The 72,089-nt window shown below is 41.4% G+C and overlaps 2 protein-coding genes and 1 pseudogene across 8 annotated transcripts; 2 read left to right on the top strand and 1 right to left on the bottom strand.

The window, feature by feature from the left end:
- Window positions 1–19,417: 19,417 nt before the first annotated feature.
- Window positions 19,418–20,195, top strand: LOC122043941 (protein TIFY 3-like). Its single transcript, XM_042604498.1, has 5 exons — window positions 19,418–19,497; window positions 19,601–19,673; window positions 19,753–19,858; window positions 19,930–19,999; window positions 20,099–20,195. The coding sequence occupies exons 1-5, from the start codon at window positions 19,418–19,420 to the stop codon at window positions 20,193–20,195; spliced, it is 426 nt and encodes a 141-aa protein (XP_042460432.1).
- On the bottom strand, window positions 19,996–24,900 carry LOC122042099. Of its 7 annotated transcripts, XM_042602040.1 has the most exons (15): window positions 24,584–24,900; window positions 24,298–24,430; window positions 24,080–24,157; window positions 23,217–23,345; window positions 22,938–23,126; window positions 22,715–22,849; window positions 22,115–22,590; window positions 21,874–21,973; window positions 21,642–21,680; window positions 21,503–21,562; window positions 21,336–21,428; window positions 21,130–21,249; window positions 20,537–20,998; window positions 20,121–20,332; window positions 19,996–20,028 (listed from the first exon to the last, which is right to left on the bottom strand). In XM_042602040.1, exons 1-13 carry the CDS (start codon window positions 24,655–24,657, stop codon window positions 20,660–20,662), a joined length of 1,965 nt encoding a protein of 654 aa, XP_042457974.1. In that variant the 5' UTR covers window positions 24,658–24,900; the 3' UTR covers window positions 19,996–20,028; window positions 20,121–20,332; window positions 20,537–20,659. The 7 variants fall into 7 exon arrangements, with proteins under 7 accessions (XP_042457974.1, XP_042457973.1, XP_042457978.1 ...); XM_042602039.1 differs by having other exon boundaries at window positions 19,996–20,332; XM_042602044.1 differs by having other exon boundaries at window positions 19,996–20,332; window positions 24,513–24,899.
- A 14,624-nt stretch (window positions 24,901–39,524) lies between these two features.
- LOC122039951 lies at window positions 39,525–43,691 on the top strand (annotated as a pseudogene).
- The last annotated feature ends 28,398 nt before the right edge of the window (window positions 43,692–72,089 follow it).

The raw sequence follows: 72,089 nt of genomic DNA, 5'->3' as shown, positions 1-72,089 counted from the left end.
TTAAGTTTTAATTATCTTGGAATTTATTTTGATTAAATTTTAAACTTTTAGTTAAGTTTTAAAGTTTAATTTTTGTTTAGTTTAAATTTTAATTTTAGTTTTAAAGTTTTAATTAAATTTATTTTATATTTAAATTTTAAATTTTATATTTAAATTTTAAATTTTATATTTAAATTTTAAATTTTATATTTAAATTTAATTAGGTCTTAGTTTAAAAAATTTAAGTTTAAATTAATTGACTTTAAGTTTTAATTAATTTTAAGTTTTAATTAATATTATTTAGTTTAGAATTTTAATTTTAAGGTTAAGTTTTAGTTGATTCAATTAGGTTAAACAAAGAGCTTATAAAAAAAAAGTTATTTAACCTATGTTAGATTCAAACTTAGCTTTGGGTTAATTAAGGAAGCTTTCTAAGGATAGATTTTCAATTCAGTAGCGAGACATATGACCTTGTGTATCAACAGTGGTCTAACTAATACTTTCCAAAATATTCCAGCCCAAAAAACTTAATACTAAGTTTTGGTCTAACTAGCCCATGTTTGACTGGGGTAGTTTCGGTCAAATCCACTAAGTCTAGTGCACTAGGTAAAATACACAAGATTCAACCTAAATATGCTTTTGACAAAGCTTCCTTGACGTACTATCATCCCAATCCATTCCGATGCTATGTTATTAGGGTTTGGTTAACCTTTTTTTAACTAACCATTCTAAACTAAGTAGAAAAGTAAACCTAATCCTAAACATGCAGAGTAGGTTAATCAAGTTAGTTGAACTAATTTTCTATTTGCTCCCCCTAAGTCATAGTTTAGATATGGTCTATCTAAGTAATGAATTTGACTCTTAGGGATCAAGTAAAGATTTGGTTTGATTAAACATTTTATTAGAACTCATGCTTGGACTTGACTTCTAACATTTTGATTGATTAAAGACAGATATGGTTTGTTTATTTTATTTGGTTTATAGTCAAGTCCCAATTTATTGCACATGGCTTGTTGCAGCCCAAGTACCATATTTAGACACTTGGATCCCAGTTCAAACTTTTTCAATGTTTTCTTGAGTCGCTCGACTTGTCCTTTCAAGTTGGATTTTCTTCCTCAAGTTTTGTAACTTGAGTTGAAGTTCTAACTTGAACTTGGTTAGCCGAGTCACTCAAATTAACTTACTCCTTAAGGTGGTCAATTTTCTTAAGTAGTAAGTTATTTTGTTTTTCGGTTTTGGTTAGTTTTTTAAACAAACATTTAACTACTTTAAGTAAATTTGACTTGGAATAAAATGTTACCATATTAGGACCTTCGAAAATGGATGCGGATCCATGGTTGGACTCGATGTCGATCTCAGACTCGGTGTCCATCTTGAACTCGTACTCTTCCTCAGACTCGGAACCTTCATTTCTTGTCATAAGGGAAAGATGGCTTGAATGCTTCAGTTCTTCTACATCAGACTCTTCGGAAAATGACTCGTTCCACGTTGCTTTGAGGACCTTTTTTCTTCGTATTGATTTTGGATTTTCCTCCTTCCGGTTAAGGCATTCCTTTTTGAGATGCTCCTTCTTGTTGCATCCGTAACAAATCATTTTTGATTTGTTTTGTGTCTGGTTGATTTGTGTCCTTTTGATGCTCCTTTTGAACTTCTTCCTTGTTAGAAGTTTTCGGACCATGTTGACCAGCTCCTCTTCATTGGTTGGGTCTGAGTCAGACTCACTTTCTGGTTCAATCTTGGCTCTGGTCTTGGTTTCTTTACTTGATCCTTGCATATAAGGCAACATCTTTCTCAACTTGACACAAGTTAGACTATTCATGCAATTCTCATTAACAAAAAAGTTCATCTAGTTTAAAAATTGAAAGATCCCTTGAAACTTTGAATGCATCCACTATTGATGCCCAGAAAACATTTCTCGGGAAGACATTTAATGCGTACCTTATCGTGTTGCAATTCTCTAGGTTGTGTCCGATTAGATGCAGTCCGTTGAGAATATCTTTCAGTCAAGCGTGTAGTTACGTGACCGTCTCTCCGGGAAGCATTTTAATATTAAACAAATTATTTAATAACAAATCCCTTTTGTTTACCTTAGATTCGTCGGTTCCTTCATGCAATTTTATCAGATGATCCTAGAGTTCTTTACATTTTTGTAGGGCTCGACTCGATTCAGTTCCTCCATCGTTAGGTCGCATTGAATGGTGTTAATTGTTTTGTAGTTTAGTTGCACCTTCTTGATCATCGGAGGAGTCCAGTGTTCTGGTTCTACAGGCTTTCCATCTATCATCAGGGGAGTGTATCCTTTGAGTATGGTGAACCAGTTCGATGCTGGACTTGAGGTAGCACTCCATTCTATTCTTTCAGTAGCTGAAGTTCTCTGCTTTGAACAATGGAGGCTGGACTATGATGTATCCTTCTTGGTAGGAGTTTGTTATCTTTGCTATTAAAGAAAAAGGAAAAGAACATTTCTAAGACTCTCGTCTTGGGATTATATTAGTGTGGGATAAAAAGATTAAGAACAAAAAAAGAAATCTTTTTAAGAATTTTTTTAAAAATTGCTTTGAAAAGTGATTAAGTATTTTTAGAACTACCGGGATCTGATACCAATTGAAGGATCGAGAAAGTGTGATAGGGGAGGGGGGGGGGGGGGGAGAGCCGTTAATTAGGGTTGGACCCGTCGGGTTGACCAACCCCGCCAAACAATTTAAGCGGGTTGGGTTGAAATTTTATCAACTCAAGTCCGCTGTGGGCCGACCCGCCTACGCCCGCAACCCGTGCGGGTCGACCTGCTCGGGCTTGGGTTGGCCCGCGGGTTGAAAAACATATGTAAGCTAAGTTTTAGGCCAATTTATTATCTTTCTTTGTTATAATTTTGAAATAAAAATAGTACTTTTCATCCAACATAAGTACTCGTTTGTGTTCATTTATATTTAAAATACATGTTTATGTATACATTTAATTGTAGAAAATTTTTTCGAAGTAAAATGTTGAACATATGAATTTTTTTAAAATTTTTTTAAAAATTTTTGATGGGCCTGCGGGTTGGCCCGCCAAACCCGCAACCCGCCTTAGAATGGGTTGGGTTGGAAATTTCCCAACCCGCCAAGTTGGCGGGTTGGCCCGCCCCACCCCGCCAAATGGTTAGCCCGCCACGGGCCGATCCGCCCCGCCACGGGTTAGCCCGTCTAACAGCTCTAGAGGGGGGTGATTATCGCTTTTTTCAAAAACTCTTTCTTTTTAAGCATTTAAACCAAAGTAGTATAGCAGAAAATAAAGAACATGACTCGGTTACTTGGTTCGGAGCGTATGTCGACTACTACTCTAAGACTCACGAACTTTGATCATATCGTTGGGCAATTCACTAAAATCCTTCTTTCCGAAACCTTCGGATAGAAGTAATTCATACAATGAAATGTGTAAGATAGTAACAACCTACTATCTTACTTGAAATTAAAGTACAAAGCAAGCTAATACTAATATACCGACATTAGATGTATGATGAAGATTGGTCGGTACTTCTTGGATGGAGCAGCAACTTGCTTGGAGATGAGTAGTAGACTTGTCGCACGAACAACAGCTTTGCACAGAGATGAACTCAGAACCGATTCCCAGCCTCGAACCTCAAGCACCACTTTTATAAGAATCGTTAATGTTCGGTCGATCGATCCTTGGATTTGGTCGATCGAACTTGCTCCCTTCCTTCTTCACTGAGCTCCGATCTTCGGGCATTATGACATTGAATGGTTCGGTCAACTGATCACCTTGTTTAGTCGACCGAACGGTGCACTTTCCCTGTTCGTCGAGATTCTTCATTAATGCACCTTTAATGCAATGATCGTTCGATCGACCGATCCTCTTGTTCGATCGATCGATCAATCTGGCTTCCTTCTTTACCATAGCTCGATCTGATCTGTGCCACATCTGCTTGGTTTGGTCTATCGATCAGTCACTTTACCAATTCTGCTTCGACTAATCTTGGGTCTGAATCAACTTGGTTCAGTCGACCAATCCTAGTGTTCGGTCGATCGATAAATTTCGGTTCCTGCAACACAGAGTTAGAACGAAAGCTCCTACAAAACAGAGTTAGCATAGTAATTTTTGAATAATAGTAAGATGCATGAGTAGTAATAGATAGTAACATTATCTTGATCTCAACTTGAAAACCTTCTCGGTTTCTTCAGTTGGATCAGCGACTTAGAGTTTGTTCCTTCCCGGAACACGACCTCACTATCACTCCTCCAGTTGCTTACGTCAACCTACCTGCCAAAACTTGGCCCTCCAAGCCTATTTGGACTTTGTCGCTTAGCATTGGATCAACCACCCAGGACTTTCTCTCGATTTTCGGTCCTTCAAACCTATCAAACTTTCCTACCAAGTGTCGAATCCTCTCAACCCACTTGGTCTTTCCGCCTGGCTTCCACGATCTGCTAATACTTTCTCCAGATTGAGTAAATAACCTACACACTCAATCAACTTGTTAGATCATAACAAGACTTAACTTGAACCTTTAACAATATCAAAACTCAGGTTCGATTCTGGTGCACCCTACACTAACAATGAGTTCCTTTATTCTTGAGTGAAGGTGTGCAATAGTTTCTCTTTCTTCTAATTTGATGTTGCTGATCTGGTTCCTGAGCAGATCTTGTCTCGCAAGTTTTATCTCAGAGGTTTCTTCGTGTAGTTCCAGGAATTTCTCCTAGAGCTCCTTGGCAAACTCATAGACTCCGATCCGGTTGACTTCTTGTGGTGGTAGGACATTCAGCAAATGGAACTCTGCTTTGTCGTTTGCCACGATATTGGCTTGCTCCTTCTTCGTCCATTGGTATTCTTCTTTACCCTCAGGTGCTACAAAACCAAATTTCGTTATTAAAAGTAAATTAAAACCTGTCTTAAAGAATACCTCCATCTTTTTCTTCCAGCTTACGAATTTCCCCACAAACTTCGGTGGGTTGATGCTCGGTTCGACCATCTCTTGTACTTCGTTCGACGGTTAGTCCTCCTGAAACTGTTGATATCTGATACCACTTGTTGGTCCCTTGGCGACTGGCTAGAGGGGGGAGGGGTGAATAGCTTGCACAATAAAAAAATAAACAAAATCCCTTCTCAAATTTTACAGCTTAATTAAGTCATACATTTATAAAAAGAAATTGGTTAATTAAAGAAATAAAAGAGGCACAAAAGAAATTACTGGATTACAATCGAGGAGGTTGTTAATTTAAGGAAGATGAAAGACTCACTAATGTCTCCTCTGGGCTGAGAAGCCTTTTACAGTAATAAAAACTCACAACTCCAAAGCTAAAGTAAAATGGAATCAATTACAAGTGTTGTTTTGACCTTCTAGGACCAAGGTTGTATTTATGGTCCTAGTCGGGGTATCTGGAAGGGTTCTACGCATCTGGAGGGGGATAAACTTTTATCTCAATCGCAACGAGACGCGCCACGTCGAGTTTGTGTGAAATTCCTGGTTCGGACGCCTAGACCAGGTCTGGGAGCCCAAACCAGGTCTGGGTGCCCCGGACCAGGTCTGAGCGCTCAAACCAAGAAAGTCAATATTTTGTTGACTTTCGGTCCCGGTCTGCTGCTCCGGTTCCGCTCACATTGGTGATTTCTGTCATCCGGAATATGGCTCACCCAAACCCCTTTTCCGACTTCCGAGCAGTCTTTCGCTTCGGCTTCTCATCCCTCTAAAACACCGCGCGCCTCCTTCTCGTTCGCCAGCATACTCTTCCACAACACCTCGTCCCTCAAATGCACTGAGTCTGTCGGCTCTCTCCCATACCATCATTCTCGCTAGTTGCGTTTTTCGCTTGACTTCCTGTGCTCCTAAGTTCCTGCACATTTAGATATAAAGGTTAAATATCAATAGGACCTAACCTGACTTGGTTGATCATATCAAAACTACCTTGAGGCACTAATACCTAAGGCTCGTGTGACAACTTACATAGACCTTCTACCTCCACGGTTATATAAGGTCCCGCGAAGATAAGTGAAGATATGATTTTCTTGCACGTAAAGACAACTCTCTTCATCTTCTTCAAACTCTTTCACTCTCCTATGCATACATGTGAGACCTTCACTTCATTCCATCTTTATTTTGACCGTTGAAAGGATAACGCTGGCAATGTCAACCCCCAACTAACGTCCTTTGACTCACAAGATGCCGATAGCGAACACAGGAGGGCACACCCTGCTGCAGTTCCAGAGGAAGAGGAAGTGGAGTCCGAGTTGGTGAAAAGAACACCCTCAACATTACGTCATTGGTGGGAAAAGATACAAAAAAGCTACAATAGTTAATACCAAGAGGACTATGGTGAAACATTAATGAGGAAATGATTCGTACTGACCAAACAATAGCAAGCAGCGTGGCAAGAACAAACTCACACAATCATCCTATGGATGAAGTTAGATGTGTGTCAATCATGCATATATTTTTGATCTATATTTATGGCATTTCACAAGCATTATTTAGGTTATCTGTTTGCATTTTTCATATATTTTTATCTTTTTAGTTCGGATGACTGCTCCTTATACATTTTAGTGTTAGGATATGAAGATCTTGGCTTTGAATCACAAATTGGAGATGAAAAGCTTAATGATAATACGATGCAATATGTGATACATGACCTACTCATGGCCCCTGCCACGATCGTGTACCATCTAGGAAGCTTAATTTTAAGTTGTCGTAATTTTCATTTACTTGAATTTACATTAAAAGGGATAATAGTTTGTTATAATTATCTTCATCTTTTGTATACTTTCCTCCTTTGAAAGCTTTTGCGGAGAGGTAAATATTAGTGATTTATCCATTCGAAAACAGTCCAAGGAATCATGAATTTTAAAATAACAATCGTTAAACTATGAATCAAGTAACCGCTCGAGTCATCATGCTTTTAGTTTTTCTGTTGCTTATCTCTGTTTGATTTCAAAACAAAAATAAAAAAAAAATTAACGAGCAATATTTAACTCCTCTATCGCTAAATCGGGTCCTACATGAGATGCACATTAAAAAAAAAAAAAAAAAAAAAATCTTTAGTTAGTCTTCACAGAAGAGAAAGATAGATAAACTCTTACCGAATGAGCGCCCGAGCTTGGCGTCAATCGGGCTCATCCAGAAATGAAGGTCCTCCTCGAGTAATGAATTGACATTAAAATAGAGATGCCTTAGCTTGTCAACAGCTTCTAAGTAAGTTGGCTCCAGTTTGAATTGGCTCAGGTTTGATGACTTGTGCAACTCCATCTGGCAACCGGTCGACCAAGAAAGATGTGTAGAAGGTCGAACTAACAATAAATGTGATTTAACGTTATCCTTATTTATTCATTATCAAAATATTAATAATAGAAAACTAAAACTTATCAGGATAATAATAAATACACTTTGATAATGAAAAAATAATATCAAAACCAATAAAAATCAGAATTAAACCCGATTTACACCTTCACCCGTGTTAAGGAGAGTTCCGTTTTAACCATTAATTGAGTTTTTTGTTTTTTCAGCTATGTTAACTCCCTTCAATTTAATTTTGATCAGAAAATTATTAATTATTAGAAACGTAAATGAAAATGGATGGATAAGAGAGTTTTATGGTATGAAAGTTGATTTATAATGAATGCCAACTATTGATGTTGTGAATATAGATGGGTGAAGCTCTTTCTTATCCGTGTGTAAATCTAAAGTCTGAATTGTACCAAACTTAGTTCACTCGTGTCTTAATTAGTGTAATCTATGTGCGTCAAATGTCGGACGGATTGATCAAGGTTAAAATTGTCCAAGCATACCTACATTTTGTTACCAAATTAATTTTTTAAAAGTGTAATGGAAGCATTAATGATCAATCTAAAATAGTCCAACAATTACTAGCGGATCCCTAATCACTTGGACTGAAATGACCGTGAAGGAATTATAATTGAAATTTACTGTACGAAATAATAAATCATACCTCGTTGCGGCAAAATCTAGAGAAGAGAAAATCACTGGATGGAGGAAGTCGCCTTGCCGTCTGTGAGAAGATTCGGTGACGAACACTTCTCGACGATTCCACAAATCAAATCCTGCAGCCTTGGATGTACTTCTTCCTCTCTTTCTTCCACACCTCCTTCGTGAACCACCCTTGGACGCACCCTTTATATGGGAATTATCCTAGGAGTAAAAGGGACTTTTTCCCTTAAGAGTAGCGGGCTTCCCCACATTCTCATTTCCTACATGTCCCACTCATCAAAGGTAAGTCACTAAGGCTAGTTCATCCATGTAAGTCACTAAGACTAGTTAGTCACAAAGACTAAATATGCCACATAGATTATATAAGAGTTTTGTCATGAAGACCATATCAGAACATCTAATCCATATTTAGAGAAAATGGTTCGTGCGACAGTAAGCACACTAAACGATAGATGCTAAGAAGATTGTTACACCTTATATAGCCGCTCTTTGAGCAATCAATGCTAACAAAGTTTTTACACTTTATTTAGCTGCTCTTCCAAATGAATCAGAGACATTCTCATAATAGCACATAGTCTCTCTGTCCTAGTGGCACATAGCCTTTATCTAGAATACATCCAATCTCCTAGTGGCACACAGCCATTATCTTGGAGATATCCATATTTGCTATTTATCCAGATTAAATAATCTTCATTTATATAAATATAAATATCTCTAATCCCTTATTATGACTATAATGTCAAGAGCATGTTCTATATTCAATATTCCCAATCATTTTTATACATAACAGAAATGGGTCGACTAGTGAATACTATCAAAAGATGTAAATCTATTTAATCTTCCTTTTTAGGTAGAATCTATTCATTCTAATTAGTCGCTTTCCTAGTTATGTTTCATAGACCAAATCATCCATAGCCATAGAATACATGCTAAAGTAACAGACACTGATTAAAAATTCAAGTAAACAGCTAAATAGTCATTAAAGGCAAAACTAAGATTAACTTATAATCTTAAAGGTTTCATATAGTAGAGAAATAGGGATCCATTCTCCTACTACCTTTATTGTCGTAATAGCACATAAGGTATGAATCACATGCTATGATGTTATTCTCTTTAAAAAAAGAGCGCATGTTTTTATCAAATTTAACATCGTACAAATTTTGATCTAGACATACCTAATGTCTAACTATGAATTCAACATGAATTCCAATCTGACTTTCAACAGGTTCAGTAAATGGTGGAGTCATTTACTTCGATTATTATTAACGCATAAATGATCTCAACTTGATACAATTATCAAGGCGACCTTAACTTATGGATCTGTCTCTAGTTACAGCTATGTAAGCTGCCTCATAAGCAACAGTCTTACCTCTATTTGTACTTAACAAACAGAGATAATTATCCATGTGAGTGGACCAATCTCAACCTACCAACATGCTCATCGAGATCTTATATGAATGTAACAAAATCATATACACTAAATAAATTATGAAAAATTACACAATCAAATCACAATATATGATTGTTATTATAATATTATTACATTCTACGAAGTCTCAAAGACTTTACATGTTCTTTAAATGACTCTTTAGTCATTGACTTAGTAAAAAGATCTGCAAGTATAGCACATGTAGGGAGATACTCAAGAATTACTTTTCTTTTAGCCATAATATCCCTCACAAAGTTATATTTTATAGATATATGCTTATCTTTGCTGTGATATTTGTGATCCTTGGAAAAAGGTATTGCAGCTTGACTATCACAGTAGATAGTTACTGGACTCCCACTGTCCTCAGCAATCTTCGGATGCTTCAAGAATCTTCTCAACTAGACTGCTTCTTGCACAGTCACTGAACATACCACATATTCAGCTTCCATAGTTGACAAAGTTGCACAAGCTTATTTCTTGTTGTTCTATGAGATGACACCACCATTCAATAAAAACGGATAGCCTGATGTAGATTTCCTATCATCCAGGTCTCCAGCCCAATATGTATCTGAATAACCTTTCATATTCATATCTGATCTTTGAAAATAGAGACAATGATATATGTCGCCTTCAAATATCTAAATATCATTTTTACTGCCTTCCAATGTCTCAGTCCTAGGTTTGACTAGAAGCGACTGACTAAGCTAACAACATAGCTGATATCGGGATGTTTACACAACATAGTGTACATCAAACTATCAATAGCACTGACATATAGTTTTTTATTTATCTCAGCTATTTCCTCTAGAGTTTTGAGACACATACTTTTGCTTAAAATAGTACATTTCACAATAGGTGTATTTTCTATGTTGTAATTAGACATGCTGAAATGATATAATATCTTCTTTATATAAAGCTCTTGTGATAGACCCAAAAGTCTTTTAGGATGATCTCTAATGATCTTTACCCCTGAGATGTACTCAGCTTCTCCCATATCCATTGTATCAAATTATGATGACAGTCATTTCTTGACTTCATTCACATACCCAATGTCATTTTCAACTATCAACATATCATCAACATATAATGATAAAATGACATACTTTCATTTTAATCTTTTTAAGAAAACACAATGTTCCTCATTGATCATCTCAAAACCATAAGATAAAATGACTTCATTCAATCTTATGTTCCATTGTCTTGACACTTGCTTTAGCCCATATATAGACTTTTTAAGTCTACATACTTTTTCCTCTTGGCGTTCAACAATGAAACCTTCTAGTTGAACCATATAGATTTCCTCATCAAGCTCACCATTAAGGAATGAAGTTTTTGCATCAATTTGATGTAATTCCTGTTGGTGCAATTTCCAGTAGGTCAAGGTTGACCTAGTTGACCAAGCGTAAACCTTGGTCATGGTTTCGATGTTTGACAATACAGAAAGACATGTAGACATGCACAATGCAGGTGCAGTTGTCCATGCGGAGAGATACTGATCAAGGTCTGATCAGGTTGAATGAAGAAGAGTCAAGTAGGTCAAGGTTGACCGGATACTTGACTGGGAAGTCCTAACTGGGATGTTAGGCAGAGTGAAAATCCTAGTGAGTGAAGCTAGGTGAGAGGAAAAGTCCTGATGAGTGAAGCCAGGCAGTTCGGAAAGTCCTGGTGAGTGAAGCCAGGCAGTCGGGAAAATCCTGGTGAGTGAAGCCAGGTGAAAATCCTAGTGAGTGAAGCTAGGTGAAAGTGAAAGTCCTGGTGAGTGAAGCCAGGCAGTGGGAAAGTCCTGGTGAGTGAAGCCAGGCAGTGGGAAAGTCCTGGTGAGTGAAGCCAGGCAGTTGGAAAGTCCTGGTGAGTGAAGCCGGGCAGATTAGAAATCCTGGTGAGTGAAGCCAGGTGAAAACCCTAGTGAGTGAAGCTAGGTGAAAGTCCTGGTGAGTGAAGCCGGGCAAGGGAAAATCCAGATGGATCAAGGGTGATCAGACATCTGGTGTTGTGAAGGTCAAGTAGGTCAAGGGAGTGACCGGATACTTGGCACGAAGAGAAAAGTCCAAGTGGGTCAAAGGGATTGACCGGACACTTGGTGGGGAGTCTTAGCAGGTCAAGGGAGTGATCGGATGCTAAGCATGATGTACCAACAGGTCAAGGTTGACCGGATGTTGGTTTGGAAGGCTTGGGACTTGGTTTGGGCAAAAACCAAGTTCTGGATCGATCTGGGGACCGATCCAGTGATACGGCTGATCGGTCTGGTGACCGATCAGTAACCAAACAGAGTGCTTCTGTGGATTATCTGATCGGTCTGAAGACCGATCAGGAAGCAAACAGAAGAGAAGAAGGAGAAAGGCTGATCGGTCCTAGGGAGCGATCAGACTCCTCCTGGACCGATCAGGACATAGCCTGATCGGTCCAGGCTTATCCTGATCGGTCCAGAACTATCCGTTGTGAGCCAACGGTCTTCTGTCTTCTTCTATCTTCTGACTTCTTCTTCGCAGGGGGATGCAGGTATAAGAGGGCTGAGGGCTTTTACAGTGCGGTAACTCTCTCACTCTTCCTCTGGTCCGAAGCTTCTGCTTCTTCACTGCTGTGCTCTTGAGCTTTGCTGAGCACCGAAGCTTCGGGTGAGCTTCTTCGACTGAGTTGCTTGTTGGCATTCGTCCGTGAAGTTGGTGCTTCATCCGGGACTTCAGTCGACGAGAAGGCAAGCGAGTATTTGTACATTCATTGTGTATTTTGTTCTTGCTCTTCTTTGTATTTCCATATTGCTGTTGCAAGTTATTGTGGCGAGGTTTCTCCACCCACAAGGAGTACTTATTAGCCGGTTCTCCGGGGACTCATCCACCGACGGATTGATAGGGCTCGTCCACCTTACGGACACGCCGAGGAGTAGGAGTATATCTCCGAACCTCGTTACATCCATCGAGTTTGAGGAAGAAACGCGAAGAACTTGGAACGGCTATTCACACCCCCCTCTCTAGCCGAGTACGACGATCCTAACAATTCCAAGTCATAATGTACCACAAAGGCTAAAATAACTCGTATTGATACAAATTCACTATGGGTGAAAATGTCTCTTCAAAGTCAATACCCTCTATTTGGGTATATCCTTTTACAACTAAACGAGTTTTATATTTGTTAATTGATCCATCATCTTTCCTCTTTATTTTGAGAATTCGCTTATTTCCAATAGACTTTCGGCCCGAAGGAAGATCAACTAAGTCCTAAACATGATTTTGAATCATAGACTCTATCCCTTCATCCATTATAGCTTTCCACTTTTCTCTAACTCTACATCCCAATGCTTCATCAATGGATTGAGGTTCGTCATCGTCAACTAAAAGTGTTATCAATGCCTCATTCTCAATATCAAACTTCTTCTTAGGTTTGATTTTACGAACACTTCTTCGTAAGTTGGGTTGTTGAGAAGTCAACTCATGACTTGACATATTACTCCCACTTGGTTGACTAGACTCAGACATCCTTTTTGATATCTCTCTTATTGATAATATCTCATCCTCTTCAAATAGAAGAACATTTTTATCAATATCACCTCTGGTTGGGAACTCTATTTTGAGAAAAGTCGCATCTCTTGAATCTATTTCAGAGATGGTTCCATCTAGTTGCTCACTTATGAAAATATAATCTTTGGAGGTCTTATGATATCTGATAAAGATACATTTCTTAACCCTAGGTCCCAATTTTTTATACTTGTAAGAACTATCATGAACATAAGCAGCTGCCCCCAGGATCTCAGATTACTTAAATATGATTTTCTGCCTGCTCAACGTTCATATGGAGTAGATGGAATTGATTTTGAAGGTGTTGGATCGAAAAGAATTTAGATATCTCCACAATGACATGATATTGTCTACTTTGGGCCTAAGCCCTCATGATTTTTCTCTTGGGCTCTACCCAAAAGGCCTCATGTCAATGGAGATATCTTTCTCTTATAAACCCATGATCTTTTCCATGTGTTTTCAATATGGGACTATGTTTGCAACCTTGCAACCCCAACAATCCCCCCCTCAAACAAAGGATCATGGGCTTCCCACGTCCAATCCTCGACCCACCAGGTCTTCCTGCCCCTCGGTCTACCCGACCTACTAGGACTTCCTGCCCCTCGGTCTACCCGACCTACTAGGACTTCCTTGCCTAGCCGCAACTAGGACTTCCTGCCCCTTGGTCCACCCGACCTACTAGGACTTCCTGCCCCTCGGTCCACCTGACCTACTAGGACTTCCTGCTTGGTGTCTGGTCATCTTGATCCGAACATAGGAGCCCCCACTTTCTTTGTTCGAGGTCAATATTGTACTCACATGGTTCAATCAGACCATAACTCTTGTGCACAATCGGCGGTTAAACCTTCTGGCAGTCCGGGCTCTGATACCACTTGTTGGATCGAAAAGAATTTAGATATCTCCACAATGACATGATATTGTCCACTTTGGGCCTAAGCCCTCATGGTTTTGCTCTTGGGCTCTACCCAAAAGGCCTCATGTCAATGGAGATATCTTTCTCTTATAAACCCATGATCTTTTCCATGTGTTTTCAATATGGGACTATGTTTGCAACCTTGCAACCCCAACAGAAGGCACTTTGTTAAGTATATAGGCAATAGTTAATAATGTATCTCCCCAATAAGAGATGGGCAAATTAGCTTACGCCATCATAGACTTAACCATTTCAAGAAGAGTTATATTTCTTCTTTCATCTATCCCATTTTACTGTGGAGTTCTAGGGAATGTCAGCTATCTAATAATCCCTCTATCATTACATATTGTTTTGAACATATCAAACACATTCTAGGGAGTTTTTCACCTTTGTTGAGTTTAGCTATAATATTTTTGGTTACCATAATATATCATAAATAAACACATTATTTAATATTCAGTGTAATTTATATGCATGCAATTTATGATTGACTAAATATTAATTGGAGTTGGTTTACAAAATCAAGTGATAACTATGTTTCCACTCATCATTCGTATGACCAATCAAATCAATATTGACCAATTCTATTATACACATCCTAATACATGAACTAATCATTTATTATATCATGATTTCTTTAATTAAATGAACTAATCATTTAATATATCATGATTTCTTTAATTAAATGAACTAATTATTTAATAAAATGAATTAATTATTTATCAAGTAGAGTAAATAGCATAAATGAATAAACATATCATTAACATAAAAATATGCTACATATTGTTAACACAACAAACTGACATGAATGAAATGGACTAATATTGTTTATACATCATGACAATAATAATAACAATAATAATAACAGAACTCTAATAAACTAGATAGACTATCACCACTCCCACTAGGATAGACACTAGTATAGTGACCAATATGATCCCTTTCAGCTTGAACTCATTTGGGGCAATCTTAGGTGGGACAGCTTCAAGATTCTCTATCGAATCCATAATCAGATCCTCTTGTGGATATTCCTTAATCATTTCTGGGTTCTCTTTGAACTCTTCGGGATCCTCTTCAGGCATATGATGAAGTAGTTCATCACATAATTCTGAATATGTGACATGACCTTCATGATACCCCCATATATAGTCTACTATGACCTTAGAATACTCTGACAATTAATGCATCAAAGTCTAGATACTATAACTGTCCAGGACTAGAAATTCTTTTCGCTCAAGTTTCCAAAATAGGTTATCAAGCCGTCCAACGTGTCTGTCGACTCCATAAGTAAAGTTATACTCTATCTCCTAAATTTCCTCCCTGAGCTGGTTCCGCCACACTTCACGATGAGTCAATGTGATAATCGTCTGTGTCATCTGAAAAATTAAAATTAAATAAGTCAATACAAAATCGACTAACCAGTACAAAACCAGCTTAATTCAATTTATACAGGTATAGAACCAACATAATAAATCAAGAAAAATAAATCTTCTCAATTCTCCGGAATCTAAGTCGACTGATCCATTGGACCGGTCGATCGGGAATCCAGATCCTAAAGTTGGTCCATTGTCCTCAATTAGAATATATCTAATTGAGCAGGGATCTATTATACCTATATTCTCTTATTGTTTAATCTAAATTCATTTCAGCTAATCTCAGACTTATTGATCAAACTTAGATCCGTTTGATCAAACCAATGCCCATTGAATTAAGTCTGACCTATTAGAACAAATCTAATCATTTGATCAAATCTAACTCATTAGAATAAATCTGGTCATTTGATCATATCAGATCTAAGCCTAATTAATCAACCCAAATTAAATCTAGTTTAGATCAAACTAATTTAGTTAAACCATAGTTGATTTAAACTAAATCGAGAAGATCTTTATTCCAAAATATATAAATATATTAATATATATATATATAAAAATATATATATATATATATATATATATATATATATATATATATATATATATATATATATATATATATATATATATATATATATATATATATTAGAACATACATCTAATACCAATTGTTAAAATAGACTTCTAGACAATAAGACACATATCCGGATATCCATCGCTGGCATATCCCCGCAACCCAAGCTGAACTTTGGTGGGAAATCGCGACACTGTCGTGATTTTTCCAACTTGGCGCAGTGCGAGCAGTGGTGCTAACGTCGACGAGCGACGTTTACCAGCAACCCTGTCATCAGCGACCGACGCTTAAGAGAGACCCTATCACTGGTCTCCCTGTGACCCTACTGTCAGCATCCCATTGGTGTGATGTAGTCGTCGGCGCTTATCTGCTACAACACATTAGTTATGCAAACGCCGACGAGAAATCACAATTAGGTATAATTCCTAATACTTTGATACCAATGAAGGAATTATTATTGAAATTTACTGTATGAAACAATAAATTATATCTCGTTGCGGCAAAATCCGGAGAAAGGAAAATCGTTGGATGGAGGAAGTCACCTTGTCGTCTACGAGAAGATTAATGTGACGAACGCTTCTCGATGATTCTACAAACTAAATCCCGCAATGTTCTTCTTCCTCTCTTTCTTCCACACTCCTTTCATAAACTACCCTTGGATGTATCCTTTATATATGAGAATTATCTTAGGGGTAAAAGGGATTATTTTTTCCTTAACAATAGTGGGCAAAGTGGACTTTTCCATATTCCCATTTCATACAGATCGATCATTGCTGGCGTTTCAAACCATGCGGGCGAAAGCAGTAATAGTCTTTATTTGGTCATTAATCGGCATATTTAATACTATCGTGTATCAGAGCTTATACAAGGAACTCCTACCTTGGGCAGAAAACACGAATTGTGCAAATCCCTTCCACCTTCCATTTACCACGAATAATCAATGGTTGGTTGTGATCATGAGCTGCTGTAACTTGAAAAATAATTCGTCCAACATAATAAATACCTTCAAAAAGATAAATCTATTTTAAAAAAATTATGACCTCAGTAGCTTTCAACACACATTCCTCTTCAACTCGATAGTCGGACGACTCCGGCATAAAATCTCAATCGGCAATTGAGCGGATCACTTGGGCAGTCAGCTAAAGAGTAGTTGACCCGGGTGGCTCTCGGCTTATTCGGGAGTGTTAGCTCATTATGATAAGAAAATGATATGTTCAATGAAAAAATTTTAAAGAAATACACAAGGATAAATACATAAAATGATGGATAAAAAAAAAATAATGGACTATGAATTTATATATCTATCTTTAACATTTTCTTAAGATTTCTTCTTGTGCTCAACCACATTATTCAAGAGCAGTCAACTAACATCAGAAAACAGTCAATTGATATATAGCTATCTTGACAATTGACGCTCATCTTCGTCATTCGAGCGACTCCTCTCACTCGGCTAGTCAACTGGCTTCAGAAAGCAATCGGCTAATGAACCATTCTACGTTTGACCTCTCGACGGAGAGGTTAGTCAAGATTCTCATCCCCGCGTGTGTTCTCCAGCACTCGGGCCGCTCGAGTACGCATCCCTCTCGCTTTATTCAGGATCGGGCTCTCAAGAAATATATGGGGCCAAGAACTTTGCTATCGCAGTAGTGGTCAGACTCATAGTAACAACGCCCTCTAGTTACCATAAGTTTGATTTAATTTCAATAAAATTTTAATTCAAATTATTTCATGAAGCAAGCTGATAATAATCTAAAATAATAAATAGTAAGATTGTTGGACAATCATTAAGGCAGATGCATCCCTCGAATGGCCCACCATTGAAATAAAGGATGTCCTAAAATTAAGCTACGCCAATGAACTACCACACTGACCGAAAAATAAATAAATAAATAAATAAAACAATAAAACTCATCATATTTTCACTTTAAAAAATATATACTAATTAAATTTCAAGGACGAAAATAATTTATCAGAAATCGATAATAAAATTAACAGTAATAAAATTAGCAACAAAAAGATTTTTTCTGTAAAATTAATAATCAAATATTTTCATCCTAAAATTCATTGATTGTCGTAAGCATTCAATGACAAATTTAGGATTCATATCTAAATTTAATGTTAATTCTTGATCCCAATTTTAAATCAACGACAAATAAAGGATTCATCCCTAAATCAACGATGAAACCTAAATTCGTCAATAAATCGACGATGAAACTTAAATTCGTCAATAAATCAATGATGAAATCTAGATTCGTCGATCTTAAATTTAGTGACGAATCATTCATCACTAAATCAACAACGAATCCTAAATTCTTCGCTCGACAATGACGAATTTTGGATTCATTGATGAATTTAAGATCTAATTAAATCTCTCCTTAACTCTAAATCAAATCATGCGCTACTTCTCTCTCACACGCATGCGAGCGACGCCAACACCGATTGTCTACAAGCATGCGACTCGTTGTGGTAATCTCCGATTCTCTCCTCTTGCATTTCCCCTCCCTTGTCCAGCCAGATCTGGGCACGGTGAGTCTGCCGGCTTGTCAACCATAGCGGCGAGACCGTTCACGAGGCCGGGTGGGAGTGCCACTGTAGCCGGGTGGCAAGGCCGGTCGTCGAGGGCAGTGGCGAGGTTGGTCGAGAGGCTGCTTGCGAGCGCCGCTGGAGGCTGGTGGCAAGGCCGGCCATGAGGGATCTGAACCAATTGCTAGATGAAGAAATCCGGCTAAGCAACAGACATTACTTTTGCGACGAATTTCACAACCAAAATCATTTTCGTCATTGAGTTGTGACGAATTTTATACAAACTTTTATTTGTTGCAAATTTTATGATTATTTTTTTTCATTGCAAAATTTTACACGATGAAAAAAATTTCGTCTGCAAACTTTTATGGGGCGATTTTTTTTTTTTTTTTGTAAAATTCGTGATTTTTTGTTTTCTGTATAGTTAATTACATGCAATCAAATTGTGGATCCTGTTATAAATACTATTAATCAAACTATAATTTTCTGGGAAGGATCGATGGAAACACTAGGACGAATATATTCATCTTTTATCACAATTAATCAAACTACAGTTTGCATAGAACTACTGTGTTTAACCTACGCTGAGTGGTATAGGGTTTAGGGTTTCCCTAAACCCTAACCCCTATAATTTTCTTTCTTGTCTTTTCCTAACGTGCAAAGTGAGGTTCAGCAGTTCAACGTGTGGAATGCATCCACAGAAAAGGACTATTTTTGTTTTTTTTGTTTAAATTTATGTGAAGGAACAGGAAAAATTGAAAGAAAAAACTTAGGAGACGGTTAAATTTTAAAAATTAGGAGGCTGTTAAATTATGGTTATGCATAATTTACCTTCTCAATATTGATATTAAAACGAATTGATAAGGATATTGAGAAGAGCACTTAATTTAATTAAACTAAAGGTTACATAGGACTACTGTATTCAACATATATACATACGCTGGCTATTTTTGTTTTCTTTATTGTTTCGATTTATTTAATTTTTATTAAAAAATTTAATCGATTCCATTAGTTTATAAAAATTAAGTTTATTTAATTTTAATTAATTCAATTGATTCGAATTAATTTTAATTGTGTGCCATCTTATTGGCTGAGGACTTATTTCTACGGTGTGTCTTTCTTAAGCCTCCTCCTCCATCCTCTCCATCAATATTACATTATCTTCCCCCGAACTAAACTAAATGGCCAAGAACAAGAACAAGACATCGATGGATCACTTCCAAACACAGCTCGAGGAAGAGGATTTCAGCAATGCAAACAAGTAGCAAAAATCGTCAGACTTCTTTTTCACAAGCATTTTGTTTTTTTTGTTGGAGAAGCTCATCTTATTTGTATCTGTATGTTTATGTTTATAACATAAATAGATTTAACTTCCTGCCGTTGACCATCTTCTACAACGGAAAAATGAAAGTTTACAACGCAATTTCTCAGGAAAAGGTTGATCTTTTTTTTTATTTAAAAAAAAAAAAGAATTTCTGATATATATTAGTTGATCTTTTCTTCGATTTTTGATCAGGCGGAGGTAATAATGCTGATTGCGTCGGCAGCAGCGAGATCTGCTTCGCCGGCTGCGACGGAGCAGCTCGATCGTAAAGTTAATCCCTGGAACATCCTGCAAGATGGTAATCGTTAATTACTGAGTTTTAGTTTATGGTTTTCTTTCTTTCGTCGATTAATTTTTGCTTTTATTTAGACACGAGCGACGAGTTGCCGATGGCAAGGACGCACTCGCTTCAGCGTTTCCTGGAGAAGCGCCGTGAAAGGTGAGATCGCGTGTTCATATATATACAAACTGCACCATTTAGAAACACAATCTAAAGTAAGTGGATGGTTAAAGAGAATAACTCAGAAAAGTTGAGCAGGATGATGGAGAGATCCCCTCACAACTATTATTCAGCAAACTCCTTGTACGCGGAAGGGCCGTCTCATGCTCAAGGGATGCCTCCTCCATTTGCCTAGCTTCGGTACATTGCAAACTTGCAGAACCATGAACTTACTGCATTACTTTCTCTTGTATATATTATATTGTGTGCTCTTTGTCTGGAATGAACTTTGTGTTATTGCTGTTGTGAATCCTTCTCTTCTTTGTTGTGTTTCTGATGGTGGAAGGTAAACAAACGAATGAAAACAGATCCTAAGAGTGTCATTCGATCAACATGAAAATGCAAAAAATGTATAAATTTACAGAAGTTTTCAGAGGAGCAAGTAAACAAAGAATCGCTTTGGTTCAATTATGTGAAATCTCAATATGCAACTCTAAGCAAACAAAGAGGTGACTTAGGTGACTTATGAGATCATACCATAGGAACAAAAGCCTTAAAACTGGCTTTTGTTCGAGCTTTTGTCAGCAATTCCTAATTACTAGGAAAACGATCGAAGGATCTTCCACTCTGTAATCCATATGCATATTTACCGGCTGAAACTCATACTGATCTTGGAGACTTCTCGCAAGTACAGTTATCAGACAAGAATAAGTACCGAAATCTTGAATCGTACGGCGTGATACTGAAACTCTGGGCACCAAGCAACCTTTGCTTCCACTGCAATGTGGACTCTCGAACAATGGCTACTTGGTTGGGGGATAGATGATGACAAATCCAATCGACCAACAAAGAGTCTTCGACGATGCCATTTGTATAAGAGTGCAGCAATTTTGGTACTAACAGTTTCCCCTTCTCACTGATACCTATCGATGCTCGAATATAGTCCAGCATTGAGTTGTCAAGCTCATGTTGAATGTTATCTGCTTTGAAGACTCTTATCTGCATCGAGACAAACAAACATTTAAATTTCCAGGATATAGAAACGATGACATAACGAGTATTGTGATATAAACAAAAAAACGAAGGAAAAAATATTTGATTGCTAGGTAAAATTGATATATGAAGCTCACCCCGGGCGATGAGTACATTCCACAACTAAGGGCAAATAATAGCATAGGTTCATGACTATCGATGCAATAACTACTTTGCTCCTCGGAAATCCGAAACTCGTGAAGAGCCAACACCAAACTCTGAAACAAGAAGATCGATCACTTGGTGGTAAATTTGGGCACAAAATATAGTGATAAGCATTGTAAATTTGGCAACATGGACATACAAGCTGTGGTCGATGCCCTGGAGATTTCATCTTCAGGATGACAAATTCAATCTCAGCTGCACTAATGGACTGACCGCCGATTACATAAGATGCCTAAAACACCAATAAATGTCATGATATATCACAGATACACGACGATTAAAGGCTAAAAAGACATGAAAACTGACCTTCTGCATTAGAGAAAACAGTTTGATGTCACTTTTAGGAACTCCATATGCTAAATAGGCCTGTACATTTCAGAAATGCAAGTTCATTCCAGTTACCAAAAGAAATCAACCAAAAATAGTAAATTACACGAGAACCAACATGAAACAAACCAAGATCGAGGCATCTTACTTCTACTTCCTAAAAGAAACAAAGTAAATAGTGAATTGTTAAAAATATCAGTCAAAAGCAAATTCAATTTGATGCAACTATACTCATATCATCGTATGTGCCTTAGAGAAAACTGCCTACTATTACTAACATATGCACAGTTTTTTCTGTAACCTTCTGAATATTTAGTGCAGTGGAACAGAGCGATCCCATCTTTACTTACATGCATTATCAAGGCATTATACACATTAATCCAAAAGGCAAGCTTCTCATTGCTGTTCATATTGGCTGGATCTACCATTGCCAATTGCTCCACAAGAGATCTGAAAGAAATGATCAAGAAGTAAATTTAGTGCGAAAAGTATATGTAGCAATTCAAATAGGATAGATCCAAACAAAGATGCATGAATGACATTTGGAGAGTAAAGAGAACTTTAGACAACATAATTGATAGAGCTCAATACCTATAACCTTTCAAAGCCTCAGCAGCATATTCTAGTTGTATCTTTCCTACTGACATCCAAGACACCTCCATTGCGAAGCTATAACATCCAATATTCCTCCCGTTTACTCCGCTGTTAACTCCATAAGGATCAAATCTGTCCACTAGGTCCACTATCTCATTAGTCAGACGTGTCTCAGTTGAAAATTTCTGAGAAGACGATATGGTGAAGGATGAATCAGAAGAAGAAGCCAGCTGACCAACTGGTGAAGGTTGGGAAGGCAAGCATTCTGACAAAGATGCCTTTGAAGTGATGTCTGATGGTTCAGAAAGACAAAGAAAGATATTTCTCATGCATTTCACCATTTCTTCCGAGAGCTTGTTTGAATTGTTCGATAGGTTTGTTCTCCCAGAGTCTTTCAATTTCACAGCATCAGGCTGCTGAAGACAAGTAACCAATTTGTTCCCTTCTTCAACCCCATAAGATGATCCTAATACCTGAAGCAAGAAGGATAGCATTGGGAAGTAATTGAGTATCAAACTTAATCATCGTCTTGAGTTAACTACATTTTTAAAAAGTCAAGAGTATTTAGAATTGTAAAATGAGGGTACAAACTGAGACCTCTTCTTCAGGGAATTCATCCAATGATTTGTTTGTCAGAGCTAACTCTGTATCTCCATTTGATGACCAATCTTGTTGAATGGAACTGGAAATTTCATTTAACCCAAACTTGGAAGCTCGCAAACAAGATATGTGCTACAACAGTCAGTAATATGAGAAAACTAGAGTGGATCAAATCAAAGAGATGATTTAAACAAAAAACAAAAAAAAAAAATCACTATACCTCTTCCCACATGCTGCCGAGAGATTTGGATAGTTGCTTTGGTGATATTGGCAAACTCCCAAAATGGTGTTCAGCAAGATGGCGCTCGTTCCTTTCTTGACAAAGCTGAATTTGCAAAGAAGCCAGCTCCTTTTCAAGTTTCAAAACTTTTATCTCCAATGCTGCTACAGTTTCGAGAAGGTTCTGAGCCTAAATAGTTGTTCATGATCAAAGTCCTTATTATTGGCTATTGCTCACTTCTGAATCACAAAATCAACATAGAGGAAAAAATATATATACTTTATCAGGAAGCTTTGAAGGGGAGTCTAACAATTGCCCACGATTATGTGCATTATTGGTTATTGCATTTGCCAAAGCTACATGTAGATCAATCTCCTCCTTGAGCTGCTGCTGCAGGATCACAACCTGCTGAGTGATTTCAGAGTTTATATCACTTCCTATACAAAACCCACAGTCTGGAAAAGAGAAGGCACACAGAGCATTGAAAATAAAAATTCAAATAGTAAAGCTACCAACTGCTATTATATACAGAATTAGTAATTGAAATTTCCATTTTCACAATAATGGAATTGTGCCATCATATACAAAACAAATGGAGACGAATAAAATCACTTCCCTTAAATCACATAACAAACATACCCCTACAACATAATCATGCAAAATTCTGTCAGCAAGCAACAAGAAGAATGACTAGCATCATAGACGGTGAGTTAATAGTTGCACAACGATTTAGAATAGTTATATTTCAACCTCAAACTCTATATCCATGAATCTCAGTTTGGATTAGACTACTTGAATCCAACCCTGCCACTAAACTCTGTATGAGACTATCTTGATTTTGTCAATAGAGTTTCAGTTGTTCTTCATCATCCCTTATCGTGCCATTGAACTAGCCTCCATATATTAACACTAAAGATAATTTAACAAAATACATGAAGAGAAAATGACAGTCATCAGAAGATACAAAGTCAATTGTGACTCCAATGGTCAAAGCTCTCAGTTTATAGTCCTGAAAATAATCACAGTATGAATTCAAACTAACTTGGTCTATGGATCATAGAGTTACGGATTACAGAAGGAACCATTCAAGAACAGATTTTTAGCTAAAAACAGGGAAGACGAGTGAGAAGCAACAAACTTACTTCCTCTTCGAGCTGAGATCTGTAGCAGCACGCTTTGTAACGCCTTCCTTCCCTTGCGCCGTCGTTACTCTTGCCATCCTAACAATTATTGAAAATTCAAATCTCAAATTTAGCTAAGTACCAAATGCATCAGTTCTTTGTCAATCCTTCTTCCAGGCATGAAGTGTTAATTTTGTTAATGAGGCGGAAGAAATAGAGCAAACACAAGACGCACTCACATCTAGACCACAACAGCTCGCCGTGCCATCGCCGGAGGAAGAAGAAGACGGATCTGAGCGTGGGCGCCGACGCGGCTGTTCTTCCCCGCGATGCTTCCCCACCTTGTGCATCAGTTTCTGTAGCGATCTTCCCCTGGTCACGGAAACCCAAATCGAAGATTTCATTTTGACTTTACATTTCCACACACAAAGATTATATTTTGATTTATTCTTACTCCAGAACCAGACAAGGGCAAAGAACCAAGCCAAGCCCAAAGGGGGAGGATATCGATCAAACAAGGCTTACAGATTCGCCGGAATGATGACGCCACAGGAGGAATGCATCTCGTGCCCCAAAGCTTCTGCTTTCAGGCACAGCATCTCTCTTTATCCCCTCCTGCCACCGCTATTTCTACTCTCCTCCCGTGAATCCACGGTCAAGGGTGATTAAAATAACAGCTTAGGGATCCTCCCCTCCCCAAGGAAGAAGAAGACGAATAAGGGAAAAAACAGGGAGCACTCTCTGAAGTCCGTGGTCGCAACACACTCCGCTGTTCAGGCAGGGGGAGGAGGAAAACTGGCATAGGAACGCAAAAAAGAGTGTACTAAATGGCCAACTGCAAAGTCCAAGGAAGGCGACCAGCCGTCGAGTAAAAATAATAAAGATATGGTTTTTAACACGTACGATTACAGAGAGTGAAAATTCACGCCTGCTCAATGCAAATTACTAAAACTAAAAGGGAAAATTTACATGCACGATTGGCAAATAAAACTTTACATATATATTGATACAAATTTTTATTTTCATTTTCTAATTAAATATATTTATTTAATTATCTAAAAATAAATATAATTTTTTAAAAATTTAACATATTTTTTTTTATCAAATTGAGTATACGGTTATTTTTTTCATATGAAAAATATATTAAATTTTCTTTAAATGATATTGAATTGAATAGAAAATATACTAGACTTTTTTTAAATAATGATAAATCTAGACAGCCGTACTCAATTTAATAAAAAAATATACTCGATTCTTTCTAATTTAGATTGCTGAATTTAATAAGAATTATATTAGTTTTTAGACTATTTGTATCAAAAAATACGAAGAATAATTTTGATAAAAAATATATTCGATTCTAATATAAAGTGCTGACTTTAAAAAAATTATATTCATTTTAGTATATTTTCTATTAAATTTAACATGATTTTTTTTCTACCTCGGATGTAAAATATATTAGATTTTTCTTTAAATGGTACTCATTCATTTGGAGAAAAAATATATTAAATTTCTTTAAATTATATTAAATTTAGGAGGAATTATATTAAGTATATTTGTATTTAAAAAATTTGAGGATTAATTAGGTAATAATATTTATAGAAGGAAGTTAAGCAAATCGTGGAAATAAAATTTTGTATGATTAGAAATTACATGCAAAATTTACCGAAACTAAAACTTATTTTTCTTTCTCAAAAAGCTCGATTTGTGAATTGCAACTGCAGATTTGTAGGCAGGTACTGGCAGTGAGTAATAGCTTGATGGGATAATTTTGGTCAACTTGTGTCTGCTTTGCTTCTTCATATCTTTCATATACTTTCATCCTCAAAAATTTCTCCAAGCCATGCAAATGCTGGACGGCGAAAGCCTCGCAGGTAGACCATGACAATTCAAGATCGAGGTCCAAATCTAATTTTAAAAATGATTAGATATTGATCTCCAGTCTCAACCTTCGTTACACACTTCCAAAATGTCCAGAAAATGATGTTTTTAATTACAAAACTCCAACCAAATGTCAGACACTACAAGAATCAGTCAGTTTCTGTAATATATTTGCAAATCATTAACCATTTTAACTCCAATTGGCAAGAAGAGATCTGTTCAAGACCTCCTCTGAACATTTGCAGGAAGTAAATAACTATTTCTGCGAAAGAAGAAGTAAAAGAATTATCTAAAATCTGCACAGTCATGACGAACCATCCAGCTACTATCTTCAATCTCTTGTCGATGCGAGAGGAGAATTGATGGTATGCCGTGCCACCCAGGAAAAACTGAAACAGACATTCTTTGTCGTCTACCTTTCATTTTCTTAATTTTAACTGGTCCCATTCTTCTGACTGCAGTTTTAAACATTGAATTATTCAAGCCAGTGAGGAGATGACTGATGAGCCTGTAGCTTGAGAACAAATCCATGCAGGATTTTTCAAGCCTGTCTACGTGCACTGGCCGGCAAAATACCATGCCACCCAACCACTCCCGGCCGATAGCATTTACATCGGTCATGGCACAATGATGGAGCCAATGGTCCATTTCTTTTCTTCTGTTTTTCTTAAACCTCCTTTTCTGTCCTTTCGAACTCTGAAAGGAACAACGAATCCAACAATGCAATGCAATGCAATTGGAAAGATCCCATACTTCTTTTTGTTTGTCAAAGAAGAAACTTATATATAACTTTCTCAAATAAGGATGAGTAAAAATTTAATAAAATTGAATTAATCGAATTAAATGGATCGAATTTAGAAATTCATTAGGTTAATTAAGTTTTAATTTTTTTTTGGTAAAAGTATGTTCGATTTTCAGTTAACTCAGTTTGATTTCAATTTTAAAATTTATAATTCGATTAAATCGAATAAATTGAATGATTCTATCTAAAAGTGGAGAAGATAACGCACTGGCTAGAGGGTGGTGTCGAGGTGTCTTGTATATTGACTGGAAGAAGATTTTGAATAGGGAGAAAATGACTCTAAGCGATCTTGGAGCTAAGAGCTGTAGACATGCGCATACCACAGACAGAGCCAACAGAAGCATTAGAGCGAGAACTAGGGAAGAGGTCCCTTGCACAGGTACTTCGACGCTCAAGTCAGAACAGTAGCTAGCCGAACAAAATGGAGAAGACGATGAATAGTAGAATAATAGTGTAAATGTGCGAGTATGAAAATGTGTATGTATTCATGTGCGTACCTGACCAACAGAGCGCACTCCCTTTTTGTACCACATCACATAGCCTCCGCATTAATGAGGCGGCAGAGAATCTCTGACATTAGAGTATACCGGGTGGTGGAGTATGTAGGATGATCCTGTCCGAGCGCTGAGTCGACGGACGCTGGGGACGTGGCACGCTTCGCTGTCTCTGACTGGTGGTGTAGCTCTCCAGCGAACCTGCAAAGAAGCCGAGCCGGGAGGGGTTTCCCGGCGACGGCCCTCCGACGCTCAAGTCAGGCAACGAGAGAGACAACGTAATGTGGCTACAGTAAAGAGTTGCGCATACCTTCGTCGACGTCTGGGGGTCCTTATATAGGACCACGGGGAAGCGCGGGCACGCTTCCCGATGCGTGCACGCTTCCCCAAACATACCTTAACGAGCCTGTGTCAGTAAAGTACCTCTGGCGCCATTCCGCAATCGTCCGAGCATATCCCGGATGTGACGGTCGAAGCTTCCACCGTATAATCCTGTGTATGGCTCGGCCGCCAACTCTACTGCTTGTCGGCGGCAGGTGTCTCGAGGATGATGTTATCCCTTGTCTCCTTTGTCCTCTTGCGTTCCCTGTCTGTTCCAGGGTCGAGCGGGTCGGCCGCTCGGCAGGCGTATTACTTCTGTCGCCGGTTATAGGTATCGGTCCGACCGGGATAACTCCCGGCCGTATGCTCGGATGAGATTGCTCCTGCCTCTGTTACCTGGTGCCCCGGCCGAACAGACATCCCGCTCGGCCTTAAAACCTTTTTACCTTTGAGCATCGGAAACCCGACCCCCAGTCGGGTTGTCTTCATTCGGTTCAGGGGACTTACGGCCAGTCGGCCTGCATCGCCCGAACGGTCGGCCCGCTTCGTCCGGTCGGCCATGCCCCAGGGTTGAATCTCCTGACCTTTGACCTCCGCGTGCCGTTGACCTTCCGCCAACGAGGGTCCCCCGTTCTTATCACCGGATCACATGCCTCCCCTTCAAGTCTAGTCGAAGGTGGCTCTAAGTCCGACTGACTGGACTATGAGTTTGGTTGAGCGACATTCACTTTGCCGCTCCTGAAAGTGTATTTCCGATTGGCTCTAGGAGGCCCCTTAGGCCGATCGGCGAGTTGATGGCTATGACTTGTAGTTTTGATTTCCATTCGCTGCTTGTTGCTCTACTGTTTTGGGGGTGGTCGGAGTCGTCAGGTCTCCTCGGAATTCGTGCCAATCCTTATTAAGCTGCCCACGCGCGAGTAATGGCGCTCATTAAATGCCACCCAATTGCTGATCGCCACCTGGCAAGTCCGCCGTCATCGTACGACGAGGGCATCAGCTTCGATTGGACAGGCGTTGGTTCAAATCCGACGGTCCGATGTCATTGCTCCTTTCGATGACCTGGATTGGACGGTTGTGGTGGACTGAGCCCGGGGTTTATGAAGCACCGACGCTGACCCTCCTTCCATCATTCTTGCCTTCGCGTTTTTGGTGATTCCTCTCGCGACCATCTTCCCGACGTTCGCTTGCCTCGGTGTTCCGACGAACTTTCGACCTTCTCCTTCACACTTTGCTCCCAGTAAGCCTTCTCCTATCTCTACTTTCTTCCGCTTTCTCCCTTCTGGTGGTCTTTGCATTCGTTCAATATAGTTTCGTTTCATTTTTCTTTCCTTGATCCTTCCTTCCTTGCTACTGTTCCGGCGATGGCTAGCACCTCGCAGCCTTCTGATCCTCCTCCTGGCCTATGGTATATGACCATGGTAAGCCGGTTTGATGAGACTGACGCGGGATGCTTCCTCAACGAATTTGAACTACCTCCTGACCATAGACTGGTTTTAGCCACCTCTTCCGATCGGCCCCACAATCCGCTGATCGGCACGGTTTGCTTCTTCCGCGACCTATTCGTGGCCGGTCTGCGCTTCCCTCTACATTCTTTTATCAAGGAGGTTTGTAATTATTTCTGCATCCCGCTCGGCCAACTTGTCCCCAACTCTTTTAGGTTGCTGTGCGGCGTAGTAATCCTTTTCAAGCTGCATGGCATTCCCTTAGTCCCCAAAGTTTTCCATTACTTTTACTATCCCAAACAGTCCGAGTGGGGTACTTTCCTCTCCCAGTCGCGGATCGGCCTCGTCTTCTTTGATAAGATGCCTACTTCGAACAAGCACTGGAAGGAAAATTATTTTTACCTTCGCTTTCCCGAACTGCCATCCTTTCGCACCCAATGCCAGACCACCGTGCCGAGCCCGCCTGACCTCGGTAAATACAAGAGCCAGTTGGATTATCTCCATGCAGCCAATCTACTGGCCGACCAGAGGTTCAGTATCGATAAACTACTTCACGAGGGGGTGTTGTACGTATTCGGCTTGAGCCCGATCCGAACGAACCTCCCGAGTAGCATGGGTAAGCACTTTCCTTGTCCTTTTTTCTTTTGGTCTAACTCATTTATTCTTCTGTTATACAGCTGACATCATGTGGCATGCCAAGGTTGCTGATCGACTGAAGTTGAAGGCAGCCAAAATTGAGGCGGTGGCAGCCAAGGAGATGGTCGGTCGAGGCATCGAGCCGGTCGGCTCGCATGAGGGCGAAAGCGGAGGAACTCCAACTGAGGCCCGAGAGTCTGCCGCTCAGGTCCTTGCAAGTGGAGCGGCCGGGGATGCTGTCTCTTCGGTCGGTCAGCAGCCTATGTCCGAGGACGCGGAGCGGTCGGCAGGCGATTCCCCACTGATAATACGCAAGCGACGCCGGACGGCCATTGCGCATGCAGAGCCAGTGATTGGGCCAGTTGACGCCCCCTTAGAGGCAATCAACCCGCTACCCGCCGCACAAGAGGCCATCTCGTCTGATCGGACTCCCTCCCAGCTCGACCAGCCATCAGTTTCAATTGGGGCGCAACCCGTTAGTTCTTTGCCGTGGGTTCACCTTCGGCTCAAACACTCAGACATTATTTCTGCGCCGCTCGGCAAGTCATCTAGTCGAGCTGTTTCTTCCCAATCAGATCCGAGCGGTCGTCGAGTGATCAAGTTCATCCTCCGTCTTCCCACCGAGGAGTTCCTTCTAGCGACGGATCAGCCTACTACTCCCGAGCATCAAGTTACTATCCAGGGGCCGCTTGCCAAGACGTGGGAAGATGCGAGGGCTCGAGTTGCCCTGATGACTCCCGGTCAGCTAGCAGCCATATGCAGGAAGCCACCGGGGTATGTTTCTTAGCACGCTATTATGACGACTTCACCAGGTTCTTGGCATTATCTCATCCGAACGCAGCAATGGGTGGAGAAAATTGCGGTCAGCAATCGTTTAGCCGAACTGGAGGAGGAGTTGAAGAAACTCCAAATTTCTGGAGGGGCGCTGACTGAGGGGCCCTCGTATGCTACGCTTAGGTCCGAGCTGACCCAGATAGAAAAACTACTAGTGACCGAGCGGCACAAATCTTCCGGCTTGGAAACCAGGGTAGTTGGACTCGAACCCCAAGTCAAGTCCCATGACCACCAGATCACTGTGGCCACCAACAGAAAAATAGGGCCGTTGCTGATCTGGACGCAATGAAGGTGCAGGTCCGAGCGCTGGAGTAGCGCGTTACAGAATTAACCGACCTGCTATCTGCTGAGAAAGAGAGCCGATCTGCCACTGAAGCTAAACTGCAGACAGATAAGAGGGATCTCCAAGGAGCTCTCGACGCCTCCCGAGCGGCGCTAAAGGAATACCAGGACGGAGAAGCTGACCGCTTCAAGGTGATGAAACAGAACTACCTTCGATCGGACGCATTTGGTGACAAGTTTAGCGATCGGCTAGTTCTGTCCTTCGAAGGGGCCATCCGGGCGACAACTGTTTACCTGAAGGCCAAGGGCCATCTCCCTGAGGAGACCTCTATTCCTCCTCAAGACATGGCCGGCCTGCTGGAAGTTGTTCCGGAGTCCATCTTCGAGCCCATAGAGTGAGGAGCGTTTATGATTTCCTTGAGTAGTGTTTTTTGTAACCCTTCCGATCGGCTCTAAGGGCCTGAATTTTAATGAAGATATGCCGTCTTTTTACTTTGTCAATACTTGTGTCCTCCGATCGGAGCGCGAACTACTGTCGTTCGCGTCTCCCCCTTTTTCTTCTCGTTAATCGTTTCTTGTCTTGCCTTGCTTTCCAAAGGAATTTTTCACGAAGTATTCTCTATAACTAGGCCGCTCGCCTGAACACCCCCACTTCTTTAAATGGAATCCCCGTTAGATGTTCACGAAGTACCTTTGGTAACTTGGCCGATCGGCCTCTCAACTCACGTGTCGACCTTTTTTTTATTATTTTTTTTTTGGCTAGAGGGTTTATAGTCACCAGTTCGACTCCAAGGTTTAACGTCGCTGCTCGACGGTCTTCCGACCGGGGGGTTTATAGTCGCCGGTTCGACTCTAGGGTTTAACGTCAGAGTTCGACGATCTTCAAGCCGGAGGGTTTATAGTCGCCGATTCGACTCTAAAATTTAACGTCGCTGCTTGACGGCCTTCAAGCCGGGGGGTTTATAGTCGCCGGTCCGACTCTAGATTTTAACGTTGCTGCTCGACGGTCTTCAAGCCGGAGGGTTTATTGTCGCCGGTCCGACTCTAAGATTTAACGTCGTTGCTCGACGGTCTTCCGGCCGGGGGGTTTATAGTCGCTGGTCCGACTCTAAAATTTCACGTCGCTGCTCGACGGTCTTCAAGCCGGGGGGTTTATAGTCGCCGGTCCGACTCTAAGATTTAACGTTACTGCTCGACGGTATTCAAGCCGGGGGTTTATAGTCGCCGGTTCGACTCTAAGATTTAACGTCGCTGCTCGACGGTCTTCAAGCCGGGGGGTTTATAGTCGCCGGTCCGACTCTAAGATTTAACGTCGCTGCTCGACAGTTTTCAAGCCGGGGGATTTATAGTCGCCGGTCCAACTCTAAGATTTAACGTTGCTGCTCGACGGTCTTCAAGCCGGGGGTTTTATAGTCGCCGGTTCGACTCTAAGATTTAACGTCGCTGCTCGACGGTCTTCAGGCTGGGGGGTTTATAGTCGCCGGTTCGACTCTAAGATTGAACGTCGCTGCTCGACGGTCTTCAAGCCGGGGGGTTTATAGTCGCCGGTTCGACTCTAAGATTTAACGTCGCTGCTCGACGGTCTTCAGGCTAGGGGGTTTATAGTCGCCGGTTCGACTCTAAGATTTAACGTCGCTGCTCGACGGTCTTCAATAATGAGCTTATAGCTCGGATAAGATACGCCCGACCGAACAACACGGGGTCTTCGCCATCGAGCCTATGGCTCGGATAATATATTCTCGGCCGAACGACACGGGATCTTCGCCATCGAGCCTATGGCTCGGATAATATATTCCCGGCCGAGCGGCATGGGGTCTTCGCCATCGAGCCTTTGGCTCGGATAATATACGCCCGGCCGAACGACACGGGGTCTTCGCCATCAAGCATTTGGCTCGGATAATATACGCCCGGCCGAATGGCACGGGGTCTTCACCATCCTTTATACAACTATCCGATGGGCGCACGATGCTTATGCCTTTGCTCTATTCTTATAGCTTCTCCTTCTGCTTCTCCTCCAGATCGGATGCTATGAAGGTGGTGGCCTCCGGTCGGGAAGAGTCAATCTGCACCTCCTCTTTCTCTTCATAAACCAAAGAAGGAGGTTTCTCGGTTATAGTATTTACCTCTACTCGCGGCACTTTCTGAGTGGACTTGGATTCGGCTCGGACTATCTCCACATAGCATCTCCAAGCCGTCAGTTGGTCTCCCCGCACCTTCCCTACTTGATCTTCCACCGGGAACTTGATCTTCTGGCAGAAGGTAGAGACGACCGCCCGAAACTCGTTGAGCGCCGGTCGTCCCAAGATAACATTGTACGCCGAAGGAGCATCAACCACAATGAAGCTTGTGGTCCTCGTCCTTCTGAGCGGCTCTTCTCCCAGCGATATAGCCAGCAGGACTTGGCCGACCGGCAAGACTTCATTTCCCGTGAATCCGTAGAGGGGGGTCATCATTGGTAGTAGTTCAGCTCGGTCGATTTGCAGTTGGTCGAAGGCATTCTTGAATATTATGTTGACCGAGCTGCCTGTGTCAATGAAAATGTGGTGAATAGTATAATTGGCTATTATCGCTCGAATGCTCAGGGCGTCATCGTGAGGGACTTCAACTCCTTCGAGGTCCCTGGTCCCGAAGCTGATCTCGGGTCCGCTCGCCCTTTCCTAGCTGCAGCCGACCGCGTGGATCCTCAGTTGCCTTGCGTGTGCCTTTCTGGCTCTATTGGAATCTCCGCCAGTCGGGCCTCCGGCGATGATGTTGATCTCTCCCCGAGATGCGTTGCCCCTATTTTCCTCCTTCCGAGCGGAAGGTCAAGGTCGTTCGTGTGATGCCCGATGGTGAGCTCCGGGCTGCTAACGATGCTGCCGCTCGGGGGATCTCCTTTCTATCCTTTGAACGGGGCTCCGTTGTCGATGTTGTCAGTCTGGTCAAGGCGATCGGCGGCGATAACTCCTCGGCGCGGGATGAGCGATGGGGGGGGAGGCTCCGACAGTCACGGGTGTTGTGAGTAGCCGACTGATGGAGTGAACAAAACATCGGGGTCCATACCTTCCCCCTGGGCTTGGGCCGATCAACCGCGACTTGCTGGACGGCGTGCGGCCGAGTGTGCTGATGAGGACGGACGGCTTCAGCTCGCGGTCCTCTGGGTGGCTAGTGACTGATGGGCTGCTTCCGCTCGGCGAAAGCTGGTTGGTTACTCAGGGCTTCTTTTCTTCTCGCCGCCTGGGCTTCCTGCACATTGATGTATTCGTTGGCCTTGTGCAGCATGTGGTCGTAGTCCCGGGGCGGCTTCCGGATGAGCGAGCAGAAGAAGTCACCGTCCACGAGCCCTTGCGTGAACGCGTTCATCATTGTTTCCGAGGTGACCGTTGGAATGTCCATGGCCACCTGGTTAAAGCGCTGAATGTACGTTCGGAGCGGCTCCCTTGCGCCTTGCTTGATGGCAAACAGGTTGACGCTTGTCTTCTGGTGGCGCCTGCTGCTTGCAAAATGATGGAGGAACGCCGTTCGGAATTCCTTGAAACTTGTGATGGAGTCGTCCGACAGTCTCCGAAACCACCGATGTGCCGATCCTGAAAGCGTGGTGAGGAACACTCGACATTTCACACCATCTGTGTATTGGTGCAGAGTGGCGGTGCTGTCGAACTTACCCAGGTGGTCATTTGGGTGGGTTGTTCCGTTGTACTCCCTGATCGCAGGGGGCACATAATGCCTCGGCAGTGGATCGCGAAGAATGACCTCTGAGAATTGTCGGTTGATCCGCTCAAACGACGAGTCTGTTCGGGGCGCCTTTCCTTTTCTGACGTCCCGGACGGGTGCTTCGTCCGATGAAGATCTCTTGTCTTGATTGGCTTGCGCTGCCTCCAAGGGCGTCTGGAACAGAGCCCGATGAAAAGGTATCGGGGCGGGCGGCGCCCCCATCTGAGTGCCGGCCGACCCCTTATTTTGCCCCCATATTAAGAGCTGCTCCTGTCTGTCTTCGGGTGGGGCTCGACCCCCCGAGGCTGATGTCACCTGCTGCACTGCCCGCTCGACCTGAGCTTTCTGCTGCTGCTCCACGATTTTCGTTGCTCGCGCTTGGATGAGTGCTTCGAGCTCTTCGGGAGAGAGCGTTACCAGAAGTTGACATCCAGCTTCTTCCATCTTCTTGGCTCGGATTCAGGTGTGTTCCCACAGACGGCGCCAATTTGATCCTGTCCGAGCGCTGAGTCGACGGACGCTGGGGACGTGGCACGCTTCGCTGTCTCCGACTGGTGGTGTAGCTCTCTGGCGAACCTGCAAAGAAGCCGAGCTGGGAGGGGTTTCCCGGCGACGGCCCTCCGACGCTCAAGTCAGGCAACGAGAGAGGCAGCGTAATGTGGCTACAGTAAAGAGTTGCACATACCTTCGTCAACGTCTGGGGGTCCTTATATAGGACCCCGGGGAAGCGCGGGAACACTTCCCGATGCATGCACGCTTCCCCAAACATACCTTAACGAGCCTGTGTCAGTAAAGTACCTCTGGCGCCATTCCGCAATCGTCCGAGCATATTCCGGATGTGACGGTGGAAGCTTCCACCGTATGATCTTGTGTACGGCTCGGCCGCCAACTCTGCTGCTTGTCGGCGGCAGGTGTCTCGAGGATGATGTTATCCCCTGTCTCCTTTGTCCTCTTGCGTTCCCTGTCTATTCCAGGGCCGAGCAGGTCGGCCACTCGGCAGGTGTATTACTTCTGTCGTCGGTTATAGGTATCGGTCCGACCGGGATAACTCCCAGCCGTATGTTCGGATGAGATTGCTCTTGCCTCTGTTACCTGGTGCCCCGACTGAACGGACACCTCGCTCGGCCTTAAAACCTTTTTACCTTTGAGCATCGGAAACCTGACCCTCAGTCGGGTTGTCTTCATTCGGTTCAGGGGACTTACGGCCGGTCGGCCTGCATCGCCCGAACGGTCGACCCGCTTCGTCCGGTCGGCCATGCACGAGGGTTGAATCTCCTGACCTTTGACCTCCGTGTGCCGTTGACCTTCCGCCAACGAGGGTCCCCCGTCCTTATCGCCGGATCATACGACAACCTTCCTATAGGTGAAGGAAGACTCCATTACATGCATATGTCAGAGTAATGACACATTCCTTGACAAGTTATTACAATTATTTGGCAATGTTATCTCTTAGAGAAAGTCCAACTGGCTCTAGGCTAACCAACTGTAGATTAGGAGCCATGCTCATGTGGGGAACTAGGCCCTAGATGTTCGACTGACCTTGGGGCTATGAGGATGTAAGCTAAGGTCATGCCCATGACTGAGAAGCTAAGCCCTATAGGTCAGATCGGCTCTAGGGATGAGCGAATGTAAGTTGAGAGTTTTGCATTTAGAGAAGTGGGGAGTTGAGCCCTTAAAGTCCAACCAACCTTTGAGCTGATTGGGTTGTTGGGGATTCAGCATCCGCTCGGACTTTATGTCGAGGGTTCATCTTGCACTCAACCGCTATACTTGAGTATAAAGTCCGGTCCAACCGAGCGATTCACCTAGCGTATCTGATCAACCCTTTGGTCTGGTCGGCTAGAGCACTTAGCGATGACACTGGACTTATTTAGACATGACATTGATACGACCCAAGAGTTGACCCATTCTTGAATTTGACCACCACATCAGCCGACTTTCTTGACGTTAAACCCCACTTCGAGGGTCTAACTTTACTCGTCGTATCACTAGTATTCTCTTTAAGCCTAGTTGAAGGAGACTACAAGCTCAACTGACTAGACACTTGTGTTCTTTTGTGTCATTGGCTTGGACGCTCAGTCCTATTTCTGCCATTTGAGTTCTATGCTGGGATCCTTGCCCATTCGAATAGTTCATAGTTATGGTAAGGGTTGAGAACAGGTGAGAGAGTAAGCTCACTTATAATTTGGTCGAGCAGCATGAGAGTCTGGGACATAGACGTGAGAGCATGCTCACTTATAACTCGGCCGAATGGTATGAGTCTAGGACATAGGCGTGAGAGCAGGCTTGTTTATAACTCAGTTGTAAGGCACGAGAGTCTAGGACAGACGTGAGAGCAGACTTGCTTATAACTTGGCTAGTCGACACGAAAGTCTGGGACAAGCGCGAGAGTAGCCTCGCTTATAACTTGACAGGTCGGCACGAGAGTCTTGAATAGGTGTGAGGGCAGACTTGCTTATAACTCTATCGAGCAAAACAAGAGTCTGGAACAAGCGCGCGGGCAAGCTCGCTTATAACTTGGTCGAGTGACACAAGAGTTTGGAACAGGTGCGAGGGCAGACTTGCTTATAACTCGGTTGTACGACACGAGAGTCTAGGACTTGGCCGTGAGAATAGACTCGCTTATAACTCGGTCGAGCAGTATAAAAGTCTGGAACTTGGGAGTGAGAGTATGCTTGCTTATAACTCAATCTGTTAGCACGAGAATCTGGAACTGGGGTGTGAGAGCAGACTCGCTTATAACTCGACCGATTGGCTCGAGAGTCTAGGATAGGTGCAAGAGCATGCTCACTTATAACTTGGCGGAGAGACACGAGAGTCTGGAACTGAGGCGTGAGAGCAAGCTCACTTATAACTCGGTCGGTTGACATGAGAGTCTAGAATAGGTGCGAGAGCAGGCTCGCTTATAACTCGGCTGGTCAGCACGAGAGTTTGGGACAAGCATGGGAGCAGGATCTCTTATAACTCAACTGGTCGGCACAAGAGTCTGGAGGCACGGTGTATAACCCGAATGCATTGGAGAGTGGAGGCATAGTGTATGACCTGAATGCCTTAGAACATGGACACAAGGGCATGCTCCCTTATAACTTGGTTGGTCGACATGAGAGTTTGGAACAGGCATGAGAGCAAGCTTACTTATAACTTAGTCAGTCAGAATGAGAGTCTGGGACAGGCGTGAGAGCAAGCTCACTTATAACTTGGTCGGTTGGCACGAGAGTCTGAAGGTACGATGTATGATCCGAATGCCTTGGAGAATGGAGGCACAGTGTATGATCTAAATACTTTGGAACATAGGCGCGAGGGCATGCTCTCTTATAACTCGGTTAGTCGACACAAGAGTTTGGGATAGGTACAAGAGCAGACTCTCATATAACTCAACTAGTCAGCACAAGAGTCTGGGACAGACACGAGAGCAGGTTCACTTATAAGTCGACCAGTCGACACGAGAGTCTGGAGACACAGTGATGTGAGCCAAGAAGAGACATTGAAGGGAATTGGGGGACCCATGACAAGGTCCAAGACTAAGAGAATGAAGCAAGCTTTGGAAGGCTTAATAATGAGGCTCAAGGAAAAGGAGGATCAATGCACAATAGAGGCAACAACTAAGTGGATCACATTCCTTCAATTTGAAAGTGAAATTGGACTAACATGAGGACCATTTTCGTGTGCATGCATGGGGGGGTTTTTCTAAAGTGACTTTTGATGTCCTTTGTGTGTTTTTAATGCATTTTTGAGAGTTCCTAAGCTAGTATAACAAATACCATGCATGCATGGTTGCATTAAGCTAGTATTAGGGATTAGTGGTTGCATTAGTGGATAATAAAACCCATGCATGCAAGCATGATATTTATTGCATAATTAGTGCATAGGGGATCTTAAGGGATGTTAAATAGGAGAACTCTTGTATGACAAATCATGTAAGTTTGAATGAAAATTTGAGTTTCTCTTTTGTGAGAGCTTCCTTCTTGTTCTTAGGCAAAGAACTAATTTCGATCTTATCAAGGCAACTTGTGGCGATCAAAACTCCATGACTTATCACTCACCTTCTCATCTTGCTTGAGTGTGGCATCAATACCCTTCCCCAAGCTGAATTTCAAGGCGATCCAATTACAAGGCTTCCTTTATCATTTGGTATCAGAGCCTTGGCTCATTGATTTTTAGGTTTGTGTCTTGTTTTCATCTTTGTTGTCCATCTTTGTTGATCTCTCCATCCCTATCTATCATAAATTTCTATTCTCTATTTGGGTCCTCAACTAAAAAAAAGAAAAAGAAAAAAAGAAGGAAAATTTGAAAAAAAAAAAAAAAAGGAATCATTAGAGACATTGGTTTCTAATTGAAAAAAAAAAAAAGGAGGAGGAGGAATTGTGAATTGAAAGGACTCAATATTCTTTCTTTGTGAAATCTGAATTCAAAGATATATTCCTTTCATTGCTCTTGATCATTGCTGAATTTCTCGTTTTATCCGTTTATTTCTCTTGTTCTACTCATATTTCTCTTGTTGGTTTCTTATTCACTTGATTGTCTACTTGTTGTCTTGATAAAGATATTGATAAGGTTCTTTCCTTAAGAGCTTATAAAGGAAGCTGAGTGGATAAATTTGAGTGTAACCACGTGAGTAGAGTGGTGAGGTCCTTCTAACATTTCTTTTGTAATTTTTCTTGTCATCTTCTTTTGTTGCAAGCATGAGTGGGGAAAGATCACCTCATTCCCCTAGGCGAGATCTTAACAGGCTTCAAATGGAGGCACTTACTCAACAATTTGAGAGAATACTTCAAGGACAACTTGAAGAAATACATGAAAGGATGGACCGATTTGAAGGAGAAAAAGTTTCCAACCATGGGGGCAATTCTAATCATGAAGAATTTCGTCAAAGTGAACCATTATATGATTCACCAAGAGAAAGAAGGAGGCATGAAGGGGGAAGAAGATGTGAAAGAGGAGGTAGAGACCATAGACGAGAAGATGATCTAGGAGGTGTGAAAGTCCAGATACCTTCCTTCCAAGGGAGGAATGATCCTGAAACATATCTTGCATGGGAGATGAAAATAGAACAAATTTTCTCATGCCACAATTACAATGATGCAAAGAAAGTAAAGGTGGCTGCCCTTGAGTTCACCGATTATGCCTTAATTTGGTGGGATCAATTGCAAAAGGAGAGAAGAAGGTATGGAGAGCATCCTATCAACACTTGGGACGAAATGAAGACTTTGATGAGAAGGAGATTTGTGTCTTCCCACTACCATAGGGAATTGCACAACAAATTGCAAAGACTCACCCAAGGGAATAGGAGTGTGGATGATTACTACAAGGAGATGGAGGTGGCTTTGATTAGGGCCAATATTGTGAAAGATAGGGAAGCTACCATGGCTCGGTTTCTCCATGGCCTAAACCGAGACATTGTGGAGTTACAACATTATGTGGAGCTTGACGACTTAGTGCATCAAGCAATGAAAATAGAGCAACAATTAAAGAGAAAGGGTGTTATGAAGAAATCATCTTCTCCAAACTACTCTTCAAGTTGGAAAGACAAGCCAAAGAAGGAGGGTTCTTCTTCAAATTCTAAGGAGGCAGCAAGCATTAAGAAGCCTATTCCTACTACCTCTTCTTCCACTTCTAAGAGTAGGGATGTCAAGTGTTTTAGGTGTTTGGGAAAAGGTCATATTGCATCCGAATGCCCGAATAAGAAGACTATGGTGGTGAGGGATAATGGGAGTATCTCTAGTGAAGAAATTTCTTCTCATTCCTCTTCCTCAAGCGATGAAGAAAATGATGGAGCAGCCTATGCGCAAGATGGAGATCTCTTGGTGGTTAGGAGATTATTGGGAAGCCAAGCCAAGGAGCATGAGGAGGATCAAAGAGAAAATATTTTTCATACCCGCTGCCTTATTCAAGGAAAGACATGCTCTATGATCATTGATGGTGGAAGTTGCACCAATGTGGCAAGCACTAGGTTGGTCACCAAACTCAACCTCAAGACTACACCACATGCAAGACCATATAAACTCCAATGGCTAAGTAATAGTGGTGAATTGGTAGTGAACCAGCAAGTGTTGATTAATTTCTCCATTGGCAAATATGAAGATCAAGTTCTATGTGATATTGTGCCTATGGAGGCAAGCCACATTCTTCTTGGAAGACCTTGGAAGTTTGATAGGCGAGCTCACCATGATGGATTCTCCAACAAGTTCTCTTTTGTCCACAATTCTCATAAAGTTACACTTGTACCATTATCACCTAGGGAGGTTTGTGAGGATCAAATAAAAATGAGAGAGAAAAGAGAAAAAGAAGAGCGAAAGCATAAGAAAAAGAAAGAGTGTGTGCAAAAGAAAATACTTGATTTTGAGGACAAAATTCAAAAGAAAAGAAAGAATGAGGAAAAGAAAGAGAGAAAAATAGAAAATTTGTTTACAAGAGAAAGTGAGGTGAAGAAAGCTTATTTGACAAGGCAACCAATATTTCTTCTTTTGTGCAAGGAAACTTGCTTGGAATCTAATACTAACTCTTTGCCTAGTGAAGTTGTTGTTATTTTACAGGATTTTCAAGATGTGTTTCCCAAGGAAGTACCTCACGGATTGCCACCAATGAGGGGAATTGAACACCAAATAGACCTTATTCCTGGCGCTTCTCTACCCAATAGGCCAGCTTATAGGAGCAACCCTCAAGAAACAAAGGAGATACAAAATCAAGTGGAGGAGTTATTGCAAAAAGGATGGGTTAGAGAAAGTTTAAGTCCTTGTGCTGTACCCGTAATTTTGGTGCCTAAAAAGGATGGAACATGGAGGATGTGCACTGACTGTAGAGCCATCAACAACATCACAATTCGGTATAGACATCCAATCCCTAGACTTGATGATTTGCTTGATGAATTGCATGGTGCTTGCTTCTTTTCTAAAATTGATTTAAAAAGTGGGTACCATCAAATTAGGATAAGGGAAGGGGATGAATGGAAAACAACTTTCAAAACCAAATATGGATTGTATGAATGGTTGGTAATGCCTTTTGGGTTAACTAATACACCAAACACTTTTATGAGGCTTATGAACCATGTCTTACAAGAATTTCTTGAAAAATTTGTGGTAGTATACTTCGATGATATTTTGGTATATTCCAAGAGTTTTGTTGAGCATATTGCACATCTCCAATCTGTCTTGCATGTCCTTAGAAAGGAAAAACTATATGCTAACTTAGAAAAGTGTTCTTTTTGCACTAATCATGTGGTTTTTCTTGGGTTTGTCATAAGTTCTAAAGGAGTGCAAGTTGATGAAAGGAAAGTTAAGGCCATTAGAGAATGGCCAACTCCTAAAACTGTGAGTGAGGTTAGGAGCTTCCATGGGTTGGCAAGTTTCTATAGGAGGTTTGTGAAGGATTTCAGCACAGTGGCAGCACCCCTAAATGAAATTGTTAAGAAAAATATGGGTTTTAGATGGGGAGAGAATCAAGAAAATGCATTTCAAACACTTAAGGATAAACTCACACATGCACCCATTCTTGCTTTACCTGATTTTTCCAAATCATTTGAAATTGAATGTGATGCATCTCATATGGGTATTGGGGTTGTTTTACTTCAAGATGGTCATCCCATTGCATATTTTAGTGAGAAATTAAGTGGTGCCACCCTCAACTATTCCACTTATGACATAGAATTGTATGCCCTTATTAGAGCATTGCAAACATGGCAGCATTATCTTTTACCTAAAGAATTTATCATTCATAGTGATCATGAATCTTTGAAGTATTTGAAAGGGCAAGGGAAGCTCAACAAAAGGTATGCCAAATGGGTTGAATTTCTTGAACAATTTCCTTATGTGATTAAGCATAAGCAAGGAAAGGTAAATGTTGTAGCAGATGCACTTTCAAGAAGGTATAATTTGTTAGCTACACTTGAAACTAAATTGCTTGGCTTTGAACATATTAAGGAATTGTATGTACATGATAATGAGTTTTCCCAATTATATGCTGCATGTGAAAAGAAATCACAAAATGGGTTTGTTAGGCATGACAACTACTTGTTTAAGAATAACAGACTTTGTGTGCCTAGAGGATCGATGCGTAAATTGCTAGTTAGGGAAGCACATGAGGGGGGTTTAATGGGACACTTTGGGGTTCAAAAGACCTTAGAAATGCTGCTTGAACATTTTCATTGGCCACACATGAAACACGATGTGCAGAAATTTTGTGCACGGTGCATTGTGTGTAGAAAAGCAAAATCTAAGACATTACCTCATGGACTTTACATGCCTTTGCCTATTCCTAATTTTCCTTGGACTGACTTGTCTATGGATTTTGTTTTAGGGCTACCATGTACTCAAAAAGGTAAGGACTCCATTTTTGTGGTAGTTGATAGATTCTCCAAGATGACACACTTCATACCTTGCCACAAGGTGGATGATGCAACTCATGTGGCAGATTTGTTTTTCAAAGAGGTGGTAAGACTTCATGGCATGCCTAGGAGCATTGTTTCAGATCATGACACCAAATTTTTAAGCCATTTTTGGAGGACCTTATGAAACAAGCTGGGAACAAAGCTTCTTTTCTCCACCACATGCCACCCACAAACTGACGGCCAAACTGAGGTGGTAAATAGGACACTTTCTACTCTTCTTAGAGCAATTATTAAGAAGAACATTAAGTCTTGGGAAGTATGTTTACCTCATGTTGAATTTGCTTATAATAGGGCGGTCCATTCTACTACTCAATTTTCTCCTTTTGAGATTGTTTATGGGTTCAATCCACTAACACCTCTTGATTTGCTTCCTTTACCTAACACTTCTTCTTTAGTTCACAAGGATGGCAAAACCAAGGCAGAATATGTGAAGAAGCTTCATGAGCAAGTTAAAGCTCAAATTGAGAAGAAAATGGAGCAATATGCAAATCGAGCCAATAAAGGGAGAAAAAGAGTGGTCCTTGAACCCGGTGATTGGGTGTGGGTTCATATGAGGAAGGAACGGTTTCCTACCCAAAGGAAATCAAAGCTTCAACCAAGAGGAGATGGACCATTCTAAGTGTTGGAAAGAATTAATGACAATGCTTACAAAATTGATTTGCCCGGTGAGTATGGTGTTAGTGCAACATTTAATGTGGCTGATTTGAGTCCTTTTGATGTAGGAGATGAAGACCTAAATTCGAGGACGAATTCACCTAAAGAAGGAGGGAATGATGTGAGCCAAGAAGAGACATTGAAGGGAATTGGGGGACCCATGACAAGGTCCAAGACTAAGAGAATGAAGCAAGCTTTGGAAGGCTTAATAATGAGGCTCAAGGAAAAGGAGGATCAATGCACAATGGAGGCAACAACTAAGTGGATCACATTCCTTCAATTTGAAAGTGAAATTGGACTAACATGAGGATCATTTTCGTGTGCATGCATGGGGGGGGGGGGTTTCTAAAGTGACTTTTGATGTCCTTTGTGTGTTTTTAATGCATTTTTGAGAGTTCCTAAGCTAGTATAACAAATACCATGCATGCATGGTTGCATTAAACTAGTAGTAGGGATTAGTGGTTGCATTAGTGGATAATAAAACCCATGCATGCAAGCATGATATTTATTGCATAATTAGTGCATAGGGGATCTTAAGGGATGTTAAATAGGAGAACTCTTGTATGACAAATCATGTAAGTTTGAATGAAAATTTGAGTTTCTCTTTTGTGAGAGCTTCCTTCTTGTTCTTAGGCAAAGAACTAATTTTGAACTTATCAAGGCAACTTGTGGCGATCAAAACTCCATGACTTATCACTCACCTTCTCATCTTGCTTGAGTGTGGCGTCAATACCCTTCCCCAAGCTGAATTTCAAGGCGATCCATTTACAAGGTTTCTTTATCACACAGTGTATGACCCGAATGCTTTGAAGAGTGGAAGCACAGTATATAACCTAAATTCCTTGGAACATGGGCACGAGGGCATGCTCATTTATAACTCGACTAGTCGGCATGAGAGTCTGGGACAGGCACAAGAGCAGACTCGCTTATAACTTGGCCAGTCGACACAAGAGTCTGGAGGCACAGTGTATAACTTGAATGCCTTGGAGAGTGGAGGCGCAGTGTATAACCTGAATGCGTTGGAACATGAGTATGTGGGCAAACTCGCTTATAACTTAGTCAGTCAGTATGAGAGTCTGGGACAAGTGTGAGAGTATGCTCACTTATAACTTCGTCGATCGACATGAGAGTCTGGGACAGACACAAGAGCAGGTTCACTTATAACTCGACCGGTCAGCATGAGAGTCTAGAGACACAGTGTATGACCCGAATGCCTTGGAGAGTGGAGGCACAGTATATGACCTGAATGTCTTAGAACATGGGTGGGAGGGTATGCTCGCTTATGACTCGGTTGGTCGCTAAGAGAGTCTGGAGGCACGGTGTATGACCTAAATGCCTTAGAGAGTGGATGCACAGTGTATGACTTGAATGCTTTGGAATATGGGCGCGAAAGCATGCTCGCTTATAACTCGACTGGTCGACATGAGAGTTTGGGACATAGGTGTGAGATTAGATTCTCTTATAATTTAGCCGAGTGACACAAGAGTCTGGGAGGCATAGTGTATGACTTGAATACCTTGGAGAGTTAAGGAGGCACCGTGAATGACCCGAATACCTTGGAGAACTAATGCAATGCCTTAGAGAGCTGAGGAGACACGATATATGACCCGAATACCTTGGAGAGCTAAGGAGGCACGATGTATGACTCAAATGCCTTGGAGAACTAAGGAGGTATGACTATGACCCGAACGCCTTGGAATTTTTGTTGTGTTAAAGATAGAGATATATTTTAAATTGTAAAAATATAAAATTCAAATTTCAGACTTATTTGTCGGGTTGGGAGACATGCCTTAATGAATCTAGAACAACCGACCATGCAACCATTTAGAGATATTGGCCGAGCGACCATTTGGAGATATCGGTCGAGCGACCATTTGAAGATACCAGTCGAGCGACCATTTGAAGATATTAACCATCTACTTGATAGGTATAGGGATATAGTCTAAATTTAAACTATAAAATTCAAGTTTATACTTATTTTGAGATGACTTGAGCCGATAATCTCAAATTTCAAAGCAAGGCTGGATGAGGTACAACTTCAAATTTGAAGAGTAGTGGATCAACCAAGGATAGTGGCAGATCGGTCAGGAAGAGCGACGAATTGGCTTTGAAAGTTGTATCATTGAAGTTGTTGATCGAATGTTTGGTCTGAGTGTTTGCCCATCTCTTCCTACTTGAAGGAGATCCTCGAGATGATGGCGTGGCTGATCCTTTATTTGCTTCTCATGATTCGGTTGTTTGACGAAACCTCTTGATAATGACACTTATGGATAGCATGATAAGTAGATTGATGGTAGTCACAAAAATATCTATGCCTTTTAGACAGTGACTGATAACCATGATTTTACTGTATTATTTTGATTCATATATGCATGGTTTGATGTTGATTTTATAGGTTTAAATCATGGTTACATCACATTTTATGCATTGTATACATTTTGGACCTAATTACAAATTATTGTATTTTTTATGTTATTTGATGCTAATATTTGATTCTTATTTTGTAGGCATCAAAGGATCTTGGATTTGGATCTATTTGGACCGAATTTGTGCTCGAATCGGAGTTTAAACGAGACGATCAAGCTATGGAGCATTATGGGTCATTCATCGAAGATTGGACAGATCTGAACCATCCAGTGAAGATCTAGTCGATCCGACCTAAGGGAGAGTAGATCCAGACCTTAGATCAAGATCAGTACCTTCAGATCGGATTTTAAGTGACTTTTCACTGTTGATCAAGCTCCAAATCGATTTCAGCCGTCCGTTCAGATCTGGATCTAATTCAAAACATAAGCTACAGTGTTCTTTCTGCTTCGTCGACTCCTCCGCGCAGCTTCGTCCTGGCGTGCGTCTTCTTCCGGATTCCGACCCCTTTCCTTTCTCCGATCATCCTCTCAAGCTTCAACCTCGGTGGAGAGTTTCACGGTAGCTCATCCCGATCTTCTGGAGCCATCGGAGGGTGTTCCCTCCAGTGGAATTTGGCTCTCGGCATTCCTCTGTTCAGCTCAGATTTGGAGGTGTTCCTCCAATCTGAGACTCCGATTCACATCAACGACTATCGACGGTGGTCCTCCGGTGTTCCTGAGCTCCATCCGACAGCATACCATCATCCGCGGCTTTCATTCAGATCCAGAGATCAGATTTGCATATTTCGGGCCATTCTTGGTTTAGGGTTGTTTCAGCTCGCGGGGGTGGTCCGTCGGCGTTGTTGAGCATACCTTGAACTGAGATGCAGCTGAGGTTCTTCATTGAGGTCCGGAGTTGGGTGTTCTCGATTTTGACACTCTTGTGTGACGGCAAGAGTGCATTGCTTGATAGATTGATTGTGAGAATGGATTAATTTACCCTTTTATTTCATTTTGCTATTGTTTTATACCTTAGAACAGATTCCTTTTATATTTGTTATGTTTTTATGCAAGTAATTTAGCATTTCATTACCTTGTTGAAGCTTAATTATGTTTAATTTGTGCTTGATTAAGTGTTTAGTGTTTAAGTTCTAAGTTAGGGTTTACATTTTGCTATAGATCAGGTTTCATTTATGTCTTGCTATTTTATTCTTAGTTTAAGTGTGTTAATAATTTAATCACAACGTAGAGTGGCAATGCGTTTGGGTTTGATTGTTGGCACACAAGTAGATTTCATTTATGCATTAGATATGTTTTTATTTGCTTGCTTGTCAATTGTTAGATTTAGATTCAAAGTTTAAATCCCTCATTTTTATATCAAAAATCCCAAAAATAGGAATAAAATACAATCCTAGATTACATCCTATCGTTGGTTCCTCGAGGTTCGATCCTGGGCTCATTACTACAACATTAATGTGAAATGAAGGGGTTCAGTGAATACACATTATTAATTTGATTTACGAGTGTGACAGATTTGTTATCAAATTTTGGCGCCGTTGCCGGGGAAATTGTAGCGGTGTTTTTAGGATTGTTGTTTGATTGCTTTCATGATTATATATCCATGTGTTTGATTTTATTTGTTCCTAAGTCTTCTAATTTTATTTGCTAGTATTTCAGTGTAAGAATAGGAAATTCTTTTTATCATGGATCCATATTATCAGCATTTTGGAGATTGGAGTCAGAGTTATTATGATCAACCTCAGACTGGGATTTATGCGCCTGAATATCAGTATGAGGATGCACAAGAACAAATTGAAAAATCAATGTGGAAATTCAATGAAGTTATGCAACAAATGAGAGAGTATCAAGAGCAACAATTTGCAAGGATACAGAATATTCAGAGTCAATTGGATCAGATTGCATCGTCCATCAATCAATTACAAGCACATAACTCCAGTGGAGAGATAGAGAGTAGAGATTCTGTCAGGCCTGACCCTACTTCCATTTATTCACAAGATTTATCTAGTTTTATTGGTGATGATGATGTAGATGTTAAAATTTCTGATTCTACTAATGTTGTTGCTATAAATGTTGTGAATGATGCAGAAGATGATTTAAGTGTAGGGGAATGCTTACTGGAAGCATTACCCCAAGAATCACCAAGAATTGAGGATGTAAGTGTAGCGATTTGTGCTATAGAGCCAAGCACCCAAGAATCACTACATGGAGTTGAACATTCACCAGAACTAGAGTCTGAGCATTTAGTTGATGAAAAGGAGGTAACAATCACTACTCTAGGTGCTTTTCAACATGATAAGGTGAGAATTTCTTGTGAATTATCCGAAAATTTCATAGAAGTACCATTAATTGAATTTGTAGAATGTGATACCCATTTATCTTTTCATGATAGTGTTCGGAATGTGTTGCTTATATTTGCTTTTGCAGGACACAATAGATGTTTGAAATGGGTATTAAATCTGAACCGTTTACGACCGCCGGAAAAAGTTTTCAAGGGAAAAAGGAGTAATAAGAAGAATTTAAGTGGAATCATGATTACTCCACTTCCGGGGTGGCTACTATTTCTAAACCTTCTTCAACCACCGGGAAATGAAAGGGGAGTTGGTTCTAATTTTTCTTCCTCTTGCATTTTAATTCATGCTTTGTTAATAAATTCGTTATATGTTTCTTTGGTTTCATACTTTACATTTGCACTTTGTTTTTGCATTTTGCATTTTATTTTCACATTTGCTTCCATATTTTGCATTTTGTTTAGTACATAGCGTGTCTTTTTGGAATAAAAATCTCCATGGGAATTTTCTAAGTAATACTTTTAAGATGGTAAGAGCTTCTTAAATTTGTTCATCAATTTTAGGTCATTTGACATGATTGGATGCTTTTCTCACATGATATTGGTTAGTGTGGAGGTGGATTCCAATTTGATTAATTAAGCTTGATTGTATGAAAATTACCTAGAAAGGACCACTTTAAGCCTAAACACATTTTATCTTTGCATGGCATGCACTTACAACAATGAAACTCTAGAACTTGTTTGGTTTCTTTTGAAAGTCATAATAGCATATGTATGCATGAAAATTGAGGATTTTGTCAATTTTGTTCTCTCATGATTTTTAAATTATTTCCCATAAATTTTCTTTAACATTCTCATTCAACATTTTAACCCTTGATCACTTTGCCTTGTCTTCATTCCATTGTGAGTATTGGTTGAATTCTTGATGATTTGGACCGAAATGAGGACAAAGGTTAAGTGTGGGGGAGGATTTAACATATGTTATGAGTTCATGGAGATGTCTACTTAATTGATGCCCAATTCATTGATCCCTGAATTGAAGCTAGTATTATTCTGAATTAGGATGTTGTTGAGCTAAAGGAATTGCTAATTTGATAGCTTGGCAAATTGAGGATGCTTGGACATGAGCTAGTGTTGATGCTGGATCAGAGAATGGAATGCAAGTGATAACAACTAATATTAAATATAGTCACAGAAATGAAACTGTGCTTACAGAATTGTGCATGACAGATTGCATGCCAAATGAATCCATTTCTTGAGTTTTATCATGTTAAGAGTAAGTTTCAATTGTTTTGAATATTAAAACTTGGTACTATGTTGATACATTCAAAACTCTAGGAGACATATGTGGCAAGAAGATGTTGATGTGCTAAATCTGCAGAAAGATGTGAAATGAAGCTGAAATCTGCATGTGCTGAAATTAAATACTAATGAAGAACTGAATTTATAAAGTTGTTTGAATCTGAAACATTGTTGTTGGGACCGATTTTCTAGCTAGAGGGGGGGGGGGGGGGAATAGCTTGGTGCGCTCGTCTTGCTTGTCGTTGCTTGTTTCTTCAAGATATCCAGCGGAAAATACAAAGAAACAAAATACACAACGCTAACAAGAGGATTTACTTGGTATCCACCTCACAAGAGGTGACTAATCCAAGGATCCACACACTCACGCACCCTCCACTATGAAAAACACTCCTTTATGGTAACTACCAAAGGCGGAGAAGCCCTACAATACTCTCAGTACAAGAAGAAGACAAGGGGAAAACAAATACAAGGATTCTTACAAGTTTGACAACTGAAAACCCTAACCCTAGTTTCTCTTCCTTGCTTTTGATCTGCCTCTTGACTTGGAAAACTTCCAAGAACCTTCAAGAACTGGCGATCTAAACTTCAGAGAGATGATGTGGAGTCGCTGGTGAAGATCGGAGCTGAACAGTGCAAGTGTTGTCGAAGAAAGAGCTCGATAACGGCTTTAATCGACACCAACGGTCGGATCCCGATCGATTGGATTTCTCCCAATCGATCGGGGAGGCTTTGGATCGATCGGCTGATCGATCCAGAGCGCCTCTATGCTCTCAGGAATTGCCTGGATCGATCGGCTGATCAATCCAGCCTTTATCGAGCGAAATCGCAGCTCCCAATCGATCCACTGATCGATTGGGGGATCTAGATAGATCGATCGATCGATCCAACGTCGTTCTATGCGATCGCGCACTTGTCCCAATCGATCCATTGATCGATTGGGAGGAGGCTTATCACGAAGACTCGCCCAATCGATCGGCTGATCGATCCAGCTCATGATTTCTCCCTAAAATCAAGTCTAAAGCCTCCTAAACCAACATCCGGTCACCTATGACCTGTTGGTACATTATGCCTAGCATCCGGTCACCCTTGATCTGATAGAACTCTCTCACCAAGTGCCCGATCAACCTTGACCCACTTAGACTCATCTTCACCAGGTGTCTGATCAACCTTGATCCACCTGGATTTCCCGTGCCAAGTATCCGGTCAATCCCTTGGACCTACTTGGGCTTCCCAACACCAGATGTCCGATCATCCTTGATCCATCTGGATTTTCCTTGTGCCAAGTATCCAGTCAATCCCTTTGACCTACTTGGACTTTCCTTCTGCCTAACTTCACTTACTAGGACTTCATGTCTGCCTAGCTTCACTCACCAGGACTTCCCTTCTGCCTAGTTTCACTCACTAGGTCTTTCACCTGGCTTCACTCATCAGGATTTCCCTTCTGCCTAGCACTAGGTCTTTCACCTGGCTTCACTCACCAGGATTTCCCTTCTGCCTAGCTTCACTCACTAGGTCTTTCACCAGCCTTCACTCACCAGGATTTCTCTTCTGCCTAGCTTCACTCACTAGGTCTTTCACCTGGTTTCACTCACCAAGATTTCCAGTCAAGTATCCAGTCAATTTTGACCCACTTGACTCTCCTTCACACATGAACAATTGCACTTACAATCTTCATGTATTGACTACATGTATTGTCAAACATCAAAATCACAACATCAACACAACATCAAGACTCGAGCTTGACTCAATTCAAACTCAGTCAACACGGTCAACCTTGACCTGGGGAATATTGCATCAACAATCTCCCCCTTTTTGATGTTTGACAATACCTTCTTTAAGTTAGGCTAGTCCCATAGCCTCAACCTTCTTCATGCCACTAGGTAATGAAGGCGTAAGTTAAACTCTACATTCTCCCCCTAAGAGGGCAAACTCCCTCTTAGATAATGAAGGCCTAACTTAAACCCTTCATTCTCCCCCTATTGGCACACATCAAAAAGAAACTCTCCCCCTGAAGAGTTACTCACCGTTGTTCACAACTTCACTCGTTGTTCACAACACCATTCAAATAAAGGTCTCATACCCTTTATTTTCATCAAATGCTCATCCTTGAGCATATACCACTAAATAATGAAGATATCTACTCTCCATTGTATTCCAATGCCCAACCTTGAGCATTTTCACTAAAGAAGGTAAAACCACCTTCCAGGGTGCATGAAAATAATTTTTCATGTCCTTAAAGAGTAACTCCCCCTAAATACATGCACGTAACTTCTGTCATTGCACCAACAATGACTTGGAATCCCTAAACCTTTAGGAAACCCAAAATAGAAGTTTTGAGATTCATAAATTCAATAATGAAATCAAACCTCAACCTAAACATCTACTTAGTCTTCCTTAACTAATCCATCCTTGTTTTCATCATGAAAACTTCCCCTAAATGTATACAAATGTGTTTTGAGGGGTTATGAATGATTACCTAGACTAAAGATGGTCCAAAATGCTGAAATCAGGCTTTACCAGCCAAAATCAGCATTCCCAATCGATTGGAGTTGGGTACCAATCGATTGAACCTGCTTGAATCGATCCACTGATCGATTCAGGAGGGCTTGATTGATCGGTGGATCAATCCAGGAAGCTTCTATTCGCGAGAAGCTTGCTCTCAATCGATTGCTCGATCGATAGAGACCCTTCAATCGATCGGGTGATCGATTGAAACTCTGAAAAGGCTAAAATTCCATTTCAGTCAATTTTAGAAACCCCTAGAAAAATCTATAAAATTTCAAAAATTATAAAAATCGTTGTAGACATTATTTAGGGCATATAGTGTCATGGAAAAATAGTTTTCTAAGAAAATACATCATATTTTCAAAGATGGACACAAACTTGAAAATTCGTAAAAACTTTAGTGTTTTCTTCAAGTTTATGCCTAACTCTTCAATGATGATCACTATCAAAAGATAGTCTTCACCAAGGTTTTCCAAAAGTATTTTAAAATGATTTTCAAAACCATTTTAAAATGATCGCGCGAAATCGCAGCTCCCAATCGATCCACTGATCGATTGGGGGATCTGGATCGATCGATCGATCAATCCAACGCCGTTCTGTGCGATCGTGCACTTGTCCCAATCGATCTACTGATCGATTGGGAGGAGGCTTATCGCGAAGACTTGCCCAATCGATCGGCTGATCGATCCAGCTCATGATTTCTACCTAAAATCAAGTCTAAAGCCTCCTAAACCAACATCTGGTCACCTATGACCTGTTGGTACATTATGCCTAGCATCCGGTCACCCTTGACCTACTAGAACTCTCTCACCAAGTGTCCGGTCAACCTTGACCCACTTGGACTTATCTTCACCAGGTGTCCGATCAACCTTGATCCACCTGGATTTCCCGAGCTAAGTATCTGGTCAATCCCTTGGACATTACTTGGGCTTCTCAACACCAAATGTTTGATCATCCTTGATCCATCTGGATTTTCCTTGTGCCAAGTATCCAGCCAATCTCTTTGACCTACTTGGACTTTCCTTCTGCCTAGCTTCACTCACTAGGACTTCATGTCTGCCTAGCTTCACTCACCAGGACTTCCTTTCTGTCTAGCTTCACTCACTAGGTCTTTCACCTAGCTTCACTCACCAGGATTTCCCTTCTGCCAAGCTTCACTCACTAGGTCTTTCACCTGGCTTCACTCACCAGGATTTCCCTTCTTCATAGCTTCACTCACTAGGTCTTTCACTTGCTTTCACTCACCAGGATTTCTCTTCTGCCTAGCTTCACTCACTATGTATTTCACCTGGCTTCACTCACCAAGATTTCTAGTCAAGTATTTAGTTAATCTTGACCCACTTGACTCTCCTTCACACATGAATAATTGCACCTGCAATCTTCATGTATTGACTACATGTATTGTCAAACATCGAAACCACAACATCAACACAATATCAAGACTCGAGCTTGACTCAATTCAAACTCAGTCAACACGGTCAACCTTGACATAGGGAATATTGCACCAACAATTGTTTTATTCAGAATTCTGCATTGTACAGATTTGGACAGTGAGTATTAACTGTGTGCCAAGTTCTGGTGTAATTCTCTTATCATTGAAGCATTAAGATTGGGAAAAAGTTAGAAATCAGATTATAAAATTCTGGTAGTTATTTCTGTCCAAAAATTGAAATTTAGAAAATTGGAAGGCAGAAATGTGCAGGGACAAAAATGATCAGAGAGTAGGAAATCATGAAATGCAGAATTCTGCAGCACAGAGCTGAATTGCTGGAAACTGGGAATTCTGCAAAGAAATGGAAGAGGCATTTCTGTGGTTGGAGCTGTTTGTGATTGATTTTTAATGTTGTGGCCAAAACTTGCTACTGACTCTAACCAGAAATAGCTTGAATTTGAACTCTTGCATGGCAGTGCAAATTGATAACTGAATCTACATGTATCATGCACAAAACTTCCTTAGTTCAAAGGTTTTGAAATGCCACTTTCAAAATATGGAATGCAAGAAAATTCTGGCTCAATTGTAGCATGATGCATGCCAACTCTTGTTAAAAGTTTCTGATCATACAGGAATTAAAGTGGATCATGGATGGATGCAAATTCAATGGAACTGATTTGCTGAAACTGTCCAGTCTCATTGCAGTGCAAGGAATTGGAATTCTTAAACCGAATCCCTTGTTGGAAATCTACAGAAATTGAAGTGCAGAGTTGGAAATTCTGTGTCAAATTTTTATCAAGATTTAGAATGCATTATTAGAATGAGTGGAAGCTTAATTGGAATTTAAGGATATGCTGTAACAAATGGTATGCTTACCTTTCATGGCATAATTATTTCTGAAGAAGTGAAGAGAATTGCAGCAACTGAATATTCAGAACAGAAAAAATGTTGAAGCTGAAATTGTCTCTGTGCAGAATTGTATTAGCATCCTGTCTTCTGAATAGAAAGGAATGGAAGACAAGCTAATTTAAGAGAATGTTAATTAAAGAGATCTATTGAGATTAAGGCTTCAAGGTTGATGTGCAGAAATTACATAGAAGTCAAAGAATTGAAACTGTAACACTCAAATACAGGAATTCAATTTGAGGTATTGTATCAAGTTGTATCAATCTCCTATCACCAGCTCTCAATTTATTGAGAAATTTAGTGAAAATCCTGCATTCTATATAACAAATGATTTCTCATTTCATTCTATGCCTTCTTCAAACTGGATTTTACATAATCTTAAAGAATTAAGTTGCTTAAAACAATGAAGTTAGAAACTGGAAATCAGAATTCAGTTTAGATTTCTATCAAGTGTGTGCACCTAAATGCTATGAGTATCTTACAAAACAGTGAAGCTATGGTATTTTTAGTAACATATGTGTCCATTTCATTCCATGTTTTTCGGAAATTGGATTGGACAAAATTCTAAGTGCTAAACCAGAGCTGGAAACTGAACTAACAACTAATTATGCAGTTTGAAATTGTAGCAGGAGGAAGTTAAAATTCAAGTAGAATTTTTGTGTCATTGCAGGAAAAGAGGTTAAATCTTGCTGCAAGCCAAGTGTAAGAGGATGTAAAAATTAAAAGAGGGAAGTGTACAGTTGCAAGTGGAGTTGTATTCTGATTTCAAATAAGTGCAGTTCAGTGCAAAAGAAATCTACACGTTTTAATTCTGACATTTCAGTTTTTAAATCAGTGAGTTGGAATGTGAGAAACTTGTAACTGAAGAACACCACAGAAAAAAATAGAAGTGAAGACATTTAATGAAGAACAGAATCTGTAGAAAAAAAACAGAGGGTGGTTTTTGACAGCAAATGAAGGCAGACAGTGAAGGATTTTAAGTTGTGAAGTTACTGATTTGATTTGGTGCAATTGTAGAGAATTTGTAATTGCTTTAAATCTGATACTTAAATCTATTTCTTAAGCTTAATGGAACCGCAAAATATTGAAGTGGCTGATTTCAACACTGTGCTTTTGAGTGAATGCAGCTGGCCAAATCAGGAAAAGATCAAATGAAGCTACCTTGGAATCACAATTTCGAATTTGAGACTAAGATCTAGATTTCTGGAAGTTCCAGCTGGTAGCTGCAGAAGTTGAAAATTGCTGAAGTTGATTTGTTTGTGCCAACTTTTGTATCAATCTCCATATCGTTGGTCCCTTTTGTTTTTAGGCCTATTGCTAGTTCTTTACCTTTTCTTTTGCATTATTTCCATGCTTATGAAGAGCTAGAGCCATTCTGAAGCAGGAACAGCTGCCACTTGTTTACAGCAAAGTTCATTTCTAAAAGTTGTACGGCTGAAGTCTCAACATTTCAAACTGAAATTTATAGATTCTGGAACTTCATTTAGAAAGGGCTTGAAGAATAGGTTCAGATCATGAATTTGCACTAAACTTTTTAGTTGATGTTACAAAGCTGAGACAAGATGGGAATTCAAGCTAATATTGAATTGATACTAATCTGCAATTTTGTGGAATCTACAATTGATGTATCAGTTCTTATAAGTTGTGTGTCAAGTTCCTTATGCAACTTCGTGATCAATGAAAAGACTAAGTAAAGTTCATGCTTACTTACTAACAAATGGTGTTTCTAATTGCTCAAGTGTTCCACAGATTTAAACTTGAGCAAATTCAAGAGTTGAAGTTCTCATAGGATCTAATTTCTGAAATTTCAAATTGCTTCAATCCTGAAATTGAAACTTCTGTACTAAAGTGTCCTATATCCAGCAAGTTGAAGCTGTGGAGCTGTGAATTGATTTTAAATGTTGTGTGCCAATTTATGGATGCAAGTTCCTTATCAGCAGGAAGTTTAGGTTTGACACTTGAGTTCTTGGTATCCTTTGGTGTTCACTTCTTTTCAAGATTGTTATGATTCAATGCATGAAATTTTAGTGATTGTGATTCTTGAAACTGCACAACTGGATTAGCACAGAATTGTCAAAGTCTCATTTCCATGCCAATCCGGTTGTGAACCATTTGAGATACAAATCAAATTCAAGAAGATTTTAAAGGATAGGTGTCAACTATGATTGTTGCTGGCTTTATGATTGTTGCTGCTGATGAGTAAATAATTTTTGTTTGGATCGTAACTGAATGAAGGTAAATGAAAACTTCAATTCTGCAGAAGAAAAAAAAGTGACAATTGAAACTTAACAGGGAATTAAATTTGCAATCTGCAACTATAAATGTTGGAACTGTTAGGGGCTTAGTTCCATGAATTGTAGTAGTGTTAAATAGACTTTATTTTACTTCCTTACTTATCAGGAAGATGCAATTTTTAAGATGTTGTTACAATAAGTTCATTTATAGAAAATGTGTAATAAAATGGAATTGAGAGATGTAAGAAACTTCAGTGGTTCTGAATTGAAATAGATGTAGGCAACTGATTCATTCTGGATTGCTACATAACTAGAGTTTGTGAAGAAGAAGAGATAAAGGAAAACATAGAAGCTGATTCCTGTAAATAGATTTTGTTTCTGATACATTGTGTTAGTTGGTTTAATCTTTTGTGTACTCATTGACAAATGGTATTCAGGTTTCAATAGTTGGAAATCTAGAAAATTCATGAAGATTAGGCAACCATTTTGCATCTCAAACAATCTGGAAATCTGGAAAATTTTTATAGGCTGAATCTGAAACATTCTGTGAAGAATTGGCTCTTGCTGTCATTGCTGCTTATGAAACTGCTGGTAGGCTTAAATAAGCATAACGTCTATAACTCAATGAAGTGTATGCTGGAATCTGAAATACAGAAGTGAAGTGAGATTAAGCAAAAAGCTAATTTTGGAATTTCATTAAATTTGATTTCTGAAACTGAGGTACATCTATAATTCCAAGCATTAGACTGAAATTTGGAGCCCAGGATTTTGAGGCAGTTTCATTTCTAAATTTATTTTTGGGCATGACGTCTGAAACTGAATTTGAAACTAAGGGGTTGGAATTGATTGAAGCTGAGTTGTTACTTCATTAGTAGTTGATATAGTTACTGCACAAGAGAAAAACCAGAGCAAAATTGACTAAATCCAGTTGCTGAATTTGTTAGGCTAGAATTTTCAGTAATGAGCTGAGTTCTGAAACTGAAGAACAGTAGTAGGAATGAATTGGAGTTATAAATCTTTGTATCAACATAACAACAGAGGGATCTTCAAGAATTGTAAGAAGTTAAAATTTAATTGGATTGGATTACTAACCTGAATTCTTGAATGATACAATTGATTCTCTATTGTAATGTAAGAGCAAACAAGAGTGATGAACTCAAGTGAAGTCTTGATTTATGCAGAAACTAAAACTGTAACAGAAATGAAAGGTTGTTGTAACTAAGCTTCATATTTCTACTGCATGGATTTCAGAAGCTAATTACATTTATTGAGAGGTTGCTAAACTTGAATCCTTTAATTTGTGAATTTATGTGCTGCAATTCCAGTAGTGTTCTTAAATTTCAGTCCAAGGAGTTGATATGTGTTGCTGTTGGAAATTTGATTTTCTGATTTCTTGAATTCTGAATCCATGTGACAACTAAAAGCTTTCCAAGTTGATAGTGTGATTTCTGCACATTCTGGATATGCAAAGTGCTGAAATTCTGATTTCCAAATTGCTGTAATAATCTGATCTCCTGCTGGAATTGAGGTTTTGAATCAAATTGCTTGGTTACTTGAATTTCGAAAGAAAAGAAAACAAAATCTGCAGAATGAAGCAAACAGTGGCAAGATTAGTATCAAATAAGTGAATAGCATGATGTATTTTATTGTCCGAGACGATCGATGTTTTAAGTTTGGGGGAGGGAACTCTTCTTGGCAAGTTGATGTGAGATTGTTTTAGCTTCAAAATGCTGAATTCAAGTGCAAAAACAGTAAAAATAGTGAAGAAAAAAAATTTGGCAAATCAAAAGAATATCAAGAGTGAAGATAGAGTATCAAGATTTTTGGATAGCCATCAAATTGAAAGGGAGTTTAGCTTGATATTTTGAATTGGTAACAACAAATGGTATTCATCTTTTACACATCAAAATTAGTCAACTCATCAAGTATATTCCTCCAATACTCTTATCTTCTCATTTTCTTCATTGAATTCTTTTCTTTTGCCTATTTCACTCACTTTTATTGTTCTTTTTTATTCCACTTCAATTCTTGTTGATTAAATCCTTTTGATTCATGTATGCTATGTTTTATAGTGGTGGAGAATTAGAAAATAAGCAAGCCTATGGTAGTGAAATGTTGCGAGTTGCATTGAGTGAACTCCACTTATACACATGTTTGAGTGTGAGAGTTAGAATAGGTAAATCCCTTGTGAGATTGCATCTTGCTTAATTTTTCAATTGGATTGAAACTACCATACCTACTGATTATTGTTTGGATTGTATTCATGATTGTTTGTGATCTTTAGATGGTCTTAGTTAAATTCTTTTTACTATCTTCTAAGTATTGTTAGGGATTTTTTTGTGGAGATGATTTTTAGTTTTCTTAACTTGCATGGGACGTTCAAGGTTAAGTGTGGGGGATTTGATAATCATGATTTTACTATATTATTTTGATTCATATATGCATGGTTTGATGTTGATTTCATACATTTAAATCATGGTTACATCACATTTTATGCATTGTATACATTTTGGACCTAATTACAAATTATTATATTTTTTATGTTATTTGATGCTAATATTTGATTCTTATTTTGTAGGCATCAAAGGATCTTGGATTTGGATCTATTTGGACCGAATTTGTGCTCGAATCGGAGTTTAAACGAGACGATCAAGCTATGGAGCATTATGGGTCGTTCATCAAAGATTGGACAGATCTAAACCATCCAGTGAAGATCTGGTCGATCCGACCCAAGGGAGAGTAGATCCAGACCTTAGATCAAGATCGGTACCTTCGGATCGGATTTTAAGTTATTTTTCACCGTTGATCAAGCTCCAAATCGATTTCAGCCATCCGTTCAGATCTGGATCTGATTCAAAACAGAAGCTACAGTGTTCTTTCTGCTTCGTCGACTCCTCCGCGTAGCTTCATCCCGGCGCGCGTCTTCTTCCAGATTCCGACCCCTTTCCTTTCTCCGATCATCCTCTCAAGCTTCAACCTCGGTGGAGAGTTTCACGGCAGCTCATCCCGATCTTCTGGAGCCATCGAAGGGTGTTCCCTCTGGTGGAATTTGGCTCTCGGCATTCCTCTGTTCAGTTCAGATTTGGAGGTGTTCCTCCAATCTGAGACTCCGATTCACATCAACGACTATTGGCGGTGGTCCTCCGGTGTTCTGAGCTCCATCCGACAGCATACCATCATCCACAGCTTTCATTCAGATCCAGAGATCATATTTGCATATTTCGGGTCATTCTTGGTTTAGGGTTGTTTCAGCTCACCGAGGGTGGTCCGTCGGCGTTGTTGAGCATACCTCGAACTGAGATGCAGCTGAGGTTCTTCATTGAGGTCCGGAGTTGGGTGTTCTCGATTTCGGCACTCTTGTGTGACGACAAGAGTGTATTGCTTGATAGATTGATTGTGAGAATGGATTGGTTTACCCTTTTATTTCATTTTGCTACTGTTTTTACCTTAGAACAGATTCCTTTTATGTTTGTTATGTTTTTATGCAAGTAATTTAGCATTTCATTACTTTGTTGAAGCTTAATTGTGTTTAATTTGTGCTTGATTAAGTGTTTAGTGTTTAAGTTCTAAGTTAGGGTTTACATTTTGCTATAGATCAGGTTTCATTTATGTCTTGCTATTTTATTCTTAGTTTAAGTGTGTTAATAATTTAATCACAACGTAGAGTGACAATGCGTTTGGGTTTGATTGTTAACACACAAGTAGATTTCATTTATGCATTAGATAAGTTTTTATTTGCTTGCTTGTCAATTGTTAGATTTAGATTCAAAGTTTAAATCCCCCATTTTTATATCAAAAACCCCCAAAATAGGAATAAAATACAATCCTAGATTACATCCTACCGCTGGTTCCTCGAGGTTCGATCCTGGGCTCTCATTACTACAACATTATTACGAAATTAAGGGGTTCAGTGAATATACAATATTAATTTGATTTACGAGTGTGACAGATTCATTATCAGTGACTGATCCACTTCCCACATGGCCATTTCTTTTCGGATTGGCAGAAGATTAGAGCGGGAGTTTTTGGAGTGTTTTGGAGGTGGTAGTGCATGGTTTTCCATCGGCTTGACCGATCGGAGTTGAAACAGTCACCTCCTTCCAGGCGGTCTGAGTTTCCTTTATATTAATGTATTTAACTGTTTTCCTTAGTAGGTTGTTGAAGTCCTTTTGGGGATTTTTTATGAGGGCTTAGAAAAATTCTCTTTCTGAAAGGCCTTGAGAGAAAGCGCTTATTAATATCTCGGAAGTGGGGGATGAAACATCTAGTGTCACTTGGTTGAATTGCCTAATGTATGCTCACAGAGATCCTTTAGCCCTCTGCTTGAGCGTGAACAAACTCAGGCTAGTCTCTCGATACCTCCTGCTACTGGCAAAGTCGTGCAGGAAGGCTTTGCCAAAAATCTTTAAAGTAGCAAATGGACTCAGCCGAGAGCGGGGAGCTGCCTGAACCATCTTTGCGCCGAGTCGGAAAAGGTGGTAAGAAACACTCGACACTTAACATCATCCGTATATTGATGAAGGATGGTTGCATTTTCAAATTTAAGTAGATCTTCTGGGTTGGTCACTCCTCTATTTTCTCTGATTGTCAAAGGGCAGAAGACTCGACAATCTGTCTTCCAAAATTTCTTGAGAGAACGACACATTTATTCGCTCAGGGGAAATACTCTGCATCGACGCTTTATTCTTTCAAAGGTCCCGAGCAGACACGTTTCTAGAAGATGATATTCGGGGCCTTTCTATTGGTCTCATATTGTCGAATGGGGTACAGAATAGTGCCCTATGATACGCAAGAGGGGACGGCGGTACATGCGTCAAGCTGCACAGCTGTGCAAGCGCTTGTACAAAGCCTGCTGAAGGAGGAGGAATTGATTGGAACCCTATTGGGCCTTCTACTCAGGTCTCTCGTTCGGTGTGAAGGCTCGACATTAACACAATAGGGTTGTTCTGTAAAGGACATCCATCTACTGCCTGTTGTTGTTGCACTAACTTCTACACTCGAGCAGTTATTAGCAGCTCCAATTCTTCTTGTGATAAGGTGACGATGGTGAGTCGTCTAGTCTCTTCCATCTATGCATTTCAGATTCAGGCAAAGTTCCCATAGGCGACGCCAAATTTGATCCTATCTGAAAGTGTGTGAAATAGTGTGTTCGCTAGGGGATGGCTTCGAGGTGGCTTGTATGTTGACAAGAAGAAGACTCTGAACTAGTAGAAGATGACTCTAAGAGATCTTGGAGCAAAGAGCCGCAAACCTGCGCACACCACATATAGAGCCAACGAAAGCGTTAGAACAAGAACCAGCAAAGAGGTCCTTGGCGCAGACACTCTGATGCTTAAGTGCCGAGCGAAATGGAGAAGATGATGAACAATATAACAATAGTGTAAATGTGCGATTATGCGAATGCGTATGCATTCATGCGCGTACCTAACGAATAGAGAGGACCCCCCTTTTTTTACCGCATCTCATGGCCTCAACATTAATGAGACAAATAGAGAATGTCTGGTGTCAGAGTATACCATGATGGAGTATGTACAACAGTCTTCTTATAGGCGGAAGAATGCTCCATTGCATGCATATGTTAGAGTAATGACATATTTCCTGACAGGTTATTACGATTCTCTGACAATATTATTACGATTCTCTGACAATATTGTCTCCTAGGCTGGGCTGACCAGCTGATGCCTGACTAGTACTGGGGTGGGGCGAATGTAAACTAAGGGTCATGCTCATGAGTGAAAAGCTGAGTCCTGAAGTCCAACCGATTCTAGGATCAGGCGGATGTAAGTTGAGAGTCTTGTATTTGGAGAAGTGGGGAGCAAAGCTCTTAAGGTCTAATCAACCTTTGAGTCGATCAAATTTATGCTGGGGATTCGACATCTGCTCGGACAATATGTTTGTCAGACTTTATATCGGGGGTTCATCTTGCACTCGACAATTATACTTGAGTATAGAGTCGGGTCTAGCCGAGCGATGCCTAGCATGCCCGATCGGTTCTTTGGTTCGGTCAACCAGAGTACTCAGTAGTAACACTGGACTTATTTTGACATGACACTGATTGACCTGAGAGTTGACCCCTTCTTAACTTTGACAACTACATCAACCAACTTTCTTGATGTCGAACCCCACTTCAGGGGTCCTACCTTACTTGCTATATGACTCAATAAATCTAATAAGGATATTAATTCGATTATTTTTATTTAAAAATATAACTAATTAAATAAAATATATAATTAATTAAATAAAATCTAAATTTGATTAATTTAGTTATTAAAAATTGAATTAACTGATATTTGGTTCGGTTTATTCGATTTTTTTAAAAAAATTAGTCGAATCGATTGATTTAAAAAATTTCAATTTGTTTGTTTTCAATTTATTTGATTCGATGGATTCAATTTTAACCTAATGTTCAATCTTATACCATTTGAAATTAAAATTTTATAATGATTATTTATTTTGGAGAAAATTTCTAATTATTTTAGCGTTAGAATCGTACAATGAAGAAGAAACTCAAAGTAAATTACTTCTCCCACCTCTCCTTACATATTTTTCTCCCCAATCCCAACATAAAATTTAATTGTATTTACACTTATATCCTTTTATGCTTATACTTTCTTTTTTTAAGTGATTTTGTTTTTGTTTGTTAACAATTAAAAAACAATTTTTTTTTATTTTCACACCCCAACATACATTTTTTGAAACATTTTTTTGGCACATTTTTTGAAACATTTTTTTTTGGCCGGCCTCAACATTTTTTTTATTGGTTTTGTTTATTTTTTTTAAAAATAAAACCAATAAAAAAAATTAAAAACAAGTGAAATGCAAAGAGTATAACATATAATAAAAAAATTATTAAAAAAATAAAATTGATAAAAAAAAACTAGTTAACAAAAAACAAAACAAAATCAATCAAATAAAAATAAATAAAGCTAAAAAACAAAATTTAGATAAGGAAATAAAGAAAGAGGGCATAAATGTAAATAATAAGATGGGACCGGAAAAAGGAATGCGTCAGAAAGTGGGAAAAGCAGCTCTCAACTACAAAACTTCTCAAGGAAGATTGAATTGAGCAAGCCATCACATCATGTAATTAGAGTTCGTTTTTTTTTTTTAAGAAATGTTCGATTATATTTAGATCAATGATTGTTTTTTTTGTCTTTTAAATTGGAACTCCGTTCCAAATATGGACCTGGCCCTTTAAGAAATCAGCTCCACCCTCATGGCAAATAGAACAAGGCCCATGACTCCATGAAATTAAGCGTGTCGGTGTCTCTTTTTCGTCAACGTCTCGTTTCCCTGGTTGACTTGACTTGTCACGAGTCTCCTTTCCCTAATTAAACTTGTGCAAGGAGTTTCTTTCCGTGTGCTAGTTTGTCACTGCCCAGAACCATTGTAGCAAGATGATTAAATCTAAGTGTTCTGTAAATTTTCGAATTATATATAAAAAGAGGTAAATTATAGAATTAATTTATATCCGTCAAATAATCATCAAAATTGACGCCTATGTTATTAGAGTAAAGCTACCCTCTCTGTTGCTGCAAGAGATTAGTCATCTCGATATCAGAGACCTTGATTTGATAGGTCTCACGTCTTTCTTGAGTTGACAAGCTTTTTTGCCTTGCAATTTCTCTACACGTCTTCACTCAGTGCTGAGAAGATTCACGATTTTGACAATCATTTTTTTATTTCTTTCTCTTGTTTGCTCTGCCGTTTCAACACGGTCCCTGTATTACGGGATGTCATCTTTATCACGGGGAATCGGAAAGCATGAGGCTGACATTATTCACTACAATTCAATGATTCTCCAAGATTTTCACATAGGGTAAAAATTGAAAGGCCTCTTTATTTTAGGCAATTGATAAAAAATTACATTTAATGATACGGATGATCCTATTTGAGGGTCGAGACGATGGATATTAGAATGTGGTGTTTTTGTTGATCATTGGTAGATTTCTTGTTAATGAAATTTGCAACCAAAGTAACATCAGTACAGAATCAGGAAGGGATTATCCGACGATGACCCTCCAACGCTCAAGTTAGCCATCGACGATGTAGAAGAAACGAGGAAGCAAAGTGACAGAGTAACTATATCTAGATTATGCATACCTCCATTGAAGCTTGAGACCCTTTATATAGGGTTGGGGGAGGGCGTGCATGCTCCTCGATTCGTGCATACCTCTCAAAGTTTCCCCTGAAAAAACATGTCAGGAAAACGTCTCTGACACTATACCTCAATGACCCGAGCATATCTCTGACACAACAGTAGAAGCTTCCGCCGTATGATCCTCTGCCTAACCATGGCGCCAACCACGCCGTCTATCGATTGTGCGGATTCCCAAAGGGAAGTCACAGGATCCTTAATTTGTCTGTTCTGGGGTCGAGCGGGAGGACCGCCCGGCCGTCCTACTGTCCTGATGTCTTCGAGCCGAGCGGAATGGCCGCTCGACCGTCTCTCTACTGCTCGGGCTCCTTATCGCGACAAGCGAGAGGTCGTGCTTCAGGGTCATATGCTGGTTCTGAGACCTGATGTAAGTCCGAGCAAAATAGTCGTTCAACTTCTGTTTTGTCGCTACTTTAGTTCTCTGAGCGTCGGAAGCTCGGTGTGTGGGCGAGCTGTGATAATGTCGAATCAGACATTCTTCATTCCGATCGGGCAAGTGGGTTGCCCGATCAGATGATGATAGGAGGCCCGTGACCACCATGACTTTGACCTTTAGCGTGACAGTGACCTTCTGCAGAGCAGGGTTCTATCTTACCACCGGATCAACAGAGTTCTAAAAATTACACTTAACCATGTTAATTTTTAAAATGCATCAACACTAGTATAATGAACAACACTATTATTTTTTGAAATTCGGCATCTTTGTGGCAAAAAAAAATGCCGAATTTCAAAAAATAATAGTGTGCAATATCAATGGAAAAGGTAAATAATAAATAAGTTCATTTTTAAAAAAATTGAAAATTAAATATGATCCGGTGATGACCCAGAAGAGCCCACCTTCAAAGAAGTCCTCCAAGGAAGTTTAGCGCTTTGGTAGACGTCAAAGTCAAGGGGTGGTCAACCGAGAAACTAGCCGGTCAGACGACCCCTCGTCCCCGTCCGAGCAGAAGAGTTCGGAGGGGGTTGGCCAAGCTTAGGCAAGGGACTGCACGCCGAGCGGCATAGACATAGGTGGCGGCAAAAGACATTCACGCCGATCAGCCAAGACATAGGCGCATGAGGCCAAAGAAGAGGTCGGTCGGCTCGATGAAGGGGAAGCCGGTCAGACGGCAGTCGACAAATAAGACGGGGGATACATGCCAACATCCTTCTGGGAGTCAGTGCCACCGGTTAATGGTGCGTATGGATAGAATATCCTTTTGGGAGTCAGTTTCGCTGACTGACGGCGAGGAAGGACAGATGATCGTACGGAAGAAGATCCCGCCGCCGTGGCAGAGATACGGTTGCCCCGTTATGGTAAGAGGTCAGGGATCCTTTCTCAATGTTAGCTTTTGGGGAAAGTTTGGGAATACGCATCCATCCGGGAAGCGTGCAGTTTACTCGTCGAAGCCCTATCCGTCCGGTACGCACATACGTCTTGGGGAGTCACTGTTCGCTACTTCTTCTTCTTTATTCTGTTTTCCTCGCTTGCCGGTGTGTGACTTGATCGTCAGAGGGTCGTCGCCGGGAACCCCCTCCTGGCTTGGCACTAACGACTTGTGGTTGCAGGAACGGAGGAGCACCAGCGAAGACAAAGGGCGAGCCACCTCAACATTACTTCCCGGTTGCCATCTACTCAGCTTCAGGGCAGGATCAAATTGGCGCCGTCTGTGGGAATCTCAACCTGAACTCAGAAGCAGAAGATGGAGGACGCCGGACGATCAACAACCGTAACGTTGACGACGGAAGAATTGGAGAAGCTAATCCAGGCTGGAGTGGCAAGGGCAATAGAGCAACAACAACGAATGTTGGACGATCGGTCGGCACAGGAGCCAGCCGTCTCAGGATCCGGCCAACCAGGGGATCATGGTCGCGGGGCTGAACCCGTAGCCGACCAGGAAATCCGCAAAAGATCGGGCCAACACTAAACACTCTCATCCCTTTTCACCGAGCGTTGTTTAGGATGCCCTCGGAGGAAGGAGGTTGAGCCCGTCGAGACCGGGGCTCCTCGTCAGATGAGGCGCCCGAAAGGGATGCTAGGAAGGGAAAAGTGGCACGAGACGAGGACTCCCCTGAAAGGATCAACGATCAATTCTCAAGAGGAATTATGGAGGATCCCCTACCCCAACATTACACCCCATTGGCGATCGGAGAATACAATGGAAGCACCGATCCTGATGATCATTTGGCCAAGTTCGACAATGCGGCTACATCACACCAACACACCAATGGGGTTAAGTGCAGAGTCTTCTTAACAACCCTATCTCAAGCGACCCGACTGGAGGAGATTCCAACCGAGCCAGAAAGAGTCATGCCCGACAATTATCTATTCACACGGTGGGGTGCAGCAAGGAGAGGGCGGAAGGGCCAGAGATCAGTTTCGTCCCAAAGGACTTGGAGGGAGTAGAGGTCCCTCATGATGACGCGCTAATCATTAAGGTGGTGATCGTCAACTACACCGTCCGCCGGACCTTCGTCGACACGGGAAGTTCGATAAATATTATTTTTAAGCAAGCATTTGATTTGTTGCAAATTGATCGAGCCGAACTCCGCCCCATGGCAACTCCACTATACGGTTTCACCGGCAATGAGGTATTATCGATCGGGCAAGCAAGGTTAGCCATCTCGCTCGGAGAAGAGCCATTGGTTAGGATGCACACCACGAACTTCATTGTGGTGAATGCGCCCTCAGTGTACAACATAATCTTGGGCAGACTGACCCTCAATGAGTTTCGGGCCGCAACGTCAACATATTGCCAAAAGATTAAATTCCTTGTGGGGAACCTGGTGGGCGAGGTTCGAGGAGACCAGGTGGCGGCCCAGCATTATTACGTTGAAATGGTCAAGTTAGAAGCTAAACTGGCCAGCAAATGTCCCTGGTTGGAGGTGAACACCATCAGAGAGAAGCCTCCCACGCTGGTGTACGACAACAAGGAGGAGGTGCAAATACACCTGAGCCGGCCGGAGGCTAATACTTTCATAACGTCGGATTTGCCGGACCAACAAAAGGAGGAGCTGATCGCTTGCCTTCGAAGGAACCACGATGTGTTCGCCTGGTCGACGCACGAGTTGCCCGGAGTCGATCCGAGTGTGGCATAGCATGAGTTGCATGTCCGACCGAACGCTCGACCAGTCAAGCAAAGGAAGCGAGATTTCAGCACCGAGCAAGATTTAATCATCCGGTCTGAGGTCGACAAGCTCCTGGAGGGCGGGCACATCAGGGAAATTCAATTTCCAACTTGACTCACCAACGTGGTATTGGTCTCCAAGCCAGGTAATAAATGGCGAGTGTACATTGATTTCAGGGATTTGAACAAGGCGTGCCCCAAGGATTCCTACCCATTACCGCGGATCGACCAGATGGTGGACTCGACGATCGGGTGCGAGCTGATATGCATGCTCGACGCTTATCAGGGCTACCACCAGGTGCCCCTCACGCGTGAAGATCAGGAAAAAGTTAGCTTCGTCACAGCTGACGGGACGTTCTGTTATAACATCATGTCGTTCGGGTTAAAGAACGACGACGCCACCTATCAGCAGATGATGAACAAGGTGTTCCGAACCAGATCGGGCGAAACTTGGAGGTATATGTGGACGACATCCTCATCAAGTCTCTCCAATCTGTTGACCTATGTGCAGACGTAGAAGAGACTTGCCAAACACTGAAAAAGTACGGGATCAAGCTCAACCCGATCAAGTGCCTGTTCGACACTAAGAGCGGACGTTTTCTAGGCTACATCGTGACCGAGCGAGGGATTGAGGCGAACCCTGGCAAAGTAAAGGCGATCTAGGATATGCCACCGCTCCGCAATTTAAAAGAGGTGCAGAGGCTGACCGGGAGGATCACGGGTTTATCAAGATTCATCTCCAAGTCATCCGATCAGAGTATGTCGTTCTTCAAAAAAGGTAGATCCGCTACCTTAGCGGCCCCCTAGTGCTGGCCCCACGGATATGGAGGGAGGTTCATGCGAGTCTGCCATTCTTCAAGATTCTGCGGCGGGCAACCAAGTTCCAGTGGGATGGCGAGTGCGAACAGACCTTCGAGGAGCTCAAGTTATATCTTAGCTCCCTGCCCATCTTGGCTAAGCCGATCGTAGGAGAGCCGCTGTGGATTTATCTATCATCTACCCGGGATGCGATCGGATCGACATTGGTCAAGCAAGAGGGGGGGGGGGGGGGATACAGCAACCAGTGTATTTTTTAAGCCACATATTGAAAGATGCTGAGTCTCGCTACACTAGTCTCGAAAAGCTCGCTTACGCGTTAATTCTCGCTGCTCGAAGGCTTCGGCCCTATTTCCTGACCCACTCCATAATTGTGATGACTAACAGCACCTTGGGTCGTGTTCTGCTCAACCCAGAAGCATCCGACTGGCTGATCAAATGGACCACTGAGCTCAGTGAATTCGACATCCAATACCAACCCCGGTCGGCTATAAAAGCACAAGCATTGGCGGATTTCGTCACGGAAGTACAAAACCCGGAGCCAGAGTCCTCATGGAGGGTGTACGTGGATGGCTCGCCCGCTCGTCAAGGAAGCGGAATTGACATTCTACTTATATCCCCGAGAGAAGATCGGATGCATCTATCCATCCGGCTGGATTATCGAGCCACTAACAACGAAGCCGAGTACGAAGCGCTCATAGCCGGCCTACAAGCTGCTCGGCATGTTGGGGCCACCAAGGAACTCCTACACTCGGACTCGCAGTTAGCAGCCCAGCAACTGAATGGAACATTTGAGATCAATAATACGCGACTCCAGCTATATGCGGAGGCTTTCGAGAAGATCAAGGCAAACTTCCAAGAGGTTAGCATCCACAAGATTCCTCGATCGGAAAACCAAACAGCAGATGAGCTTGCAAAACTGGCTAGTGCAATTACACCGATCATCGTCAGTCGCCCAATCGAGCAGGTCTCCCTAGTGGCGTTATTGACCGACCGGGAGGGATCTCATTTCAGAGGGATTGGAGGACACCCATCATCGAGTTCCTCCAATCAGGAGTTCTACCGGAAAACCATGAGGCCGAACGAAAGTTAAGGAGGCGAGCCGCTCGGTTCACGTTGGTGGGTGAGCAGTTGTATAAGAAGGCATTCTCACATCCTTTGCTCAAATGTGTGGGTGTTGAAGATGCTGAATACATCCTTCAAGAAGTACATCAACGCTGGCAAGGAAAGTTATCCTGGCGGGATACTTTTGGCCCACACTTCAGGAAGATGCAAGCCGGGTGGTAGCCACATGCTTGTCTTGTCAAAGGAACCACAATTTGACACATCGACCGACCACCGTAATGAAAGCATCCACTATCTCATGCCCGTTCGACCAATGAGGAATGAACATAGTCGACCCTTTTCCTATGGCGACTGGCTAGAGAAAGTTCCTGATTGTAGCCGTGGATTATTTCTCAAAATGGGTGGAAGCCGAGCCGCTAGTGAGGATAACGGAAAGTATGGTCAAGAAGTTCATATGGCAGAACATTATATGCTGGTTCGACATTCCCCGCCGACTCGTCTCGGACAATGGGAGACAGTTTACGGGCCAAGAACTAAAGGAATGGTGCGAGGGTTATGGTATATAGCAAGCCTTTACCTCCGTAGCCTACCCTCAAAGCAATGGACAGGCTGAGGTTACCAACCGGGAAATCCTCAGAGTATTATTGTGCTCGGCTGGATCACCTGGGAGGCAGTTGGGTGGACGAACTACCCAATGTGTTATGGGCGCTGTGAACGACCCCCAAAGAGGGAACCAACCTCACGCCATTCCATTTAGTATATGGCGGAGAAGCTATCGTCCCTGTGGAGATTGGCGTGGAGTCCGATCGGATGTTTCACTATGGCGAGGGAAATGACGAAAGGAGGCGGATGGAACTCAACATGATCGATGAGACTCGCGACAAAGCAGCCGCCCTGCTGACAGCATATAGATAAAGGATGCGGCAAAACTACAACCGGCGAGTAATCCCTAGATCTTTTTAGGTGGGTGACCTAGTCTGGAAGAGGGTCAAGCCGGTCAGCGATGTCAAGAAGTTGGAAGCGCCATGGGTAGGCCCATTCAAAGTGTTGGAAAAGCTACGATCAGGCACCTACTATTTGGAGGATGCAGAGGGAAGAATGTTGAATCGACCATGGAGCGCGAACCACCTCCAACCCTATAGAGCCGGGTGAAGAGGTGCGCGAGTGAATTCATGTATCCTTTCGCTTGTATATCCTTGTTGATGCAGGAAGAAAACATTTCAGAATCTCATCAATTCCCCCTCTAACCCACGCGTCATCGATGGTCGAGCGGCGACCTTAAACCCTCGCATCATCGGTAGTCGAGCGGCGACCTTAAACCCTCGCGTCATCGACGGTCGAGCGGTGACCTTAAACCCTCGCGTCATAGACCTTATACCCTCGCGTCATCGACGGTCGAGCGGCGACCTTAAACCCTCACGTCATCGACGGTCGAGCGGTGACCTTAAACCCTCGCGTCATCGATGGTCGAGCGACGACCTTAAACCCTCGCGTCATCGGCGGTCGAGCGGAGACCTTAAACTCTCGCGTCATCAGCGGTCGAGCGGCGACCTTAAACCCTCGCGTCATCGGCGGTCGAGCGGAGACCTTAAACCCTCGCGTCATCGGCGGTCGAGCGACGACCTTAAACCCTCGCGTCATCGGCGGTCGAGCGGCGACCTTAAACCCTCGCGTCATCAACGGTTGAGCGGCGACCTTAAACCCTCGCGTCATCGGCGGTCGAGCGGCGACCTTAAACCCTCGTGCCATCGATGGTCGAGCGACGACCTTAAACCCTCGCGCCATTGGCGGTCGAGTGGCGACCTTAAGCCCTCGCGTCATCGACGGTCGAGTGGCGACCTTAAACCCTCGCGTCATCGGCGGTCAAGCAGTGACCTCAAACCCTCGCTTCATCGGCGGTCGGGCGGCATAAAGGTTGCACTCGGATCATCATTCGATAAGTAGGGACAAGACGATCACCTAGTCATATTCGAAAACCATCGAAAAAATGGAGAGAATTGTCAAATATAGGGCAAGATCGAATTACACCTTAAAAGTTTATGCCGATTGGGTACACACGGGGGCAGACAAGTACAGTTCAAAAAATCACTTAGCAAACTGAGCAAAAAGAAAACACTTTAAAGGTTTCACTCCAAGTAAGCCAGGGCATCGTCGGGGATAGAGTCGTTGAGCTGGTCGCGGTCAATTGTAGCGTCGGGCAGATCGGCAGGCAGGTGCCCCTTTTTCTTGAGCTGATAAAAATTGTTGTCCATGGCGCAGCCAAAGAGTCTGAGAACCCGGGCAACGAACTTATCAATAAGGGTGTCGGACCGGATGAAAGCCACCTTTATTTCCTCGAATCGGCTAGGCTCGCTTTCTTTATGTGCCTCTAAGGCCGACCGAGGCGCTCTCCAGGTCTGCCTTCACCACCGCAAGATCGGCATCCTTGTCGGAC

The sequence above is a fragment of the Zingiber officinale genome, chromosome 2A (assembly GCF_018446385.1).
Source record: "Zingiber officinale cultivar Zhangliang chromosome 2A, Zo_v1.1, whole genome shotgun sequence".
Classification (NCBI taxonomy): Eukaryota; Viridiplantae; Streptophyta; class Magnoliopsida; order Zingiberales; family Zingiberaceae; genus Zingiber; species Zingiber officinale.
This window is presented reverse-complemented; position numbering and strand designations above follow the sequence as displayed.

Excerpts from the sequence above, each read along its gene's own strand:
- LOC122043941 (XM_042604498.1), top strand. The coding sequence starts at position 19,418 with ATGGCCAAGAACAAGAACAAGACATCGATGGATCACTTCCAAACACAG. Across the intron at positions 19,498-19,600 it reads GATTTCAGCAATGCAAACAA|ATTTAACTTCCTGCCGTTGA; the intron begins GTAGCAAAAATC and ends TAACATAAATAG. Across the intron at positions 20,000-20,098 it reads CTGGAGAAGCGCCGTGAAAG|GATGATGGAGAGATCCCCTC; the intron begins GTGAGATCGCGT and ends AAAGTTGAGCAG.
- LOC122042099 (XM_042602039.1), bottom strand. The coding sequence starts at position 24,657 with ATGCTGTGCCTGAAAGCAGAAGCTTTGGGGCACGAGATGCATTCCTCC. Across the intron at positions 21,250-21,335 it reads CAGGGCATCGACCACAGCTT|AGTTTGGTGTTGGCTCTTCA; the intron begins GTATGTCCATGT and ends TTCTTGTTTCAG. Across the intron at positions 20,999-21,129 it reads GAATGTACTCATCGCCCGGG|ATAAGAGTCTTCAAAGCAGA; the intron begins GTGAGCTTCATA and ends GTCTCGATGCAG.